The 72,089-nt window shown below is 43.4% G+C and overlaps 2 protein-coding genes, 1 long non-coding RNA gene and 1 pseudogene across 3 annotated transcripts; 2 read left to right on the forward strand and 2 right to left on the reverse strand.

Moving 5' to 3' along the window:
* The first annotated feature begins 10,976 nt into the window (after nt 1–10,976).
* Nucleotides 10,977–13,301, forward strand: LOC133928583 (ATP-dependent 6-phosphofructokinase 6-like). The gene is made up of 4 exons (XM_062374993.1): nt 10,977–11,394; nt 11,514–11,560; nt 11,668–12,790; nt 12,886–13,301. The coding sequence occupies exons 1-4, from the start codon at nt 11,176–11,178 to the stop codon at nt 13,111–13,113; spliced, it is 1,617 nt and encodes a 538-aa protein (XP_062230977.1). The 5' UTR covers nt 10,977–11,175; the 3' UTR covers nt 13,114–13,301.
* A 68-nt stretch (nt 13,302–13,369) lies between these two features.
* Nucleotides 13,370–13,735, reverse strand: LOC133927969 (uncharacterized). The gene has a single exon (XM_062374282.1). The coding sequence runs from the start codon at nt 13,733–13,735 to the stop codon at nt 13,370–13,372; it is 366 nt and encodes a 121-aa protein (XP_062230266.1).
* A 14,528-nt stretch (nt 13,736–28,263) lies between these two features.
* LOC133929698 (phosphoribosylformylglycinamidine cyclo-ligase, chloroplastic/mitochondrial-like) lies at nt 28,264–31,686 on the reverse strand (annotated as a pseudogene).
* An 18,750-nt stretch (nt 31,687–50,436) lies between these two features.
* On the forward strand, nt 50,437–54,646 carry LOC133928584 (uncharacterized). The gene is made up of 3 exons (XR_009911456.1): nt 50,437–50,574; nt 52,965–54,129; nt 54,338–54,646. It is a non-coding gene; the product is annotated as an uncharacterized LOC133928584 (long non-coding RNA).
* Nucleotides 54,647–72,089: the final 17,443 nt, after the last annotated feature.

Genomic DNA, 72,089 nt, shown 5'->3' on the forward strand with positions numbered 1-72,089 from the left:
CCGCAGGGGCGCCAGGAGGCGGCACAGATAATCCGCCACCACCATCACCGACGTCAACTCCGCCCGGGGCAGGTCGTCGATACGGTTCAGTACAGGCTGCATCCTCGCGTCCTCCGTCGGGGCCGCCTCCTAGATCGACCTCTGGGGCTCTGCCACCGCCTCTGGCAGTGCGAGGTGGTCATGGGGACTGACGTCGATGTAGACCCAGTCACACCGCCAATCGTCCCACTTGCTCCGCAGTACCTAGGGGATGTACAGCTCCGCCAAGCCATCCCGCAGCCGGAAGTTGTAGCAACCGGCGACGTCCGCGGTGGAGGAACCTCTCTTCTTCTCGGCCGGCCGCAGCACAAAAAAGTGGCAGAACAGCGCCACCGACGGCGGCACTCCCACGAACATTTTGAAGAAGTGCGCAAATATCGCTAGGATGACCACCGAGTTTGGACTCAGGTGGACCAACTGGATGCCGAACGTGTCGAGGATCTGGAGGAAGAACGTCGAGAATGGCGGTACCAGCCCGGCCGCCACGAAGGAAATAAAGACGACGATGCGCTCCGGCCGGTCCGTGATGGGCAGGAAGCTCGCTGGCGTCACCACCGAGGCCTCCCGCTGGCCTTCGGGCACCATCAGCTTCCGGACCTTCTCCGCCCCCTCCTCATTGATGATCCGTGACTCCAGCAGCACGCTGTCGGGCCCCTTGTCACGGCGGCTGCTCCCTGCCTTCGGCATCTTGTCGGTGGTAGGGAGTGTGTTGGAACGGGTGGGAGAAAGGAGGGCGCTGTGGGCCGGAGAAAGAGCAAGAGCTCTAGAGCACAAGGAAGAAGAAGAAGGCAAGAGGCTTGATCGCAAAGATGGCGTAAAGGGGCAACGGTTCGCTCCCCTCCCCCTTTTATATCTTAGGGATTTCAAATGACGCCTGCCGTGGTGCGTTTGGCGAGACAAATTTCCTCGTTCGGCGCGGGCGCCAGGCGAATCTCCCTCGATCTGCACGGTTGCCAGGCGCACTATCCTCAATCTACGCGGTTGCCACGCGCGCCGCCCCCCTCATTATCACGCGCCTCGGGAGTTAGTTGGACACGCGTCCGTTCGGCTCCTCGCTGGGCCGTACTAGAAGCCTGGGCCAAAGAGACCAGCGCCTAAAAGCAGGCCACATGGCGCCAGTGCTGGGATTGGTCTCGATGAAGACGAGGGTCCCATCCGCAGTCTCTGATGCCATCGTCTGCCAATGGGCCTGGGGGCTGGTGTCTGTGACACAGCAACCAAGGGTCCCCGAGTCCCGAGGCCAGTTCAGCAATGTGCCACGTGGTGCCCTCCCACGGGATCGCCTCTGCAAGGTACGAGAAGACTAAGTCCCGGGAGAGGGTGCTCGGGGCCATGAACAGTGGTCCCCGAGTACCCGAGTTCTCCGAGGATCCGAGAAGATCAAGTGCCGGAAAGAGAGTGCTCGGGGCCGTGAACAGTGGCCCCCGAGCTCTTGGTTCCCCGAGGACCAAGAAGGGGCATATCGAGGAGAGAGTGCTCGGGGCTGTGAACAGTTATGCCTGAGCACTCGGTTCCCCGAGGACCTCAGAAGTCCTTCGCCGGTGGCCCCCACAGAGGTCCAGCGGTGAGGTGTCAACCAGTGAAAGGCCCGATGCCGTATTTAAGAGGGCGCGGGGCCTGTCACCTCCAACTGCTCCTCCACGCTTGCTGTCAGTCCCTGCCACGGCCTGGCAGGGAGGCGTGGGGACATTTAATGCACGGGTCCCATCGCGGGACATCCGGTGCGCCTCGTGATAGCATCATGAGGCCCAAGGCGCTCCGCCTGCCGCCCTGCTGTATCAGGTATACAAGACCGAGCGAGCACACCGGGCTGTTCAGTCGCTGCCCGGTGGACCCTCTCCGTGACGCCCGTTGCAGAACGGCATGATGGCGCGCGCTTTCAACCCTCCCCGTCACTTCGCGCAGCAGCCCATGATGGTTGCTTTCCCTTTATGGCGCCTCGGAACTCGCACCCTCCCTTTGTAGGCACGCTACCGCCCCGGCGGGTATTTAAGGCGGGGCGGGCTCCCCGGAGAAAAGGACCCTGGTTGACATGGAGCAACCACCGGGATAAGTTGAAGCACAGAAGCTCAGATCACCGAAGAACAAGGAGCCCGAAGCTCTATGCTAGAAAAATATTCTTGTAACCAGCAACATTTCTGAGAGACATTCTCAGAGCATTTATAGCATACACACAGAAGTAGGGTGTTACGCTCAGTGCAGCCTGAACCTGTCTAAAAGACCTCCTCTGCATTTACTACTTCTGCATCCGATCATTCCATTCCACCTGCATCTCATTTACGCCCATTTATTTCACCCGCAAAATAGATTCAGAATCATCCCCCAGCCGAATCTCAAAGGGGTCCCTCCGAATTCCTGCTTGAGTAGTTCACCCTCCGACAGAAACACACATATTTGCTTGATTATAGTGGATTCTTATATCACTGTATATCAAGTCCGTCGATTAGTCACACTGGATCAGTTGATTTATAATCGTCTTAAAAGGGACACAATAAGCCTCTACTTGAAACATAATATTATGTTGGACAATTTTAGTAACATGGCTGTAGTCTGCGACATCCTTTGAACAACCTCACAATATACTAGTATATCGCACCGTTTACGTATACAATTAGCATATCTATAGTAAAGATACATCCCCTATAAAAAAAAAGTCCCTTTTAGGTCTCTTTGTTAGAATTTTTTTTATCCAAATTTTCTGTGGGGAGTAATTTTCTAGACGAAGTGATTCTGTAGCTAAAAATGGTTCTCTAAAATAAAATATATGAAAAAAGTGATTTTGTGCGGGAAGTGTATCAAAGTAAGCTGTTTTTTTTAGCTCTCCAGCTTTTAATTTATTTCAGAGAATCATTCCCATAGATTCTACTCAGGGAGCTAAAAGCTGAAAGCTATTATTTGGCAGAGCTCCCTCTGATTCCAGCCAGAAAGCTGCTCTCAGAGCTCTATAACTTTTCTAATTCTATTAAATTTTTTTCTAGTTTCGATGGCTTGTTGATATATTGCATCTATGAGATCTACAAATATATATTATTGATAAACATGTTAATCCTAATGACTATTTTATCATTAATTATTAAAATCATAATCATAACTAATAAAGCTATTTTCGCTACATTAGACAATAAGTTGTGTATTAATGCGAAATCATTTTGGGATGTTACAAACCGTGTAATAGCAATTTCTAAATATATACCTCGCATCATAGGCAAGTTGCAAGATGTATATAGTTCTCAAAAATTGAGAAGTGCAAATAATTTACGTAATATGTAGTTACTGGACATAGATTGATGACGGTTTACCTTGCCCGTTTGATAACCTTTCTTTGGAGTTTGATAGCTTATAGCCACAATGAAACAAGGGGTCCTGGAATTATTGGTTACACCAGGTTTTGCATGGATACAACCAAAGGATTGATGGATCCAGTCGACAAATTTGAAGTACATTTCTATTCTTGTATTGAGAAATAACTATGTTTCTTAAATTGTCCATCTGAAAGGGACAAAATATTTTATGATAGTGTACTATTGTCCATGCTTGTTTATAGTGGAATAATACCTCCAAAAACGAAATAAGACATCTGAATATTCTCATTCCTAGTAGAACTATATACGGCATAGGCACCTCTAGCAAACTTGGCGTTCATTGTTTTCTTCTTCGTTGGTGTGTTTGAAGAAAACTACAGGGTCCAATGGTATCAAGAGACAAAGATTCTTATTCAAGTCAAAGCACATGTTCTGCCTTTTTAGTGCGCAGCTCTTTTGATTCCCCTGTAAACGACGTCCACCCAAGGTATTACTAAACATGCAAAACAGTCCCCAGGACTCACATAAGTTTGAGATATTATAATAGTGTCAGTACAGTAGGATTTTGCCTTTTCTGTTGTAGTAAATTAATTCAAAACACTATTCCTCAGTCGTCTGAAAATTTCGTATGTTTCAGCCACCTAAAATTACATATTTTTAGTCTAAAATTATAGTACTACAAATGTGACATAAGAAATAACGCGTGCAACTGTTGGATGTTGATCTAATTGGTAGGAAGAAGTGACTGAGAGTAATTTTATTTTTAAGCGACTGAAAAGTCAATTAATTAATATATTTCAGGTTCTGAAACACACATATTTGCTTGATTATAGTGGATTCTTATATTACTGTATATCAAGTCGGTCGATTAGTCACACTGGATCAATTGATTTATAATCGTCTTAAAAGGGACACAATAAGCTTCTACTTGAAACATAATATTATATTGGACAATTTTAGTAACATGGCTGTAGTATGCGACATCCTTTGGAACAACCTCACAATATACTAGTATATCGCACCGTTTAAGTATACAATTAGCATATCTATAGTAATGAGATATCCCCTATAAAAAAAGTTATTTTTATATCTATTTGGTAAAGCTCTTCTTAATTCAAATTCTCTACAGGGAGTGATTCTTCAGATGAAGTGATTCTGTGGCTGAAAATGATTATCTAGTAATTCTCTAAAATAAAATATATGAAAGAAGTGATTTTATACGGAAAGTGGATCAGGTGAAGCTGTTTTTTCAGCTCCCTAGCTTCTAATTCATTTTAGAGAATTACTCCCACAAATTCCACTCAGAGAGCTAAAAGCTAAAAGCTGAAAGCTATTGTTTAGCAGAGCTCTTCTGGTTCCAGCTGAAAAATTGCTCTGAGAGCTCTGCCAAACAGACCCTCAGTCCTTCGAATCTCGCCAAAGTTTAATTCTCAGTAAAAACTTTAGTACCATTTACATTGCATGCCTCAACTTTTTTAACCAGTGCAAATCAAGTCCATAGGCTGGTTTGAGTAGCAAATCAAGGGGTTGTTTAGTTCTGGACTCCGAGAAGCCAAACCAAAATTTAACTACGTTTTGGAAATTTAGCTTCTGTTTGGATCAATACTAAATTTGGTTGTGTCACAAAAGATTTGGCTAGCAAAATTTTCTATAGCAAAACTAGGTAAGATTTTGATATTTAAAATGACCACCTCGTTTTTTGGCAACCCAAATTTTAGCTCAGTCTTAAACCAAACATTATTCTATTTGCCTCGATTTTGGCATAACTCTAATTTTAGCATGACTTCTTATAGTCGTGAACCAAATAGCCCCAAAAATGGTGACATGCCTTCCATACCAAAAAGTTTGCCCAGTCATGCTCAGCTTGGTAGCAGATCCACATGTCAGATGGTTACTTTTATCTTATAATCGGTTAAATTTTAGCAAGCATGTGGCAATACTTGCTTATACTCCCTCCGTTTCGGTATACATGGTGTATTAGCATTTTAGCTAAGACCAATAACGCCCCACGCGATCAAAATTTGGACAAGCGTACCCTCCCCGTGCAACTGTTTCCTTCCTCACTTTAATGTCACGTAGCCGAACCATCACCACGCTTTCTCCTGCATGCATGCAGATCCTCGATGCACAGTTGTTTCCTTCCTGCATGCAGACTGTCGCCGCGCGCACTCCCATGCTTGCCCTAGCCAAAATCGATGACGCAAACCATCGCCGTGCGCTCTCCCGCGCTTGCCATGGCCCAAATACTGCATGCAGATCCTCCTCCCACGCTCTCCCTCTCTCGCCATGGCCCTTTGCTTGCATACGCTCCATCGCCGTATTTTCTCCTAGGCTTGCCATCACCAAAAAACTGCAGCGGAGCATCGCCGCGCGCACTCCCATGCTCACCATGGCCCAAATCGATCATGTGAACCATCGTCGTGCGCTCTCCGGCGCTCGGCATGGCAAATTAACTCACTATTTATACTCTCTTTTGCTCTCTTCTCCCAGAGACATGAGCACTGACCACTACTCCTCTCTTTTCCTCCCAAATTAAGTAGATGGCCAATTTCGATATCAATTCTTTCCCAATTGATTGGAACAAAATTGTTGATTACGAGGGCCCAATGATCGATTTGCAGTACGACCTCGAGTTGGTTGGTAGCGATGAAGGTAAGCGTATGAATCGATTTGCAGTACCCCTAATTTGTTTGTTGTTCTTGGGTTGATTTTGATGTCAATTTTGTTGGTTTAACAGAAGGAGGTAGTGGCGACCACGACCTAGGCATACATTGGCAACACATGCTCGGACTAGCGGGGAGAGCATGTGCTAGACGCAAGTTTGTAGGTCATGGTGACGGGGGACGTGGACTTGTTGGACAAGCCAGCCTTGGTCTCGCAAGACAAGGACGTGCTGGCCTAGGTAACTCGCGCCTAGGATTTGCCAGGCGCGGTCACCAGTAGCAGTGAGATCATTGGACACGGACAGTGTGGCCTCTGAGTTGCCAGAGAAGGACATGCGGGGCACGAACATGAGCACAAAGAACACGCACATAGGGATGAGGAGAACAATGACACTGAGGAAGAAGACTTTGCTCAAATGGACATGGACGGTGATGAGAATGTTGCAGCCGGCCCTGAAATGAGTAATTTTGTTCATGTACACTGACTAAATTTTGATTACTATACATGGAAATGAGTAAGTTTGTTCATGTACACACACAAAAGATTGATTACAGTTAATTGTTAACCAGATGCGGAGTCACCAAGACCAGTGGGTTCATTGGGTGCAGACAGGGTGGCATCAAAGGAGCAGTAGGACTCGCTAGAGGAGGACAAGCTACGCGCGGCCATGAGCACCAAGAATGGGCACACAGGCTTGAGGAGAACCATGACGCCTAGGAAGAAGAACATGCTCAAATGGATGAGGTCGGTGACGAGTCTGTTACAACCAGCCCTGAAACGAGTAAGATTAAGTATTTTATGAAACATTTGATAAACCTAATGTATTTTTTGGTACGTTTGATAATCCTAATGTATTTTTTGTTGCATTTGTAGATCAAGGTGGCAATGTCATTAGAAGTAAGTAGCACACTGATCAAGACAAACGGGCTATATATGCCATGCTCTTGCACAGAACTTCCTTCAGCGTATTAAACCATGGAGTACTTGGAGTGCTGAGCAAGAACTGTTGTACAAAGGATATGGAAGAATGGAAAGGATGGTGGGGTACTAGGAGTGATGAGCAAGAACCAAATCATTGCGGCTGCAAGCGAATTGCTTTCAATCCCGAAGCCATTTAAGAGATACTGTTGCATAAGAGGACTACTCTTAAGGATATGGCGTGTGAGTTGCATATGTCAAAGACCACATTGTTCAGGCGGTTGAAAGAGGGTAGGGTTAGGCGGCACACAAATGCAATCAAATTTACGCTGATAGCTGAAAACAAGAAAGCTAGGGTTCAGTTTTGTCTAAACATGTTAGACCCCACTAGCTTGCCGCTTGAACCAACTTTTCAGGGAATGTATAAAATCATCTACATAGATCAGAAATGGTGTTATCGGATGAAGAAGACACAAATATACTACTTGGCGCTTGACGAGGAGGATCCGGAAAGAACCACACAAAGCAAGAACTTCATAGAGAAGGTTATGTTTCTTGCGGCAGTTGCGAGGCCTAGGTATGACATGGATGGTAACATGACCTTCAATAGAAAAATAAGCATATTTCCATTCACTTTCGTGGCCGCGCTCGTCGCCTAGCCCATCCACGTGATCGTCGCCTAGCCCAGCGCTGTGCTCGTCAACTAGCCCATGGCCGCGCTCTGCCCCGTCGGCACACACCAGCCATACGCTACCGTGGCCGTGCCACCAGCCACCGTACACAAATCGATGCCCACACAGGTCCACGTCCTCGCCCTCATCCTCGATGTCATCCGCGCACTCGTCATCACCCTCGTAACCGCTCACATGGCCATCGTCGTCCTCAATGTCTTCCTCATCAACGAAAATGGAGATGTACTCCATAAACTCCTCCGCGGTGAGATTCTTCAGCCAATCCTTCGCCAAGGGTGGAGCACGATTGCCGCTGTCCAAGATCTCTTCCCCTGCTGACGCACGACACGCCGGCCCACATGCACACACCACATCTTCGCCCTCACTATTCTTCTTGGCCAACATCTCAGTCCGCCATGGAAGTCGAGCTTGCTGTATGGCAGTGAATGGAGAAGAGGAAGGAGTAGCTGCAGAGATTATTGTTGTATGCGAGGAGAGGAAGAAGGATATGCAGGAAGCCAGAGGGATTATGGGAGAATGGTAGTAATGGCATGCGGGTTATGAGGGGACAACAGGAATCAATAAGAGAGGGGTATTACGGGAAACAAATCTCACTAAGCCTAAAACTTCATATAATATGAAATCTGCATGCAAAGTTTAGACGCTATGTAAAACGGAACGGAGGGAGTATCATATTATAGCCGGCACCGTATAGAACCCAAACAAGGTGATTTAGGGCATGGGACATGGAACAATTATGGATGTAAAGTAGGTGATATTCAAATTTAGAGTGGAAAAATTAGAAAAAAGTTAAGACACCAAAGTAAGTTTGAGTACCTGTTTCAAAAAATATAAGTTTTTGTTGACTAGACTGCAGGTTGGACAAAAAATATTCTTGTTTGAAGAACTAAAGAGCAAAATATAACTAGAGTCTGGCACTGTGTAAAACCAAAATTAAGTTTAAGGACATGAAAGTAAGTGAAATGCTTTATATTCAATCATTTGAGTACAACTCGAGTAGTACAACCATATATTTAACCATCATCGTTATATTATAATCTTTCATCTAACTGATATCAGCTGTTGAATCTTGAGTTATACTCAAGTTGTACTTAAATGATTGTACGTGTAGAACTGCTCCCAAAGCAAAAGCAATATGCTCTCCTGTTTCTACATTTTTTTTTTTGTCTCAACTCCGGTCCAATTTCCAGAACGCTATTGGACTATTGGAGCCATTGAACGACCAGAGTCTGTTTCTTTTATGGCGGCTAGTCTCTTGGTCTAGGCACATTGGTGCGTCTATATCACGTTTTTTTTTACGGAGCGTGATAAAAAAAGCTAAAAAAATTAGATTTATAATTTTTGAACATCTCAATATTTATTTATGAATTTATTAATATTTAATATATTTATTTAAATATGGAGAAAACAGTGGCACATTCATGTATAAACATAATTTTAACATGCAGACAACAATAATACGAACTTAACTAAATTTATTTCATATTTTTTAAGTTTTAGATATTTTTCTATACATTTTAGATTATTTCAACCGATTTATCAATATAACTATTATTCCTTTCACTATTTTCTAGAATTTTGTAAAAAAAATTATGTGTACATATAAATGTATGGCCACATGTACACATGCATATATATATATATGTAGATACATATACGTATTCATATATATACATATATAAGACCTACATAAACATTAGCTATAGGATTTTAATCCTTAAAATTGCCCCGATTCTTAGCTCTTAACATATGTAATAGATTACTAATCGACTTCTACTTTGATGGCTGCGTGATTGAACAATGGGCCCCTCTGGTCCCACTGATCGCATCTTCCCGACGCGCGGCCGCCACCCGCCTTGCTTCCCTCTCGAGTTTATCCACGTGAGTAATCGCTACCCCGGTCAAAAGAATGGACGGGAAGGAGAGCATACGACACACGCGCCAGCATGCCCTTTTTTAAAGCTTCACCTTGACTTATTTTTAAAACATTAAATGACCGTGTCATATAATTTAAATTATATGATGAGTAAAGAATTAAAAAGAGAGAGGGAGTTAATGTGTTCCTTCTATGAGACATAAGCTAAGCACAAAATTCAACCCAAAAAATAAACTAAGAAATATATATATTAAGTGATCAATGCACATGCTCATATGTTCTATGAAACAAAGCAAATAAATATGAACCAATAGAAAAGTAACACATTTATAAGATACGGAAGAAACTTTATATTAGAGAGAGAATTTCTATACTAATGTACATATGAGGTGAAAGGGGATATATATGGCTCTAAGACCATCTCCAACAGCTACCTCAAATTTTCATCCTCAAAATACTATTACAGCATCCTCTATCCTCAACACTATAGCAGTACTGTATCACTGGATAGAGGATCTGTTGGAGATGGATTTCTAGTGCTACAGTATACCGCAAAAACACTGTAGCACTAGAATCCTCAAATTTGGAGACTCCGTTGGAGATGGCCTAAGACACCTTTGTATTGGGATTGATCTTAAGAGTTTGACACTTTGATGGGTCCCTTTAGAAAATTTACCACTTCGTTATATCTACGCATTAGTCTCACATGTCTGTGTGGCTTTAAGCGTGAAATTATTCGTAATGTGACAAATCCTAAAAATACTTGAGAAATATTATTTGTAAAGTTAGTTGACATTAGTAGTAATGTATACATAGACCGTTTGGTTTCAAATTGTAAGGAATTTTGGATTTACCAAATCTTGTTATTGATAAGGAAAACCATGCTATCAATGGTAGCTCTACGATACATAAGCAACTCCATCGGCTTATAAATACATGGTGTTTTGGATAATCTTTCAGTCAAAATTTTAAAACTTTGACTATCAAAATCTTTCAAAATAAATAGACAGCAAGCATAAAAATCATATGAGCAAAATTGTCTTGAAATGCACTTTCATTATATCATAATTTAATTGGATTTTATAACTATATTCAAAAAGAAAATAGCTGTCAAAATTATGTTTTGAAGACCGTGCCATTAATTCAAAACTTCAATTTTTTGCGACTTGAGTGAGTTATAACCAAACAATAATTGTAGCAAGGGTACAATGTTTTAATTATTGCTAATGCCACAATTTTCTAGTTACCATAGTCATTATTTTAGAATAGTTACCATTAAGGCATTGATGATTCAATGATTTTATCTAATTTGTCAAATTATTTCACGAAGAGGTTCCATGGGTCCAAATTATTTCTTTAAAGAGAATAAAAAACAGGGGAAGCTGAGAACCCGAGGGATGAAATCCACGCGTTCTCCGACTTCGCCGTTTTGTCCTGCCCGCGCTCGTCGTAAACGCAACCCTGCCTTGGCTCGGCTATATAAACCCTGCGGTCGATTACCCGCAGTCACACACCAATCACACCTCTCTCCCCGAGTCTGACAAGACCAAGAATTCAGCAGCGCTCCTCTCTCCCCGGCAATTCCCACGAATTCATTGTCATCGGTCAATCACAACTCCGATCGATCGGTGAATCCATCGGTCAATCGTCCCGGTCTTGTTTGCTTAAATAGTGTGCTGCGTCAATGGAGGCTGCCACCGTCATCGTCGTGCCGGCTCCGATGGTCACCACTCCACCGCCGCCGCAGCACAAGCTTCTTGAGCTTAAGGCTTCCTTTGCCCCCGCGGCGAAATTGTCGCCTGCGAGGAAGGCGAAGCCAACCAAGAAGAAGCTCGCCGGCGGCTGCGGCGGGTATGTCCTCGAGGACGTCCCGCACCTCACCGACTACCTCCCCGAGCTCAAGGTGAGTCCCGAATTCTTCTTGTGCTAGAATCGGTTTCTAATCCATCTTAGAAAACAAAAATTCTTTCACCAATTGGTTGCTTCTGCTCATGTGCTTAAATTTTTTTTGTTCGTCTGCAGAGCTTCCCGAATCCCCTGCAAGACCACCCGGCCTACTCTGTTGTCAAGTAAGCAATCCGAATCGAAATCCCATTCTCTTTCTCGTCTTCTATTCTTGCGCCAAATCCGATTCAAATATATCGATTTGCTCAACTGTGTTGTTCCGATCGCGCAGGCAGTACTTCGTGAACCCGGACGACACGGTGGCGAAGAAGATCGTTGTGCACAAGAGCAGCGCGCGGGGGACGCACTTCCGGCGCGCCGGCCCGCGGCAACGCGTCTACTTCCAGCCGGGCGAGGTGACAGCGGCCATCGTAACCTGCGGCGGGCTATGCCCGGGCCTCAACACCGTCATCCGCGAGCTCGTCTGCGGCCTCCACGACATGTACGGCGTCTCCAGCGTCTTCGGCATAGAGGGCGGATACAAGGGCTTCTACGCGCGCAACACCGTGGAGCTCACGCCGCGCTCCGTCAACGACATCCACAAGCGCGGCGGAACGGTGCTCGGCACGTCCCGCGGTGGGCAGGACACGGCCAAGATCGTCGACAGCATCCAGGACCGCGGCATCAACCAGGTGTACATCATCGGCGGCGACGGCTCGCAGAAGGGCGCGGCGTCGATCCACGAGGAGGTGCAGCGCCGCGGCCTCAAGTGTGCAGTGGTCGGCGTGCCCAAGACCATTGACAATGACATCGCCATCATCGACAAGTCGTTCGGGTTCGACACCGCCGTCGAGGAGGCGCAGCGCGCCATCAACGCCGCGCACGTCGAGGCCGAGAGCGCCGAGAACGGCATCGGCGTCGTCAAGCTCATGGGCCGGAACAGCGGCTTCATCGCCATGTACGCCACCCTGGCCAGCCGCGACGTCGATTGCTGCCTCATCCCGGAGTCGCCCTTCTACCTCGACGGCAAAGGTGGCCTCCTCGAATTCGTCGAGAAGCGCCTCCGAGACAACGGCCACATGGTCATTGTCGTGGCCGAGGGCGCCGGACAGGACCTCATCGCCAAGAGCATGCACTTCGCTGACATCCACGACGCCTCTGGAAACAAGCTACTCCTCGACGTCGGCCTCTGGCTTTCCCAGAAGATCAAGGAGCATTTTAAGAAGAAGCTCAACTTCCCCATCACCCTGAAGTACATAGACCCGACGTACATGATCCGTGCAGTGCCATCGAACGCCTCCGACAACGTCTACTGCTCGCTGTTGGCGCACAGCGCCCTCCACGGCGCCATGGCGGGGTACACCGGCTTCACCGTCGCGCCGGTGAACGGCAGGCATGCCTACATCCCCTTCTACGTAAGTCTCTCTCCAATCCAAGTGCCTTTCACCATAAATTGTTAAGCTTTCAACTCGCACTGACTTCAATCTTGGCGACCGATTGAAACGTGCAGAGGATCACCGAGAAGCAGAACAAGGTGGTGATCACCGACCGGATGTGGGCGCGGGTGCTGTGCTCGACGAACCAGCCGTGCTTCCTGAGCCACGAGGACGTCGAGAGAGCGCGGCAGGACGAGGAGGAGCCGCACGTGCCGCTCGTCGAGGGCGAGACGAACTCGCTGCTGGTCAAGAGCCCGCCGATGTGCAACGGCAATGGCTACCTCTGCAATGGCGTGGCCTGACCAATTCACATGTTGATGTAAAACTAAGGGTGGTTCAAGTTCAAATGTGGTTTTCTATTTCTATAGAGGTTCCTTCTGTTCATTCTTTGGTTTGATATACTAGAATGTATCGGCAAGAGGAGAATAACCGATTGTAATTAGCTACGTACTGTGTTGCATTAACGAAATCATGATACACATTCAAATCACAGCGTCCCCTTCTTTGATTCGATAATTTCTCCGCTCAACACACTGGCCTGAGTGGCCTTACATCCATCTACTGATGCTGAGGCTCAGGCTCAGGCGCTGGAACGATGTAACCAGCGCAATTAGACCCTGTGGCCAGGGCGTTCCCACATTTTTTTGCAACAATAGCCCACTTCCATAGCTCGATTTTCTCCTTCTCCTCCTGTGTAAACTCTGCGCAGATGTCTGCGACGTTCGCCTCTCTCACCTTCACGCAGCACGGGCCGCCATGTTTGGGCTTCCAAGGTTGACCGATATTTTTCGCTATGTTATGCTTACAGTTGTGCATTATGTCGTCTTTCAGGTCCTGCACCTGGTACGAGCACGAGGAAGAAGAGATGGCAGCGAAGACGATGAGGAGGCACAGGTACGCTCCTGCTGCTCTAGCACGGGCCATCTTGATCTCTTCTCGATCGTGATCGATGTGTGATGCAGGAGTTGGGCATTTCAGTGCTTCTTCTATATATAGGGGCTGTGCTGCCCTTTTTCTAATTATTGTTCACTGCTTTCAATATTTACATATTATCAAGGTATCCCATGGTAGCAGCAACGTATCATGAAGGGAGGATATGATACTTACCCGAACACATTTATTGATATGCAACGAGGATATATCTCATTTGTATAGCTGCTGCAGGAAACATTTATGCGACCCATAAATTGCTAATTGGTTGCGGCCATAGAAATACATGTTCAATCGGTACTTGACAAACTAGGATATGTCTCATATAGTAAGTTATGGTCCAAGATATACTACATGGCGTTTTGGATATTGTCTCATTTAGTAAGTTATTGATTGACAACTAGGATATGTTCTCATTTAATTGAGATGTGCAATCTGGCGTGTTATCGTATTGCTGTTGTAAGAAGAAGAAAAAGGTTACGGAACCAATTAATTTCTCACGTATTTCTTAGTAAATGTACTATATTTGTTAAATTGTTGTTAGAGTAGAAATATATATATATTCATTATTTATTAGAAAAATTAGGTTTTCAGCACCGAAGAACACCCCTTTTGAGAAATAGCACCGAAAGATTCAGGTTTACTTTAAGAGCATCAAAAGTCCGCACCGCTTAGTTTTAACCACCCCACCCCCAATCATCGATCACCTATATCAAGAACCAATCACAAGAAGGTGTGCTAAACAAATGCACGATAAGGTGAACACTAACTTAAGCTATGTATTAGATTTATATGAATCGGTCATGTTTCCCATCTCTTCTTTTTGATTGAAATTAGGTGCAAATAGGGATGGCATTCAGACCGTTGGTTCGGGTCCTCATAGGTCTGGTGGGTCGGGTGTGAAAAAAAGTGCGGCTCGGGGGTAGGTTGATGATTTTGCCTTTCGCTGGTTTTTCTCTCATTTGTCTTTCGCTTCTCTTTCCACCACCAATACCCCACTTATAGCACGTGGTCCGGCCACAATGTAGAAGAGCAAATCTTCATTAGGATTGGGAGCGATTAGCACAGGGGAAAGAAAGATACCTCTACAAATTTTTGAATACCTCTTCTGTGATGCACGTTTGCCTGATCTTCTGAAGATAATATGATAAGTTGATTGGTGGAGTTTTGACATTGATGATCCAAAGGCTCTGACCAATACAGATCGAGAACCCTCGCAACCACTACACCACTACTCCGTGGTTATCAACCGTGCCAAGACGCGGTTGACCTCGCTAAGAAGGCTTTCCTACAAGCTAATTGAGAACACAAGTAAGAATAGGTAGATGCAATTTCAATATTGCTAATTACCAATGAAGTTCTCGAGTTGGGGTTCCACAAACCAAACAAACGGTGAAACTGTATAAAACAGAATAATCTAAGCAAAACCTGAGCCTAAAATACGACGGCTAATGTGTCTATATAGGGGGGATGTGAGGAGATCGACCTAGGGTTGTGCAGCCATGGAAAGATGTGTACACAACCTGGACTCCGACCCTAACACGATTACAAGACTCAACTAGGTCCAAAACCGTGGCACATCATCTTATTTCTTTGACTCTGACTAAACTATAAGAAATATTTGGTCAAGCTCATATCCATTAGAAATGGCTCGTTATAAGCTTTCTAGAATATCCAAGATTGCCTAAAACGGACTTTGTATGAGAGAGTTATGCACGTTTTACTGACGTGTTGTTCTGTGACTTGACCACGACCACGACTTCAACCATGATCATGACAAGAGCTCAGCCTTGAGTCTGAGTAGACTTATCCTTTCAGGGGTGATGTCCGGGTAAAGTTGTAGTGCTTCTCCCATATTCCTAAGCAATAAAACATCACAAGAATTTAGTAGGAATCCATCCAATGAAGCATGAACAGTGAGAAACGAGTTCATGGTGGTCTAATTATCGTGCACGTGCTCTTTTAATTAGACCCTATATGATTTGAGGATTATTGGCGATATTGATTGTATCTGAAGGAGCCATGGGCTCATCATCATACCTCTTTTGATCATTCAAACTTGTCATATTATCTTAGTAACTTGAAGAAGGGAAGTCCTCGATCTCTAAGCCGGAAAATAAATCAGCTAAGAGTTGTTATGCATCCAGTTAATCTCTAAACTTCTTGCACTGACTTGGGAGGTTGCATCTCTTTAGTAGCTTTGATCTTCTTGGGATTGACATCTATTCCCCGGTAGGACCCGAGGTATCTGAGCAGTTTCCCCACGTTGACTCCAAACAAGCACTTCTATGGGTTCAGCATGACTCAATTCTTGCATAGGTTGTTGAACATTTTTTGTTGGTCAAAGATGAGATCTTCCTTGTTTTTGGTTTTGACGATGAGATCATCGATGTAGGCATCGACATTCCAGCTGATCTAATCATGGAGTGTTATCTGCATTCCTCATTGGTATGTGGCACCAGCATTCTTCAATCCGAAGGGCATTTTAACATGGCAATATACTCCAAATGGAGTGATAAAGGAGGTCTTCTCCTCATCTTCTGGATGCATGTTAATCTGGTGATAACCGGAGTAGGCATTGAGAAGGCTTAAATAGTCACAGCTAGAGGTTGAGTAAACTATTTGATCTATTCATGGCATAGGTGCAGTCAACCATTTGTAGAAGAAGGATCCTCTTAGTGATTGTAGATTTAAAGTGGTCAACACCCTGTTGATGGTTGGGAGATGGTAAGACCGTCGCTCCATTAAGGATCGGAAGAGGTGTGCTCATCTAGAACTGACCATTGCCTGCATCCAGAGCCGAAGGACTTATCAGGGGTAACCTCTGCTAGAGGAAGTGTCCAGATCCATCATGGATGTATTATCGGATTTTCTGAATTGGTGTCTTGACAATCCATGTTGTCAGAAACTGCGGGGATTGATCTCGTCTTACTGTGAATCGTACATTCACAGTTGTCTTGGCAACCGAGTGGTTCGATCTCGATGCCATAATCTTGGTGCATTGATCCATAAATTGACTTACCTCATCGCTTGAATCGTCACTGGAAAGTTCATCATCGAAATTCACCCCATCAATCATTGGCTCGCTAGGAAGAGGGGTAAAGTTATCGTAGAACCCCTCATCTAAAAAATTGGTTCTCAGTGAAGGCTTGGGTGATACCGATGGCATTGTCTATTTAGATTCTTCAACGCCTATTGTCATGATCCCCACGGACAGCGCCAGCTATCGACGATTTGAAGAAAGGGGGGTTTTATACAGGTTCGGGCCTCCTTAAGGATAAACCCTACATCATGTTTATCTTATATTGATCTGAGCCTATTACAAGAGGGTATGTGGCTATCCTAGATGGATCTAGTCTTAGTTGATGACTTGCTTGGCTTCGGGTGTCTTCTAGTTTGTCGAAAGGTTTGAGCAACTTTTTCAACTTCTATTGGCCTATCCTGCGCAGGCCCCCTGGCTCCGTATATATGGGGGTGGCGTACATCCTTCGGAGTCCTCATTCTCATTCTTGCAGATAAACTTTCCTATTTATGGGATGTCTTGGTATCTACGGGTATTTTCTTTTCACCTAGAGATCCCCTTCCTGGAGATAGAAATATGCTTAGGAATTGCGATAAACCTTGGGGTGTCGAGATATGGTAACTATCCTTTATTCAACGTCAATTGTGCACTATCACTACTACAAAACACCAATTTGTGACCCTCTATTACTATCAGATCTTTTCATGAACAGACAATGATAATTCATCTAAAAAGTACCGGTAGTGATAATAAAGAGAGTATCACTGTCGGTTCATGTTTTGAGCTGATAGTGATAATGGTTTGTATCTCATCTTAAAAAATTATATCTTTTTCATACGAAGTCCGATGAAGATAATTTTATTTGTAAATTGTAGCTCTCAACGAGATCTACAACTTTGCAGTTGACAACTTTTTCATTTGAAGCTATCTAAATGTCCAAATCTAGTGCAAAACAATTTTGACATCCATAACTTACCGAGCTCGACTCCTTTCATCATGGTTCACTCATGGGAGTACCTAGCATTCCTAAACTGGATGAAAAAGGAAACATTTGTACTATAATCGTGAAATGATAATATATACAATGTTTAACCACTAAAGAATGATTAATATATTGTATATGTAATGCTCTCCTCTGACTTTCTCTGACTTTCATATGGGCCAACTCAGCTCCAAGTTGGATGAAATATGGAATGATACAAAAATAGAACTTAGGCAAATGATCTTTTCTAACGGTAATAATTACATGGTGAAACGATAATGTATGTAACACTTAAGTTGGTTCATATTGAAGTAGGAAAATTAAGTGTCGGTTTGTATGTTTTTGGTGAGATATTCAAAAATTTATAAAATATGCATACCAAGTCAGATGGGAAAAATATTTTTACGACAACTGTAGCTCTCCACAAGATCTACAACTTTGTAGTTGATAAATTTTTTATTTAAAATCATTTTGATGCTCGAATAATCGTCAAAATTTTCGAACAATAAGTGCCCAAAGGAAAAGAAATATCTCATTGCTCTTAGCAGTAGTGGTATGTGAGATGATAAGGAGGCTTCACCCGAGGTGAGAGGTCATGGATTCGACTTTCACGAACCACACGTGTGTATATTTCGTACGAAAAATCGTGTGATTTGTGACTTCTCACCTTGCACTTGTAGTGTGTGGTCTGGGTGGGATTTTTTTTTATTTTTTCAGCTAAAAAAAACTTTATTCAACAGTGATAATCGGTGACTATCGCTGTGGATTTTATAGTATCAGTTGAAAATCAATAGTAATGTCAGTTATAAACCGACATTGATAGAGTGTTTTTAACAGTGTAGGAAGTTAAGTACGGGTTAGCCAAATAATATTTAATCAAGATATTTATAAAAGTATGAGGAAATAGGATACGTTTTAGCACCTTCCGCCGCCGCTTCTTGCTCGCCGCTGGCCATATCGGGTGTGCCGCTTAGATGCTCATCCGCACATGCATGAGCTCAGTAAGCATCGCATGCATGAGCTCAGTAAGCATCGCATGCATTCCCATGTTTCACCGCCACCTCTGGCGAGCCACCGACATCAATCTAGTGATTTCTAGGGCCATGGGTCCCACCAGCAGCTTCCCCCTGTCATGTAGTATCCCATCATGGCTGCTACGGTTTTACTATCTCCATTGTGGTTCTCGGTGAAGAGCCACCAAGAGCCAAACAAAACAGTTGCAGAAATTTAGAGGGGATCGGCTTACAGTAACTGCAATCCAAACCCTAATAATGATCTTCCACCTGTGCACAAAGAATGGATCAGAAGACGAGGATCCATGGCAGGAATCCCAGTTGTGCACCCAGGAAATCATTCCCTGATCACACTTTTTCCTCACTTCCGCAAAGATCGACACCAAGTTCTTCAGTAAGAACCAGATGGGATCGCCATCTCGGTATCTCCAGAGGAAACCGTCAAAAAAAATTTGGATGAAAGAAACCCTCGAATTTGAAACAACACAATACCAGTTTTCTCGCACAGGGGATGACACCCCAAGCCTTAACTAGAAGCCAACCATGTTGCTGACCTGCAAGAAACGTTCAACAGCCTCTGGGCCGCTGGCGTGCGGCTGAACCTAGAGAAATGCATATTTGGCGCTAGGGGTGGAAAGATGCTAGGATATCTCGTTTTCCGAAGAGCCATCAAGGCCAATCCGGGCAAGATTCGTGCCATCGCAGAAATGTCGCCTCCCACCAATCCGAAAGAAGTACAACGCCTGGCCGGCCGCCTCGCCGCCCTCAGCCGCTTCCTCGCAAAATCTGTTGAGCACAGCCTCCCCTTCTTCAAAATGTTGAGGGGCTTCGGACCATTTAGCTGGACGCTGGAATGCCAAGCGGCATTTGAGGCCCTAAAAGCACACCTTTCCCACCTCATAACACTTGCAATGCCCCTCCCCAGCGAAGGACTACTCCTATACTTACCCGTCTCTGCGTCTGCCGTTAGTGCCACCTTGGTACGGGAGGAAAAGAGTAACGGTCGCTCCGCTCAAAGGGCTATATACTATGTCTTGGAGGCCTTAGCCGAGGCCAAGAGACGCTACACCGAGCTCGAAAAAATAGCCTACACCCTGCTGATGGCCTCACGTAAGCTCCGGCACTACTTCCTTGCCTACGACATCACTGTCCCAACCTCGTACCCACTTGGCGACATGTTTCACAATAGGGAGGTGACGACGCGCATCGGCAAGTGGGCAACAGAGTTAGCCCCCTTTGTGGTAAGGTTTGTGGCCTGCACCGCCATAAAATCCTAAATCTTGGTAGACTTCATCACTGAATGGACTCTAGCACCGACTAAACCCACCACTACACCCTCCCAAGACATCTGGACTATCTACACTGACGGAGCATACTGCTCCATGGGCATCTGAGTCGGCGCGGTCCTCATCTCTCCCACAGGCCAGCAGGTCCAATACGCTACTCGCCTGGATTTAAAGATGACCAACAATATAGCCGAATACGAGGCCATCCTCTTAGAACTCCGAAAGGCCCGAGCCTTAGGGGCAGCTAGAGTCATCATCTATACCAACTCTCAGATCGTCGCCGGTCACGTCAACAAGAACTTCCAAGTTCGGCATCCAGACATGACAACATACCTCGAGGCCATTTGCAAGGCTGAGGCACACTTCCGCGGCATATCAATACGAAGCATACCGCGGGCGGACAACAGTAAGACAGACACCCTGGCAAAGGCCGTAGCCATGGGTAAAGGCCCACCGATAGGCACCTTCCTCGAGACCCTACACCAGCCGACCACTAGAGCTCTTGACGAAACGGCCGCTGCCATCCTCCCCATCGAAGTCACGGACTGGAGGGCTCCCCTCCTATCCTTCCTGAGAGAAACAGAAGAACCGGATGATCCGATTGCACTCCGTTGCATTCAGCATCGCCCCAGGGGCTACCGTCTCATAAATGGCACCCTTTACAAGACAGGTATCTGCACTCCCCTCCTTCGCTGCATTACTAAACAAGAAGGAGCCAACCTCCTTTGGGAGATACATGAAGGCCTTTGCAGCAATCATCTGGCGCCTCGTGCCCTAGCCGGTAAGGCACTTCGCCAGGGGCTCCATTGGCCTACGATCATGTCCGATGCAGAAGACCTCGTCCGCACCTACCAAGGATGCCAATGGATGGGACGCCGAAGCCACCGACCTCCAAATCCCTTGCAACCAATCACCCCCGTCTAGCCCCTGGCTTGTTGGGTTATGGACCTCATCAGTCCATTTCCCCGTGCCAAAGGCAATCTTCAGTATGCGGTGGTGGCATTGGAGTACTTCTCCAAATGGGTTAAGGCCGAACCCCTCACTGCAATCACGTCAAAAAATGTCCAGAAATTCTTCTGGAAGAACATAATCTGCCACTTCGGCGTCCCACGACAGCTCATGATGGACAACAGCACACAATTCGACTCCGGGCCTTTCAGACAATTCTGCAATGATCTCGGCATCGAATTATGCTTCGCAGCAGTTCGACACCATCAGTCCAATGGGGTCGTCGAAAGGGCCAACGGCAACATCCTCACTGGTCTAAATCACCGCCTCATCAGCTGAGCTCAAGGCCTATGGGTTGAGGAACTTCCCAAGGTTTTGTGGTCCCTCTGCACCACTGTCACGCGGGCCATCGGGTTCACACCCTTCCACCTCTTGTATGGAGACGAGGCCATGACCCCCACCGAGGTCAAGGGCTCCTCACTCAGGGTACAACTTCCACAAACTGACGGAGCAAGGGAGCTCTCCCTCGACCGTACCGAAGGCACGCGGCTCCATGCCATTCAGAATCTCGATCACTACATCAAGAAAACTAAGGTCTGGTACGATCCAAGGGTTGCGCCGTGAAACTTCAAACCCGGCAAACTAGTACTTCGACATGCCCTAGCTCCGGGAAAGCTGCGCAACAAATGGGAAGGCTCATACCTGGTCCTTAAGTCTAACAGGCTTGACTCCTACCACCTGGTCGATACAGAAGGGACCCCCCATGAACACAGTTGGAATGTGGAGACCCTCCAAAAGTACTATGTGTAGGGGGCCCTAGGCTCAGTCCTCTCCGAAGGAACCAAAAAAAACCACAAAGACCCTCCAGCATCTTGAAGGCATAAACCTCAGTGCTGGACAGGTATTTCGTCCGCCATCTTTAAGGTCTCGCTAACCTACATGGCGGATAGGCAAAGACCTCTCCAGCATCTTGAAGGCATAAGGCTCCGTGCGGGACAAGCATTCCGTCCGCCATCTTTAAGGTCTTGCTAACCTACGTGGTGGATAGGCAAAGACCGCTCCAGCATCTTGAAGGCATAATCCTCCGTGCTGGACAGGTATTTTGTCTGCCATATTTAAGGTCTAGCTAACCTACGTGGTGGATAGGCAAATACTGCTCCGGCATCTTGAAGACCTAAGTCTCCGTGCTGGACAGGCATTCTGTCCTTCATCCTTTGGGCCTAGCAAACCTAAAATGATGGATAGGCAAAGACCGCTCCAGCATCTTGAAGGTAGTGCCTTCATATCGGACAGGCATAACTCCCTCCGTCATTTCTAAGGCCTGGCTAACCTAACATGGCAGAGGGATAACCCCCCGGCACCGGCACGACTAAAAGTCTCCATGCCAAAATCACCTAACCCTTTCGATATCTTGAAAACCTAAAACTCCGAGCTCCCCACTCCCACCTACTACAATGCAATGCCCCTCGAATCTCGCACGCCGTGGCCACTAAGCAGCCGCAGGATGCGAAGGGGCTGGGATAAGGGGCACAGGCGAAGCATCGATGCGATCAATCATAAAAAAACAGAGAGAGAAAGAAACAAAACAACAAGCTAACACAACTCAAGTTGTACATACATAATATACAAAGAGTCTTTGCATATAGCTAGCCGCTGTACATCAAATCTATGCCCAACAAAGTTGCTAGCCTGCTACGCCTCCTATAGCACTACGGGAAGATGAGGGTGCCCGACCGCCATGCCTCCCGGGAACACCACGGGACCTAGAGAGTCGTCCTCGATAACTACGCATAGGAGGCCGATGCGAGCCCCCTCCGTGAAAAGAGCTACTGCCCAAAACGGAGACTTGGCCTCGGGAAGATGAAGGATCCACCTGGAAATGATACGAGTCAAAAGCCGAGAAGTTTAGCTCTTCCTCCTCCTGCCCCTCCGGTGAGGCCTCCGCGGCCTGTACCTCCTCCACCTTCACCTCGTCCAGGATAGACTCAAGAATTTCCAAAGGCACTCTTCCGTCAGAACCCCGGGGAAGGACAAAGCGTTGTAGGAAGCGTGAGCCGGCAACCTCCCGGGCTGTTTGGGCTGCACACCAGTCATCCCTTGCAACAAAATATACATCCGGAGCAGAAACAAGGGGATCCTTGGCTCGACCTTGACCAAGACATCGTTGGCCACCTGCGGATCAATACGCCCCTCGGAATCATGGGGCATAACGAAATGACTCCACCATCGAATGGATGGAGTAGCCCTTGATGCTCCTGAAGCACTCAATCCCTCCCCAGAGGCACTATCCAAGATACGGAAGAGGCCTCCTCCGTCCTCGAGCTGCCATACCTATACACACAGATCGGACTCCAATTAAACTCAAAGGCACAAACATTCCAGAAAAAACACAGGCAAACTATAGGAAGAAAGGCGTGGTTCCATAAAATAAGGAAAAGATTATATACACGAAGCAGAGGGGGGTAGTCAACATGCTAAAATGTGGCCCCCCTCGGGAAAGGAAAGAAAACAAAAGACAGCCCGCGGCAGAGCTACACCTCTGGGGCATCCACGCACGGCTCCGGCGGGGCAACAATGCCAGACGAAGAACCTCCAGAGGGCCGCGAAGCGCCCGTAGACTCCAGGTGAAGGACCGCCCGCCCAACGAAGAACCCAGGCAAAGGCCCCCCGAGGCACCCAGAGTCCCCTGACCGGCCATGTAGCGCAACGTCACGCTCCGGCCATGCTTCGCCCATACACCACGGCGGAAGCTCTCTAGGGGTGCATGAATCTCCACCGGAGGTGCCTCTGGCCAAAAGCCCTCAACAACAGAGTCCAACACCTGCTACTCCAGTGCTTCGAGGGGACCAATCCCTGCTTGGTGCAGCAGAGTCAGTTGAAGCGCAGCGGCCACATGGGCACTGGACCTCGCATAGACCTCCGCGGCTCTAACCATGACCTTTGCAGCAGATCGAAGCCAGAAGAGCAGCATAACTGACGCCTCTGAGTCAGAGGGCAGTGGCGGGCACCGAGCCCCAAGGTTGCTCAAAGCATCAGAGGTAATCCGGGCCACCTCTGATGCAAGTATCGTTAACTGCTGGCACTCCGAACGCAGTGCCCTCTCCAATGCTCGAGCCTCCAACAGCTCTCGCTGCATATTACCCACTGCCACCCGAAGGGTGTCAACGTCGCTTTCGGTGGACACACGGGCTGTGTTGGCCGCATCGGCAAACTCCCTCGCCTCACGGAGGTATTCGGCAGCCTTCCGCGCCTCAGCCCTCGCACGCTCGCGAAGCGCCATCTCCTCCTGAAGACGACCCTCCTCAGACTCCGCCCGCTTTCGGGCCTCTTCCAAGGCATGGCAAAGGCCCTCAACCTCATCACAGGCCGCGGCAAAGGCCTGGCGCCCCCCCCCCCTCACCTCTCAGTGCCCTCATCAAAATTATTGCTACAAGGCACAGCAGAAGAAGGAAAAGAACAGAATGAGCTACTTAGAACCCAACACCGGACCTGGCAAATCGTAACCAATAGTACTGACCTGAAGGGGCACCGCTACCAACCGCGCCTCCAGTTCCTCCAAAAGACGTTGGGCCAACGATCACTTGACCTCTCCACTCCAGAGAAGAAGGAGGCCGTAGCGAAGGCCCTTGACGCATTCGGGCGCAGCACGAAGTCGTCCGGGCTCAAGACCCCAAGGCCAGGGCTCCACTTGACCGCTCCAAAGGGACCCTCAAAGGAGGGCACGGTGTCTCCAGAACTAAGCCACCAAGGGCAGGTCACCAGCTGGCTCGGGGCTCCGCAGAAACAAAGCCACGTTCCCCGGGACGGCCTTCGGAGACCCCTCTGGAGGAGTCCCCGATCCCTGCTGGGCCTCCGGGGCCTCGGGGTGGAGTCAAGGACGCATCCACCTCAAGGGTCGCTACAAAAAAAATCAGGAAACACAAATCAAGATCCCGGTGCATGACCAAAACAGGATATGTCTAACGAAGCAAACCAATCCCCACCTAGTTCCTCCGAACCTTTTACAGGAGGACCCGTAATGTCCTCGACGTCTGAACCAACGATACCAAAATCATAGTTCACGGAGGCCACGCCTCTCCGTTGGCTCTGGCCATGACCCGCAATGTCTGGGGAGGCCCGGCCCTTCCCCCGGTCATCACCGCCAAATTGGCCCTCGCTTCCGGACTACTCGCTTACGCTCCCAACCCGCCTCAGGCGCTTCTAGTGAACCAGGGGCACCTCCGACGACTCGACCGTTGAACCAGTATGCGAGCCTCCGGAGGCAGAAGGCCGTCGGGCCCGGAGTGTCCTTACACGGATTGGGGGGCTTCACGTGCTCGTTTTCCAGCGGCCTTGGGCTCTGGAGGATCTCGCCATGCCGGAGACCCCACTCCGAGATAAAAGCAGACACGATTCTACCGCTCTTAGCTCCGCGCTAGGGCCACCCGTCACTCCCGCTCTGCGAGAGTAGGGGGGCCCAGGATCACCTTCGCAATCTCCGCCACATGCTCCAGCGGGAATCGGCTCTCTGGAAGAAAAAAATGGCTCACATCGGCAAATCAAAAACTAAACTACAAGGGGAACTCACCAGCACTGACGGGTGGGCCGGAGTACACCTTCGGCCACTCTTTCGCACCTTGCTCAAAGACGCAGTTCCAGCCCGTTTGAAGGGGCCGAATGCACAACATGGTGAACTCCTCCACGACGTCACGCATGCTCATCCTTTCGGCCACCCTCCAGAGAAGGGCCAGCCGTGTGTCTAACTGGTCGTTCTCATCACATTGAGATGCATTATGACATATTTTTGCTGTAATAGATAATGAAGTGCAACCAACTCTGTGAAAACCGTCATATTAATGCTCAGTTTTTTTGTGATTGATATGGTGATGTCTTTAACTTGGTTTACATCGATGGTAAGCTGAAATGTGATTATGTAGCAGTTCTCCAATTCAGTTACTAGATGTATGATGAGATAGAGGTGAATTAGTGATTCTCAGGTTCTAACTGTACAACCAATAACATTTCTCGCATAATATGCTAGTGTTTTATGTACATTTATTAGATTTATAGATTATTCTTTCTAAAGTCTTGCCAGTCTTTTAGTTGTTCTTATGCACTGTAATGCATGAGGTATTATCGATAGTTATGCATGCACAGATTATCTGCCTTTCATGTATAGGAAACATAGTAATTCTATAATTGTTTCCTGGACTCATGGGTGCGCTGATTGAATGCATACTCATTGATTGAATGTGTTTCATGTTAATGAAAGTATTTCTAACAGTATCTCTATTTCTAACGCTTCATATTTTATGCTTAGGCAAGTATTATTTTGCTGATTCAAACTATCTTAATTGGAAGGGTTTTCTATCTCCATACAAAGAGAAGTACCAATTATCTGAGTTTTGACAGGGCGCGGGTCCAAGAGGTAAAAAAGAAGTGTTTAGCCATTTGTATTCATAACATCGCAATGTCATAGAGATATCATTCGGTGTTTTGAAGATGAAGTGGAGAATACTATTGAACTTGCCAAGTTATCCAATGAGCAAGCAATCAAGGATTATCATAGTGCGCATGGCTCTTCACAACTTTACACAAGATAGTGCTTTGAGAGATGTGATCAAGATGAAGGCTACATGCCAAATGTTGCTCAAGCATCGTCGTCTCAACCTATTACACTAGGACATGAAGAGAGCGATATGAATGTCTTTCATGATAGTATTGCTAATTCTTCGATGAACATGAGAGAATATGCTCGATGTTATGTTCCTTTTCATCCTTTTGTATTTTTCTAATCAATGGAATGGTCACAAATCTATTTTGGGACTAACGCATATTGTCAAAAATTAAACTGTATGAGTGATCAAGTATTTATATTCCCAATAAAACCTAATTACATGTGCATACACCTTCTATATTTTTCTTCCCAAATATTAATAAGACTCAGAACAGCCAGGGGCATTACAGACATTGCACACTTCATTCAGCTCAAAAGCCATCGGCCAAGCCATCTAAAAGTAAGGTTGGCAAACAGACACTGCTTTTACATAAGCACCTTATGGAAAAGTAGCTTCTCCGGGGCCATTAACCAGAAGCAACTCTTGGAAAAGCCACAACCCAAGCAACCAGATTTGGTTGAGTCAAGTTAGCGAGGAGTCCTCATTATTCTTCTTCTCCTTGAGTTGAATGTTAGCCCTTTAAACATTACGACACAAACACTCATATGAGGCATCTTATCAACAAATTCTTTGAAACTATCTAAGATAAAATGTCTCCAAACTGTTTGTGAAAAGAGATATGTCTGGAATCACCAGCGATAGAGACTTATCCGGAAGGTTCCAAGCACAAACTGTCAGGTATAACATTTTAACAATTAATAGTTATAGTTTCAAATTTGCAGCTCATCTTCCAAAATGCATAATTTTTTTATACATAATCGGATGTAAACAAATTTATATGAAAATTATAATTCTCAATGATATCTACAACTTTGTACTTAATAACTTTTTATTTGAAGACATCAAGGCACCCAAATCTGATTTACGATTAAGTTGGCATCCATAACTTACCCCATGAACAGGGGTAGAGGCGGCCCAGAGTTCGAGTTCGACAAGGACCTGGTGACACATTGAGAAGGCGAGAGGATCCACGAGGTTCTTGTTCATGCTCATGTGCAGAGAAAGTTTTAGTCATGATCATGTTGCTCATAGTCCCATGAACTTTCTGTGATTTTCCCAAGGACGCGTGAGTCAGTTGGAGGAAGCACTCAAATTCGTGTTCAGTTCTTGTTCTAGTCTATGTACAATGCTTCCTCTTGTTTCTTTTGATTTTCATATGGGCTTGTTGAAGTTCATCTACATGTATCATGAACTTTACTTTGCAGCAAAGAACTTCTGCAGCATCAAAATTTCTGTTCATGCTCATGTGCTTATGATGCAAGTGGCCAAGTGGGGAAAGAGCTCCTGTTAAACAGGATGGAGAAAATAATCTGTACAGACTCTGGAAATTGATTCATTTAGTCGTCCCTCTGCATTTTTGGACATATGAATCTGCTATACGTATTTCTGTTCTGTTCTTGTGATCTGGTCATGTACAATGTGTGATCAGATATGTTCATCTTTGCACTGAAATCTGTTAAAACCGTGTGCTCTACCGGTAAGTTTTTTGTGGTGTTGTAAAAGAAGATGCGCACATCTGTTTGTGTAGACAACATTAACATGTAAGTTTGTGTTTGTGATCTATCTGAGATTTGTCTAGAACTCTAGACATCAATAGAATGATATGAGTTCATGTGTGATAAGTACATCAAGTGTTCATTCGTGATAGCGCTCTGCGTAAAAACAAAACAAGTATAAGGGTAATACAGACTTTTCATCATTCTACACAACTATAAGCTCAAACTTCAAAAATTTTAGAACAAGACACGAGCTTCTCAGGGTTTTGTCAAACAGGAACTCCTGTGGACAGTTAAGCTTAAGTTGACTTAAGCATAAGCCTAAACTGTCTAGAAGGGGTCCATAACCTATGAAGGCTTAAAAGGTCATATGTAGTGAACCCCCTCACCCTGGATCACCTCTCCAATGTGATAAGCAGGACTTGATCCATGGCTGTCTTCGAGAATCCTGTCTGCCGCCGCTTTGCTTCCTACAAGAACCATTCCGGTGCCCATATTGAATATTCGCCGCATCTCTGCATCATCAATGTTACCAACCTACAAAAGTGAAAATGGCAAATGGTCAAGAGTGCTGGCGCCAGGAGCAGAGAATCCAGTGCGTGCAAAGGGTGAAAAATCATAGAACATGCTCACAGATTATTGGCTCTTACCTGTTGAAGCCACTTGAATACAGGTGGCACTTCCCATGATCCAGTAAAAATTTTCGCCCCAAGTCCAGAAGGAAATACTCTTGGGATATTTTCAGTAAAGCCACCACCAGTAATATGAGCTAGTCCTTTTACACCACCCTTGCTAATAATCTCAAGCCCTTTTTTTTGTTTCAAATGATTGGTTAAAAGTTTGGTAAAAATCAGTAGGAAATATGCGATGTAGATACACATAAGTAAAACCGACCTGCTTAACATAGATGACAGTAGGCGCCGTAAGAGCTTCACCAACAGTAGTTGTTATGCCATCATTTCTTGGGAGTTGGTCACTCAAGGAAAGTCCGCTTTTGTCCAATACTCTTAAAAAATTAAGAATTTTTCAGCTATCAATAACCAGATGTAATTCATGAGAAGAAAGAATAGATATCAAAAGAAAATAATTTGTAATGCAAATAATATATAAGGATTTCAAAGAACTGGAGCATGATAACTGCAATACCTTCTAGCAAGAGAGAACCCATTAGAATGAACCCCACTGGAAGGAAGACCTATAAGGATATCTCCCTCGAAGATGTTTTTACCATCAATGACGTTATCCTTCTTCACAGCACCCACAGCAAAACGACTTAGATCATATTCGCCCTCCGCATAGAATCAGGCATTTCTGCTGTCTGTAATGATCAATTGTTCAATAATCAGTTCAGTTGTTTTGGCAACAGTAATGATGCTTACATTCAGGCAGGTTATGACCCATATCTAATGCTTCGGGTGTTTGAATACCAAAGCTAGATGAGATAGATAACCAAGTGGAAGTATTGCTGGCACTTCAGTTTGAATTTTTCCGGAGTCAAGAAAATAAATATCCAAACAGTCAAAATATTTTGTTATACTGATGTTTCCACTTCAGTGTTCTGACAACTACTACAAACTATGCTGTTATAAATCTTAAGACAACAGAAGACTATGTTAATGATGTGAAATTAAGCTTGCTCCTGACACCAACATGTGTAACGATTCAGGTGGCAGGCGTAAGTATCAAAATTTGCAGTTCTTAGAAAGAGTCATCCCAAATAAACAAGATAAATAATCAAAAAGTAAACAGAGATATGGAACAATGATAGCTAGTATCACACTGCTAGACATCTGACCCATTCATATCCAGCTATTGTGACTTACAAGGTTAGCTTTACCAAGTTAAATTCCTAAATTGTGAAAAATTCAGAAAATCTTACCTCTCCTCCTAAGAGAACACAATTTGATTGTTGGCACGCATCCACAATCCCCTTGATAACCTACATAATTAAAAAGGAAGTTAAAGGCAAAGTCAGAATGTCCATGACCAGAAGACCAACAAAATAAGCATGAGCAGAGTAACAATTATTGAGTTAAGTGAGAGGAGGGGGGGGGGGGGCGATGACAGTACCTTCTCTGCAAGATCAACATCAAGCTTGCTCGTGGCGAAGTAGTCTAGGAAGAACAATGGTTTTGCACCTGAAGTTACAATGTCATTGACGCTCATAGCCACCTGCCGCAATGACCTAAAACCATTCAATCACTTTATAGGATAAGGAAAACAGTGCACGTACAAGTAAGCACATACCAGGTCAATGCCAATGGTATCATGAATACCAGTTTCAAACGCAAGCTTCAGCTTTGTCCCACACCATCAGTGCCAGCAACAAGGTAGTCATCCCCTGTTCAATCCAAGTAATAGGAAAGCATAAATTTAATCACAAGCAAAGCAAGAACGGAACACAAGATGGCATTATACTTCTGATACTTCTGCATCCAATCCATGTGAGTTGTAGCATGAAAAACTAGTCAACCACATGGTGCAGACTTCTCCCACAAAGCCAACAGATGATCGCAGCAGTCATAACTCAGCAATGCTCACTTCCTACACTTGTCACACTGACATATCTCGAGCAAACAAGAACCTTAAAAATTGCTCCTTTCCACCAGCTACAGCGCTCCGTTTTTAACAGTCAGTTACACTAAAAGGACTTCTCCACAACCATTCTTGCATCCAAGCATAGCAAACAACGCAGTGCTTACTACCCACGCGTGATGGCGTGAGTTGCTAATTGTGGCACATGTTGCAATAAGAACCTTAAAGAAAGCTGCTTCTTGCTACCAACTTGGAAGAAGCACCCAAAATAATCCAGCGTAATGAAAAAGGAAAAGTGAGCAAAGAAGGGGAGGTGGAATTGCGTTACCCTAGGGGAAGAGGCCGCAGAAGCCGCCAATCCCTGGTGCCATCCTGGCGATGCGGCGCACGAGCTCGGTGCCGGCGTCGATGTCCACGCCGGCGTCCTTGCACGTAATGCCCCCCTCCCCGCCGCTGGTGGAGGAGCAGGCCACGGACGCGCGCCGCATCCCCGCGTCTGACTGTGGGAAGCGAACGCGATGCGGGAGGCGTCGCCGGCGCGCGGAGGAGGTGAGGAGGCGGTCGTTGCTCATGGGAGGGGAGGGGCGGTGAAAGAAAGAGAGGCTTGGCGGGCGGATGGGGCGGCGCCGAGAGGAATTTGGAATTTCGCCACCCTCGAGAGTTGGTTTCGCCAGATTGCCATCCCCAAGATGGTAAACGTTTAAATGCCATTTTGAACTAAGGGCTCCTTGCTCGTTTGTCATTTCAAGAATTTCTGCGCACTTATAAATCTCTTCCCCTCTTTAGGCATATGTGTGACCGAAATGCCCCTCCCCTCTGTCAGATTGAAGTGGCTGGACCGAACCGAATCCCTAGACTGCAACTCTTCTGTCGCTCTGGGCTACTGTTTTGTGCCCGACCTCGGCGACGAAGGAGCCGACAGCGCACCGCCGCTCTTCCTCTGAGCCCGACACGCACAGGTTAGAAGGTCGATCCAATTTGGCTTCCATCTCTATATTCCATTTGCCTCGTTTGTTTTGAGAAATCCCCTCTTTTCTTTTATGCATGAACCTAACCCTAGGCTCTGCTGCTTGCAGGGAGCATTGAGGCGTCGTGCTATGAATCCTAATCCGGATGACGTTCTTGGAGGGTATTGTGTCTCTACTTTCCTGTAGTAACGTGTTGATTTTGTACTCAATGTAACTTGAACCGAACGGTGGCCGTGGCACCCTAACTCAATTTATTTGGCTTTTTTTCCTCCAATATTTCGATTAGGCTTGTTCTAGAGTGAGAGCTTAGTTTAGCAGTTGTACAATCTGTTACAAATGCACCCATTTGCTTGAGCATGGTATATATGCTGCTTTATTGCTTAAGTCTGGTAGTGATGTGCCACCATTGCTTGCGGCTGGCACAAATTTAGGCCAACCACTGGTTCAGACCATTAATTGGGAGAGCATGCAGATCCAAGAAACACATGATGAGGAAGGATAGAGATCATTAGTGATGAACAATTGTATGTGTTGATCGGCCTGCAAGATGAGGATGAGAGGGAAAACCAGGCTAGACAAGCTAGGGGTACAAAGGGTTCTGCTAGAGGCCCTGTTGTGGATGATCTTGAACGTGCAGCCATTCCCGTCGATGATGGTATTCCAGAGGAGAGGGTGATAGTGTATGACAAGGATAAACCCTCCATGGATCTTGGCACCATATACCCCTGCATGAAGGAATTTAGGTTAGCTATGAGACAATTTGCTATAAATGAGGAATTTGAGATGGGCATTAAGAAAACTGACAGAAAAAGATAGAGGGTTATGCAAAGGAGAAGGCTACCCTTGGCACATTGTTGGACACAAGCAGACATATTTGAAGACTATTATGGTATTGACTTGATAGCTAACATTGACATTTGTTTCAATGTGTTGGTAAATTATGTATTATTTTTACTTTACAATTAGGGTATTGACTTGATTGTTATTTACTGTCTTTTGTGTTTGCATGTCACAATGTTGATTGATAAACATACTTATTCATCAATTAGTAGGAGGAAGACAACTAAAAGGATCAAATGGCCTAAGAGGGGGTGAATTGGGTTATTAAAAAAATTACTCCTACCAAATTCTAGAACAAGTAGCAACCTTAGTATAGATGAATTGAAATACGACTACACGATCAAACTAGATGGATGCAGCAAGCTAAAACACAAAGTAAATGTGGAAAGTAAAGCTTTCAAGTAAGTAAAATGCTCAAATGTAAATACGAGAAAGTAGATGGACAAGAGAACACCGATTTTTTTCCGAGGTATCGAGAAGTTGGCACTCTCCCCTAATCCTCGTTAAAGCATCTACAAAGGATATCGCTCCCCCTTAAGTCACGAAGTCTTAAGTGCTAACTCATGATTGTCACTTCTTCATCTTCGGATTTGCGGGCATCAAATCAAACACATAGCTCTTCCCAGGGCTCCTACAAGAACTCCAAGAGCTCACTGAGACATCTCCAATCACCAAAGATTGGCAAGGTATTGCCAAACACCAAGAGTAACAAGTCAATAGCTTCACTCGACTAAGATCAACCCTAGACTACAGCTAGATGCACACTTGCTACTCTCCAAGAACTAAAGATGTCATTAACCTTAAATTAAGAGCTTTGGAAATCAATCAAGTGCACTCTCTTGCTTCTTGATGACACGCACAATGTATGAGCTCTTTTGGGATCACAAAAGAGCCAACTGAAACCAAGTGAGGGGGGTATTTATAGGCTAGAGATCCAAATTTAGTCATTTCCTAACAACCCACTTTTTTCTGTTAACACCGAATGATCCGGTGAGTATCTCCTTACAATCACCAGACAATCCAGTGAGTGCAAACTTCAGAGTCCCACTGTGCCAGCTGTCATTAGTCGTCACTGCTGAAAAATGATCTGGTGGATTCATCTTGTGTGATTTAGTTCATCACTAGATTATCCGATCAGAAGAACCAAGCCAGACTACCTATTGCAATCCTCTTTGCAAAAATTAGTCTGATGACTCCTCTTTTCCTTCACCGGACCATCCGGTGAGTGTAGCTTCTTTTGGAACCAAAAATTCTTCTCTGCAAGAAATACTTCGGTGCTCTCATTTTTCCATCACCGGATAATCCAGTGGGTTCAACTTCAATTTCATGTGGAAATATTGCTTTTTCTAAAAAAGCTCAGGTGCCCGTACAGGGTAACATCGGACCATCCGGTGCAACACTTAAAAATTTTCAAGACACGTGTCACCAAGAAAAGGTTCTGGTGATGCCTGCAAGTTAACCACCATACCACTTGTCACGTCCCAAAAATGCTAATTTTGTAATTAGGCATGCGTAATTGTTATCGCATGTGCTTACACGTGTTTGCCTATCAAAGACTAGTTAAACATGTTTCAAATACCTTTGAGATGGCTTAGAGTGCTTTGGAGAATCCCTAAATACCTTAGAGAAGAAAAAGAATAGAAGGAGGTTGATGAGGGGAGGCTTAGAAAAATTTGAGCAAAAGAACTCCCTCGCGGTCTGATCGGGGTCCCCCACGGTCTGAGCGCTAGGTATGCTGCCACGTGGGCTGCCACATGGATTTCCCACGGTCCAACCGAAGCCAGTCGCGGCCTGACCACCAGCACACAGAGGCTCGAGTTAAGTAGATCAATCACTTTCTTTTGCTCTCTCTCCCACACGTGCACACCCTCTCCCTCATTTTTCCCCCAACCGACGAAGAGAGTTGGTGGAGAGGAGGAGCAAGGAGGGAGGCCTAGGAGGAGGTCTCCGGTGAGGTCCCCCACCAGAGGTGGTTTTCTTCGTCGATCCTGAACTCCTCGGCAACGTCTTCTTCCTCCTCAAGCCGTCCACCACCTGCCCGACGGTGATTTTGAGCTCCGGCCATTCCCCAACCTCCATGAACGGACCATGTGAAAGTGCATCTAGGCCCCCTAAGTGGGTTTTGGCTTATTGATGATAAAACGATTAAGGAACTAATATGTTTATCTAAGTTATGAACAGGTTTAAGTCTTAGTTGAGAAGACATATGACGTTTGACGCCCGTCGAAAAGAAAGGAGAAGCAACTAAGAGTACTCAATAGGATTTAAATTCTTTTATTTTTGAAATTGAGTCTAGGATAGCCGCCCTATTAAGAGGGTTGCATTTGATTGCTTGATTAGTGTCTCAATGCTCAAGATATCCTTTAGAACCAACAAGTTGAGAGACACACTCACCCACAGTCATCGGGTTATTTCTGCAAAGTTCACTGAGTCCGGATACTCCGGTACTCAGTGTTTAGTCCGGAGTCTCCGAGGTAGACTCCGGCAGAGAGTCTCGATTAAGCATTTATTTTTATTGAACAAGACCGGAGTCTCCGGTGTTCACCGGATACTCCGGTAGTTGGTGTTCACCGGATACTCCGGACTTAGTTCTTTTGAAAGCCCTGTCAGGACCGGAGACTCCGGTGTTCACCGGAGATTCCGGTAACTTAACAGAATTGTAACGGCTAGTTCTGACACGTTCTGTGACCGTTCTAACGCCGTTTTTGGATTTGGAGCCGGATACTCCGGTCAGGTCTGACAGAACAGTAATGGCTAGTTTTTGAGAGAGGGCTATAAATACTCCCACACCCCATGGAATTTAAAGCTTGTTGTTGCTGGTGAACTCTAGACTCCTTGAGCACTTTAAGAGCATTCAAAGTCCCTCCAACCACCTCTAGTGCAAAGTTTGCAAATTTAGTGAGTTTGGATTTGGAGAGGATTTAAGCCACTTGAGCATTGAGTTCTTCCTCGAGCATTCGCTGTGATCATTACTCTTGAAGCTTCGTGCTTTTAGACGGCAAGGCGTCGCCCGTAGAGCACCCAAACTTTGTGGAGTGCCACGTGAAGTTTATAATCAACTTCAAATTGAGTAAGAAAATTCTAGCTTGATCTTTGTGGTCGCTAGAAGAGGATAGGGTTGGAAAAGACCCGGCTCTTTGTGAGCTCCTCAACGGAGACGTAGGCACTTCTTTGTGAGGTGGTCGAACTCTGGGATAATCTTTCGCGTTCTTATTTGTGCAATTTATGTAATCGTGTGAATTTGTGATTCTTCATATAAATTGCTTTAGTGATCATCTTACTAGTATCAATTGTTGTTTTAGCTCTGTGATAACTAGTAGACATAGCTACAACTCTAGATTCTAGCTGGTCGCTTTAATTCGTAGTTGTTTCTAGATTTCCTGTATAAACCGGAGACTTCGGACTAGACCGGATACTCCAGACCATACCGGAGTATCCGACAGATTTAATCCGCTATTTTAGTTTTAATTTTCAGAAAAGCCTATTCACCCCCCCCCCTCTAGGCACTTTCAATTGGTATCAGAGCCTAACCTCCTACAAGGCTTCACCGCTTGGAGGAAATTATAATGTCGACATCCGGAAGTCCGAGGGGTTTTAAAGATGATCCATCGAAGAATGATGACGGTAATGGTAAAGGAAAGGGAAGTGAAATTCCCTTCAATTATGATCGTTTAAATTCTTCAAGCAACTATATCTCCGTGCTTTCCGGGCGTGCACCATTTTTCGATGGTACACAATATATCGCTTGGAGGCACAAAATGAAAATGCATTTAATCTCTCTTCATCCTAGTATTTGGAAGATTGTTTGCACAGGATTTAAGTTGCCGGAGGAAGATCAAGAGCTCACCTCAAGTGAAGAACAAAATATGCACCGCAATGCTCAAGCCACAAGTGTATTGCTTAGTGCTTTGAGTCCGGAGGAATTCAATAAAGTGGATAGACTTGAAGAAGCCAAGCAAATTTGGGATACTCTTCAAGTTGCTCATGAAGGGACAACAAGTGTAAGAGAATCCAAAATAGAGCTGCTTGAGGGCAAGCTAGGAAGATTTGTAATGGAAGATTATGAAACTCCTCAAACCATGTATGATCGGATGATGGTACTTGTGAACAAGCTAAGAGGGTTAGAAAGTGAGGACATTGATGATCACAAAGTGGTAAAGAGATTGCTTAGAGTATTTGCTAGAAACCCCACTTTGGTGACACTCCTCTGAGAGAGAAGGGACTACAAGAGGCTTACACCAAGCGATGTGCTTGGAAGGATCCTTGCTCATGAGCTCATGGAAGAAGAAGCAAATGAAGTGAAGATTCATGCAAAACAAAGCTCAACCTCAAAGAATAAGGAGGTTGCATTCAAGGCAAGCAAAAGCAAGCAAGCTCAAGAATCAAGTACAAGTGAAGAGGAAAGCTCCGAAGATGAAGAAATGGCCTTCTTTGTGAAAAGATTCAAAAAGTTCATGAGAAAGGGAGGCTATTCAAAATACAAGAGAGACATGCCCAAGAAGAGAACATCAAGGAGGGCATGCTATGAATGTGGTGAAGTTGGTCACTTCATAGCCGATTGTCCGAACAAGAAGAAAGGAAAGGACAAAGAAGACAATAAAATCAAGCTATACAAGAAGGACAATAACAAGATATACAAGAAGAAGTATTTGGGCCAAGCACACATTGGAGAAGAGTGGGATTCAAACTCCGACTCTGACTCCGATGATGAAGGAGTCGCCACCATTGCCATCCATGAGCCAACACCAAGAAAATCACTCTTAATGAGTGATGATGATGACGACTCCCCAAAGTGCTTCATGGCTAAAAGCCGCAAGGTAAAATCTCAATCCAAGCTTTTAGATAGTGATAGTGAATATGATAGTGATTATGATAACTTGTTTAAAGGTTTGAATAAAAATGTCATGGCTAAAATAAAGGAGCTAATGGATACAATAGATAGTCATGAAGAGACCCTCGAGAGACAAGAGGACTTGCTCATCCTTGAAAAGGAGAGAAACCTTGAACTCGAGGAGCTCTTTGCTAAAGAGAAAGAAAAAGTTGAGAAATTATCAAATGATTATGATTTGGCCAATTCCTCAATTGCTGACCTTAAGAGTAACAATTTCTTGCTTCAAGAGAAATTTAGATGAAAATTATAAAACTCTTGAAACACAAATTGATATCCTTAAGAAAGGCTCATCCAACTCTAGTGAAGCTAATTTACTATCTAATGCATCTACTAGCAATAGATGCTCTCGTTGTTTCAACTTTGATATAAATGCTTGTACGATTAATGTTGAATCCTTGCAAACGTTACAAAAGGAGAATGAGAGGCTAAATACCTTGGTCAAATACGGGTGCATCAAAACCTATAAATCAAAAGATGCACTTTACAAGACCATCCAAGCCAAGGATAACAAGCAAAAGAGAGGTCTTGGATTTGACCAATACACGAGCAAGCCCAATGGTCGTGTGCTATTGAATGGAGTGGAATGCCTCAAGTTTGTCAAAGGAGGCAAGCAAGTTGATCACACGGCTCAAACAAGGCAACCAAAGGCCCATGCTCCTCAATGTTCATTATATGCCTCATATATGCTCAAGAGAGACCACCGTGGTAAAGTGGTTGCTCTCTATGTTGATCCCCGCACAAGAGATAGAATTGTTAAAAGGAATGTGTGGGTGCCAAAAGTGCTTGTGACTAACGCTAAAGGATCCAAACAAATTTGGGTACCTAAAATAAAGGCATAACTTTGTTTTGTAGGCATACTCCTTCGGTGGATCAAGTTGGGTCATTGATAGTGGATGTACAAATCACATGACTGGAGAAAAGAGTATGTGAAAACATCATTTTTGGAGATAATGGAAAAGGAGAGGTAATATGCCTAGAATTTGTAGTGCTTGTCAAGCGGGAAAGCAAGTTGGAGCATCTCATCCCGTGAAAAATATGATGACAACTACAAGACCATTGGAACTCCTCCACATGGACTTATTTGGGCCGATTGCCTACATAAGTATTGGAGGTAACAAATATGGTTTAGTTATTGTTGATGACTTTTCACGTTTCACTTGGGTATTCTTCTTGCATGATAAAAGCGAAACACAAGCTATTTTCAAGAAGTTTGTAAGAAGAGCCCAAAATGAGTTTGAAGTGAAGATCAAGAGAGTGAGAAGCGACAACGGAAGTGAGTTCAAGAATATACAAGTTGAAGAGTTTCTTGATGAAGAGGGAATCAAGCATGAATTCTCGGCTCCTTACTCCCCTCAACAAAATGGAGTGGTCGAGAGGAAAAATAGGACTCTAATTGAGTCCGCAAGAACAATGCTTGATGAATACAAGGTATCGGATCAATTTTGGGCGGAAGCAATCAACACCGCATGCCATGCCATCAACCGGTTGTATCTACACAAAATATTGAACAAGACTGCATATGAGCTTCTAACCGGTAACAAACCAAACGTTTCCTACTTTAAAGTTTTTGGTAGCAAATGCTTTATTTTAAACAAGAAGGCAAGAAGTTCTAAATTTGCTCCAAAAGTAGATGAATGTTTTATGCTTGGTTATGGATCAAATGCTTACGCCTACTGTATTTTCAATAAAACCACCGGTTGTGTTGAAATTGCGAGAGACGTAACATTTGATGAATCTAATGGCTCCCAAGTGGAGCAAGTTGATCCTAATGTGCTAGGTGACGAAGAAATACCAAGCGAAGCAATCAAGAAAATAGCAATTGGTGAAATCAAGCCTTTAGAGCAACAAAAGGTTCAAGAGACTCAAAATGATCAAGATCAACCATCTTTATCAATGCAAGAGGAACCATCAACATCAACTCAAGATCAAGATGACAAACGACCACAAGACCAAAATCAAGACTATGAGGACCCAAATAACTTTTTGGATGATGAAGTGGGAGATATTCAACATCAATCTCAAGTACCACACCCACATGTTCATCAAAGCATCCAAAGTGATCACCCCGTGGACAACATACTTGGTAATATACAAAAGGGGTAACTACTCGTTCAAGAATTGCAATTTTTGTGAATTTTACTCTTTTATTTCCTCTTTGGAGCCTTTGAAGGTAGAAGAAGCTCTTGATGATCCGGATTGGGTGATGGCCATGTAAGAAGAATTGAACAACTTCAAAAGAAATGAAGTTTGGTCTTTGGTGGAAAGGCCAAAGCAAAATGTGATTGGGACAAAATCGGTCTTCCGCAACAAACAAGATGAAAATGGGATAGTAACAAGGAACAAAGCTCGATTGGTTGCTCAAGGGTTCACTCAAATCGAATATTTGGATTTTGGTGAGACTTATGCTCCCGTAGCTAGGCTTGAGTCAATTCGTATATTATTAGCCTATGCTACTCATCATGATTTTAAGCTATATCAAATGGATGTGAAGAGTGCATTTCCCAATGGACCAATCTCCGAATTGGTATATGTGGAGCAACCGCCTGGCTTTGAAGATCCCAAGCATCCCGCACATGTTTACAAACTCTATAAGGTGCTCTATGGGCTAAAGCAAGCTCCTAGAGCATAGTATGAATGCCTTAGAAATTTTCTTGTCAAAAAGGGCTTTGAAATAGGCAAAGCCGACTCTACTCTTCTCACCAAAAATGTTGATAATGATTTATTTGTTTGCCAAATATATATCGATGACATTATAGAGTGTGCACTCATAATGCTACTCAAATCAAGGAGCAAGGTGTTCGTTTCAATAAAATGGAGAAGTGTCAGAAAGAGATGTACACCTCCATAAACCTTTAGCCACCTTGTTCACCCATCGCTTCGGATGAAACGGAAAGTGCACCGGTTGAATTTGAAAATCCTTGGGCATGGTATGATGAAGCCCAAGCAGCTACAGAGAGCTCTCAACCTCAAGCTCAAGATGACTCCTCCGACGTCGCTTCTGGCAACGACTCTGATGGAAGTGATGATGAAGATGATGATGATGACGCCGATGACGATGAAGAAGCCAGCAGCGATTAGGTTCTCTCTCTTTTTGGTGCTTGATGGCAAAGGGGGAGAGAGAGTTATCCAATTCTTAGTTTCCTTAATTTTCTAGCTTTGGACTCTGTTTCATCCTTAATCGTTGTTGGACATTTTGACTCTATTGTTTGTGATGAACTTTGTGCTCCATTTGAATTTGTAAGACTTTTTTGTTAGTGTGATGATTGTTGTACTTTCTTAAATTAAGTGTGATTCATATCTTGCCATATGCATCTTGTTTACTTAATATTGCATCCCACGGATTCTAGGATATAGGGGGAGCTCTTGCGAATTTAAATCTTGAATATGTGCATTTGAGTATAACTCAAGCCTAAATCAATGCACACATTTAGGGGGAGCTCACCATATCTTCTAGAATTCAAAATCCTGTTTCAAATATCTTTTTGTAAGCTTTAATTGTGTTGTCATCAATCACCAAAAAGGGGGAGATTGAAAGTGCATCTAGGCCCCCTAAGTGGGTTTTGGCTTATTGATGACAAAACGATTAAGGAACTAATATGTTTATCTAAGTTATGAATAGGTTTAAGTCTTAGTTGAGAAGATATATGATGTTTGACGCCCGTCGAAAAGAAAGGAGAAGCAACTAAGAGTACTCAATAGAATTTAAATTCTATTATTTTTGAAATTGAGTCTAGGATAGCCGCTCTATTAAGAGGGTTGCATTTGATTGCTTGATTAGTGTCTCAATGCTCAAGATATCCTTTAGAACCAACAAGTTGAGAGACACACTCACCCACGGTCACCGGGTTAGTTATGCAAAGTTCACTGAGTCCGGATACTTCGGTGTTCACCGGATACTCCGGTACTCAGTGTTTAGTCCGGAGTCTTCGAGGTAGACTCCGGCAGAGAGTCTCGATTAAGCATTTAATTTTATTGAACAAGACCGGAGTCTCCGGTGTTCACCGGATACTCCGGTAGTTGGTGGGTTTTGAGGCCGGAGTCTCTGAGGGAGACTCCGCCAGAGAGTCTCGGTTAAGTCTTTATTTTTATTGAAAAAGACTGGAGTCTCTGGTGTTCACCGGATACTCCGGTAGGAGAAAAAGTTTTAACCGGAGTTTCCGAGGGAGACTCCGGCAGGGGTGTCTCAGTTAGCATTTATTCTTTTTGATAAAAGACTGGAGTCTCCGGTGTTCACCGGATACTCCAGTACCTGGAGAGGCTGGAGGGTCCGGCTAGTCTCCGGACTTAGTTCTTTCGAAAGCCCTGTCAGGACCGGAGACTCCGGTAACTTAACAGAATTGTAACGGCTAGTTCTGACACGTTCTGTAACCGTTCTGACGCCATTTTTGGATTTGGGGCTGGATACTCCGGTCAGGTCTGACAAAACAGTAACGGCTAGTTTTTGAGAGAGGGCTATAAATACTCCCACACCCCATGGCATTTAAAGCTTACTGTTGCTGGTGAACTCTAGACTCCTTGAGCACTTTAAGAGCATTCAAAGTCCCTCCAACCACCTCTAGTGCAAAGTTTGTAAAATTTAATGAGTTTGGGTTTGGAGAGGGTTTAAGCCACTTGAGCATTGAGTTCTTCCTCGAGCATTCGCTGTGATCATTACTCTTGAAGCTTCGTGCTTCTAGACGGCAAGGCGTCGCCCGTAGAGCACCCAAACTTTGTGGAGTGCCACGGGAAGTTTGTAATCAACTTCAAATTGAGTAAGGAAATTCCAGCTTGATCTTTGTGGTCGCTAGAAGAGAATAGGGTTGGAAAAGACCCGGCTCTTTGTGAGCTCCTCAATGGAGACGTAGGCACTTCTTTGTGCGGTGGCCAAACTCTGGGATAATCTTTCGCGTTCTTATTTGTGCAATTTACTTAATCGTGTGAATTTGTGATTCTTCATATAAATTGCTTTGGTGATCATCTTAGTAGTATCAATTGTTATTTTAGCTCTGTGATAACTAGTAGACATAGCTACAACTCTAGATTCTAGCTGCTCGTTTTAATTCATAGTTGTTCTAGATTTTCTGTATAAACCGGAGACTCCAAACTAGACCTACCGGAGTATCCAACCTTCACCGGAGTATCCGGCAGATTTAATCCGCTGTTTTAGTTTTAATTTTCAGAAAAGCCTATTCACCCCCCCCCCCTCTAGGCACTTTTACCATGGGCTTGCTAGGACGTGGTGAGCACCATAAACCCCCTCCCATTCCTTCCGCGTGGCTAGATTCACCGGATTTGAGCTCACCAAGCTCAACAATAGCTTCCATGACCATTAGAGGCAATAACCGAGTTTCGATCGTTTTTGGCGATGCATGTTATCCTATGCAGTAGAGGAGGTCAAGATGATGCTTTAGATCCAAAATTCCAACGCAAAAGCTACCGGAATCATCACCGGTGAGCTCACCAAGTTCCCCCGGATGAGCACAGTGGCCTGACTGCATTTTATAGCGGTCTGATCACTGTTCCAGGAGTCAGACCGCCCCTGGGGCGGTCTGACCGTTAGACCCTAAATCTCTCTACATGCCGGTGGTCTGACCGCATTTTCCCACGGTCTGAATGCCACTCCCTACGGCCTGACCGCCACTATTGGCAGTGTAACAATGGTCAACTCAGACAGTACCGTTTCAGCGCAGTTCACTGTTTGCTGAAACTTGTAAAATGCATAGTAAACTCTCCGTAGCTCCAAAACTTATGAAACCAATTTTTTTAGTTTCATAATACCCTAATTTACCTATTAAAAATATCCCCAGCTATGAAATAATTAATTAAATTTCTGAGATAAATTAATTAGGTTGAGGCTTCATTAATTCACATTAATTCTTTACAAGTCAAATAATTGTGAAATCAATTTTGCTAGTCTTCTTATGACTTGTTCTAGCTAGGAAAAATGTTTTCATGCATTATAAAGCATATTTTATGGTATTTCATCACATACATATTATAGAATGCATTGTTGCACTTCATTCATACTCATCATTGCATATGTTCTTCTTTAGTGAACAAGAACCGGAGCATGGCATGATCGTAGTTGAAGGCGATGCCAACCTCCTAGAGTTCTGTGAGTGTTCTGCGGGGAGTATCAGGCAACCGTCAGAGCAGCAAGGCAACCATTTAAGCATGTTGCACCCTTTGAATTGAAGTGTGGAGTCTAAAATTGATAAAATATGCTCTATGTATGTTTGCATGTGTAGCGAGTCAATGTCGTGTTTGTGGGTAAAACCTATGTTGATTGCATTACCTCTACCTTGAGTTGTTGAATATCCACATCCTTGTAGCCTTGGCGATATTGTTGATGTCTAATGTACAAGGTGATTCGAAATGCTTAGCGATGCGGCATAGGTAATTGGTAGAAGTCGAATGGTGGAGTGTTCCATCGCTCACGAGCTATAGGTTTAATTATTGTTCACTACAATAATATTGATGATGTTGGTTGGGCGAGTTGTGAGGATGAGACGAGATGTGGGCGGTGTTAGGGGTGCCTTCTACCCTGGAGGAGTTCCCCATCGATACCATAGGAAAAAATCCTTGTGTCAAGTTTTCTCCATCTACCTTATTTACGTTTTTACAATTACTTACTTGTAATTTACCTTCTTAGATAGCTTGCAAACGTTTTGAACGGTAGGGTAGATACACTAAATAAACCTAGAGCATATTTAGATAGAAATTGATATAGGTTTATCTTATGTTATTTTTGGATCCGAAATAGTTCTAAGTGTCATAATTCACCACCTCTTAGGACATCACCGATCCCCTACGCTAGCATTGCTATTACATCACTTAACAAGCATCACAATCACACCCAATATGACCATAACAACAATGACTACATTGCTCGGCACCATCAACTGCACCAATTTGATTAGCTTGTCCGTCTTTTCTTCAACTCTACAATTTACTTTCATCTTCATGTCGACTGTACCACCAAGCACTTGGATGTCTTCACTCTATCGCCCATCCATTTGAGAGAAAACAAACTCCACAAGGAACTCCTGATACTCCTCGGGCCACATGAAAAAGCCGCATCTACCGGGCATCTATCCACACAAAAAAGATGACAATTAGCCTCAATTTACAAATAGCTAAATCCCAATAGAAGAAATGCAACAAAGTTAACTTACTTCTACTTCATTCTTGCAGCATTTGAAGAAGATAGACCCCCCATCTTTCCATGATTTGAGCTTGTAACACCTTGATTTTCAGATTTATTAAATTTTTAAATTTTTTTAAGAGTATTGAATATTGAATAGCTTCACTAGTAGTATAGGTTTAAAACCTATTTTCTTAATCAATCAATCAATATAGGTTATTATTTTCTGTGCATTGCATGCTGAGTTTTGTTAGGAGCCAGGTAAATGCATTAGAGTTCTTTCTCTTTTCTTTCTCTTTGGTGTTTTGAGTGAAAAAGATTTTGAAATTGTTTTTACAAAACTCAATAGTGAATAAATTAAGGATCTTAATGGTTGGAATTCAAAATCTTTGAATTCATCATCTATTCAATCCTTGATCATACCTGATCCTTCTCCAGTTCAATTCAAATGATATCCAAATCCTTTTTTAAAGCCAATCTCTCATCTTTCTCAAATTCTACTCAAATCCAAATTCAAATTCCTTATCTACTCATATTCTTGTTCAACCTCATCTTTTTCGTTTCTCTTAAATTCATTTCAAGCTCAATTCAAATTCAAATGCTATTCAAATTTCTCTGCAAAAGTTTCTTTTCTAAACCTTAGATATACCTAAAGTATCTTTGGGCTCAATCTTGCTCAAGTCTAAACCCTTAGCCAAGTCATCTAGAAGGCCCAACACAAAGGATCCACAAAATCTGTAAATTTTCGCGGAGTCCTAGACAGCCTCATCTTCTCATGAAGTTTCGGAATTCAAAACGACCTCAAATGCAAATCTTGACAATACCAAAGTTGTAGGTCTCGTCGAGAGCTTCGATGTGAACATATGGAAGTCCTCTTTTAGATTATGGAGCTGGGAGTTATGGCCTCCGAAATCAGTGCTGCATCGAGAAGTCCGAGTTCAAATAGTTTATATTGTGGAGCACTTTTGGAAATCAAGATGGAGTTTTCAGAAGTTCCAATGACTACCAAAGTTGTAGATCTTTTCGATTAATACAATTTAGAATCAAGAAACGTCCAATTTGGAGTCCGGACGATGGATATATCATCCTCAGAATACAGAGCTGCGAAAAAGGAAATCGTAACCGACTCGAACTCGAATCCGATTCGTATTCGGTTTGGACTCCACCTCATCCAGCCGCCCCTAGCCCTATAAATATGAGTTGCATGCCCTCCCCTACCCCTATTCCACGCCCCCAAGCCCTAGAAGTCACTGCTGCCATGCCCGTGCATCGCCGGAGCACCACTGTTCGCTGGAGCTGCCGCCGTCGCCGCCTGTGTTGCGCTACGTCGTCTTCTCCGCGAATCCTCCATTCTCGACCATCAAAGCAAGGTGAGGACCCCTACTTCTCCTCCCTTACTACTGTTTTAGCATCATACTAAGTCCCTAGCCAAGCTCTAGCCCTGGCCAAAGCCCGATCTACGCCGCCACAGTCATCGCTGTCGCGGACAGCCGCGCTGTAGCTGATTGGCATCAATGTTCACGACTGACTAGTGGTCAAATCACCAAGCCCTTTCACCGGTGCATGTCCCATGATGTTTCCCACGCCCTCACCAACCAGGTCGGCCAGAGCTAAACCACCGCAATCAAGGTCAACATACCCGCTGTCCGGTTTCTGGACGCGTTCTGCGCGCGCACCGAATTTGCATTCGTGTTCCCCGTCAATATGAAAGCCGTATCGATGCACCAACCGCATCACGGCGTGTCCCATGGAGTCTTGTTCGTGACCCTAGAAGCCCATCCTCGTTTGTGCAGCGACACGACCAAGACGTCATTGCCAACCACAACACATCGCAGCCATCACCCATCTCATCTCTGCTGATCGTTCTTCCTCTCAGTGGATGATCTACTCAAAACTATGTCATAGAATTGTGTTATCAGGATATATGAACATCTCTGTTCAAATGGTTCCTCAAATTTCATAGCCAATCTCCTGGAACGCGAGCGTCTTCGTTCCTGAATTTGTTTGCGATCACCACCAAACCTAGAAGCAGTCATCGCTGTTTTGCCGCTACCTCAAATGAATCCTTCCAAAACAAACCATACCGCTGAGTTAGCCTTTTCGCGTTCTACGCCATGCTTCCCTCGTTTCACTGAAACACCACTGAAGCCGACATCGATGTTTGTGACCATGTGCTCGATCGCCATCTTCGACGAAATCCGAACCACCACCGCTACATAGAATGACCAGTAGTATCCTTATCCTAGAAGCGCAACCTTCGGCCTTTTTGATCCATCATAGGTGGTCGATACTAGATATCAGCGTATCCTTTCTTTAATCCAAGATGGTACTTGCATAGCATGCCAAATCAGCACCCCGTCATTCTTCTTAGCCTAGTCAGCAAAGTCTGGTCTGCCCTACACTTCTTGAATCTTGCGCAATGATGTTGTCAAGCCTGACACAGTGATTGTGCAATAAACTCTTTTCCTATAGGAAGATAACTCTAGTAAACTACTTTTTCCTTTTCAACCTAATCCATCTCCCGAAAGCTGTTCTCTTTTCATCTTAACTCCGATTTAAGCAATTCTTGCGTCTAAATGTTCCTAAAATTATCCCTATCCAACCATAGTATTTTTAAAGTATTTTAATGATGTTGGTATGTTGTTCTTAGTGTTTTCCTTTGTGTTGTTTGTCGGTAGTTCTCGTGATTAGTCGATAACGTTCTGGAGCAGTTCGAGGGACTTTAAGACCAAGATTTCGACAACACTGAGCACCATTGGGTAAAAGGCAAGTGTCCTTGATAATCTTGAACCTATGTTTTTAAATGTTTTATTTTACAAAATTTCATACAGTGTCTGTCAATATGATGGGTAGTCACCTATGTTAGGGTTTTCCCTAGACTTTCCCTTATCATCCCTTGGAACCTAGATGGTTTATGGTTAGGTGTCTTTGTGGGTAGATTACTTAGCCATGCTTTTGGGATGTTGAGAAGTGTCATAATCTTGACTAATGAACATATTCAACAATGGTCGTTAATATGTTAATGGTCTAGCAACATGGAACCTTAGGCCTTGAGCAAAGTAGTTTTGATGGTTGTTATGGTTATGATGTTGGTTTAGTGTTTGCTCAAGTAACCTAAGTAAGGACCGGTTCGTGGAGCGACAACCCAAGAACTAACGTACCAACCACGAGGCTGATATGGGTAAGGCGTGACATACTGATTAGAGTCTATCCAGTGTGTGTTGGGTCAGCACAAAAGGGGGCTTCTGGGTAGAAGCTTAGCTTACGTAAAGCCTGGCAGTGAAACCTAGTGGACAGACACATACTGGATTAGTCTCTGGTTAGTGGCAAATGTCATGCAGTAATTCTTAGCGGCACAGCACTGGCGTGTGTTAAGTGTTTTGCGAACATGGCAACATGGAATTCACTGACTCGTAGGGAAAGATGGACAACCTCTGCAGAGTGTAAAATTGTTATAATAGCCATGCTCACGGTTATAAGAGACTTGGATTCTCACATGATTAGTGGGTTGTGGTTATGAGTTTGGTTGTGGTTATGGTTCTGGTACAGGGAGTACTAGATGGTTGTGGTTATGGTTTTGGTACAGGGAGTACTAGATAGTTGTGGTTTTGGTTATAGTATAGGGAGTACTGGACGGTTATGGTGTGTAAGGTGGGGAGCCTTGTATGCTGCGTGTTGGACTGTATGAGTTACATTCACTTAATAATTGATTAATGCTTTTGAGTCCAAATATATTTTCATTACTCGTATTTACGCAAAAATACCATGTGTTAGCTTATTCTTGATATAAGCCTGCATATCATTACTTTCCCCCACTTGCTGAGCGCATCATGTGCTCACACTTGCTATTTTTTCTACACCATACGACATGTATGTTGCTGCTCAGTGAGTGAAGATGTTGAAGACTATCAAGATGAGGTTGTGATGTTCTAGGCACGTGTCTCCCGGTCAGTTGCCTGCGGTGTTGTTGGGCACCAGTGCTTCTGTTCCGCTGCAGATATCTTCATAGAAAACAATATATGTCAATTGCTGTAAGAGTTTAACGTTATTTAATAAAAATATTGCTTTTGTTACTTTACCTGTGACGTCCTTATGTATGTTGAACATCCTACGCACAAATAAGCCGCATCTGGTTTTGACCGTTAAAACTAGGTGTGACAGAGCTCCAACACCTGCTCACCGCACCTAGGGCAAGGGACGAGTGGGAGGCCACTAGAGCCTATCTGTGCTTGAGACATGGCGCCTATTCTTGCGGTGAAGCAGCCACAGAAGCTTTCTTACGACATGCCCTTGGGCAACAGAGGCAGCTAACACCGAGGGACGAGATTGAACGAGGAGAGGAGACTGGTGACACAGACAGGAGAGAGGCGACGAGAGAAGGAAGAAGAGGAATGATGGCTGCGCTGGTCCAGGCAATCGATTCGACCTAGCCACTTCAATCCAACCAAGGGGGTGGGGGCATTTCAGTTCGCACACATGCCTAAAGAGGGGAAAAGATTTATAAGTGAGCTGAACTTCTTGAAATGGCAAATGAGTAGGGAGCCCTCGGTTCAAAATGACATTTTAACGTTTACCATATGAAGGATGGCAACCTAGCGAAACCAACTCTTGAGGGTGATGAAATCCTAAACTCCTCCGCCAAGTGACTATGTTGCACGCGCGAGGGTTGGAGGTCGGTCTTGTGTGATAAAAAGGGAACGTTGTGGCGGCGCGGTGTTGAGCCGGGTTGAAAAGAGAGAAGAAAATATAGGCCAATCAGCCAATCGAAATAAAATGAATTTTTTATTTTATATATTTTCAAATAAAAAAATTGCAAATATATCCGACAAGAATATAGATTTTGTAATTCTTCAACAGACGTATATATTTATAATTTTTTATTTAAAAATAAAAAAAGTCAACGATATGGAAGGTCCGGTAAAAATCTTGTTTTTTTTAAGAGGACGGTTAACAATCTTGTTGATGGGTTCCTGGGCCTACGAGCAGGCAGACTCCAATAGAGCTTTTGTTGGACGGTTCCTGGGCGTTGAACCCCGTTAACAGAAACAGAAGTGGGATTGGAAAAGGCCCACTGTTGTGTAACCGCAGCCCATAATGGATCCCACCCTTCTATAAAAATAATGCTATTCAAGTGTATACTGTAACGAAAATATAAATATTAAATATAGTAATATCAATCATAAATTTAATACGTAGAGATATGAATACGCTATGAAAGTATTATCAAATAAATACATTAGGAGTGATACCGTAGTTTGATTTCGGATATGATTTGAAAAATTAGAAGAAAATTATCCGTTAATATTCCTTCTAATTTTTTATTTTAATTAGTAAAATAGATCACATATATGTAACCAGTAAGAGGTGGGAGAGGCTAGAGAAATAGAGTGAGTAAAAAAAATTATTTAAATTTTAAAGATTTTTATTAAACAGAAGGGGAGTAAGAGAAAAGACGATATTGAAACTTTATACTATACAGAATAATCTATTACATATATTAAAAAGTTAATATTTGGAGTAATTTTTGGATCAAGTTACTCTTTATATGGGTCCCACATATGTGTACATATATATAACGTATATGTATATATATGTATACATACATATAATTTTTTTGCAAAGTTCAAAAAAAATAACGAAAGTAATAATAGCTATATTGATAAATCGACTGAAATAATCTAAAATGCATAGGAAAATATCTAAAACTAAAACAATATGAAACAAATATAGTTAGATTCGTATTACTGTCATCTATATGTTAAAATTATATGAATGTATGAAAGTATTATTGTTTTCTCTATAATTAAATGAATGTATTAAATATTAATAAATTCATAAATAAATGTTGATATGTTTAAAATTAATGAATCTAATTTTTAGTTTTTTTTATTATACCATGTGGAAAAAAAGGGAGCGGCTAGATGCACCAATCAGTCTAGTTTTATTCGGCGCCGCTACCCTTCCTCTTCCCGGGCCGCCGGGCCGCTGCGCCGCGCGCCAATGGAGCGAGCAAGCCGAGATGCTCTCTTGTTAGGGTTTCCTTCCCTCGCGCCCTCCTCCGCTGCTTGCGAGGTGCGTGCGGTTCCTTTCTAGTTGCCTCTCCCTTCCTTTGCGCGATTGGTGATGCGGGGAGGCGTTCGTTGTTGCCCGTTGGTCCCTGGACGGGGGATGGGCTGAGTCGGTTGCACCGATCGAACCGCGTTGTAGAATTCTGGCTTGATTAGAATTTATGAGCCTTCGATCTTGCGTTTGAAAAGATAGTTCTTTTAGGAATATATTTTTCTTTTGAGGAATTGTCTGGAAAGATAGTTAATGTTTCAGGTCACGCGGACAACTAGAAATTATTGCGAATCGTGAGTTTCTGCTGTTTACGTGCTGCAGTAGCTTTTTTATTCCATGACAATGCTGTGCCTTTTGCCTAACTTGTATGGTTCTCTGGGATTTCTTTTCCCACATTGCACTCAACTTGGTACATAATAACAATTTGTTGGACTAATTAGTTCCGCAGTATCCAATAATAAATTTGTTGCTTATACATATTGTTTCCTATTCTTCGAGTTTTTATAATGGTTTCGTGTTTCTAGATTTTCATCAAGGTTGCTGCACGTTTTGCTTACATCGTTAATCTCCGTTTTTTAATCTGCTTATTAGTGCTTCTGAGTACAAAAATGGAATCAGTTTGCACATGATAGTGAAATGAACGAAGTCAAGTCATTTTACAGGATTATGATGGAATGTATGGATAGCTTCAAATATGTAGTTTGCTGACATGTGCTTGTTCATTCTGATAAGATAGACAAACAATACTGTAGAAAAAATAGCATGAGATAACCATTTCTTTTTGTATCTCATTCATGTATCACATGCACGAGGTTGTGATTTTTCTGTATCATTTGGATTTCATGACCAATTAAGTCTTCTGTGTTCTTTTCCTGTATTCAAAATGACATCAGGGCAGAGTGTGTTAGCTTGGTGTTCAAGGTTGCAAATTGCTAAAAGAAAATTGCCATAAATTCAGAATAGCATGAAGAAATGGTGCCTTTTCATATGTAATTTTGCTGAAACCTCGCGCTTGTGATTACTATGGACATCTAAGGTTCGTTTAGTAATTTATGGTACACTGACAATCCTGCTGAACTAAATGGTGCCGTGTAAACAGTATAGATCATCTTGTTCCAGAAGTATGGTCCATGTGGAAGGTTGTTGCACATGTCGTTAGCCAAAGTGATAGTCAACCACTTCAATTCAGAATTAGAATTACTTTTGTACTTACATGAACCAGCATAACCACATATCATGGGCAAACCATCCACAAACTTGTCTCCATTAGAGCTTACTGCAACACAGTTCACCTGCCCCTTCTTCGCTAATCGATAAACTAATGATCTATGTTGAATTCCCATGATCATGTTGATATGATAATACTGTACAAAGGGAGATCCATGTATAACAGACAAGAAAACTGCATCTATCATGAAAATGAGTAAATTTTGTGCAGCCTCTCTTTAGGAAAATATATTAATCATCTTCATTGCACTCCCCCATGGCCACATGTCATCACCCCCTTCCTGCTTTTCATCTTTCCGGTAACTATGCAATCTGATCCTTATAAAACTCCTGCAGTACTGAGAAAATTTGTTGATTTTCTACTAAATTTGGTACCATATCAACGTTATTTCACTCAAATGCATCAAATCAATACATATAGCTTATGAGGCATGCTTATAAGGTGCTCAGTTCCACAAATCAACTGATAATAGTTATATGGTTCTTTTCTTTTGAAATAAAAAACATAAAAAGACCATATGTCATTCTGTATGAAAATTATCGAATTTTGTTATTCCTAATTACTTGTAGGCGTGCATGCCACTGATATGGTAGGTAACCCAATAAAGTGGGTAAAGGTGATACAAGTGTAGGGAATATGGTGTTTGGAGAGACTTTCATGTCAAAAGCACTGCACTGAGGATAATGACAAGCATTTTGATCAGACTTCTGCTCATGTTTGTTTTGTGCACCTGTTATGACGCTCCCGGGCATCAAGGAGTTATGTCCATGGTTCTTCCTTTAATAGTTTGGATCTAACTAAATGGTCTCTCTAGAGCAATTATTACATGGGGCTTATTCGTTTATTTGCTAACACATTGGTAGTTGTTACAGTTTTGTTTGGTGGGCATGTCTTTATATGCTCTTCAACTTTATGATTAAGATTTATCAAAGTTGCTGTAATCTGTCCATACTTTTGACTTCCTATCCTTTCTGCCTAGTTCTGCATCAGCCGTCCTTTAATCAGATGGTATCAGGCTTACTTGTGTCGAACAGTTGAAAAGTGGTTCATCTCACTATTATTGGTTTGGTGTAGACTTCAGATTGGCTGATCACCATAACATGATGATTTGTCTATATTAATCTTGTTTTGTGACTGATTCCTTGATTCCTGGTGCGCTTGGTGTCATGAACAGATTGTGCACGGTGGTGGTGACTGTGGCGGTGGTAATGCCGATTAAAAGCTGTGTGGCCGTGCGATGCGGACATTTAGTGCCATGACAATTTTTCTTTTACCAGGTAGGCAGGCACTCACTGCACTAGCTTCCCTGACCCTCCCTTTGGCAGCATCATGGATATAGTACCGTCCTTGGTATCTTGTCATTGAATTCTGGTATGTTATGTGTTTGATAGCCTTGATAGAATTAGATACCTCTGGTAACTTCAGGATCAAGATAACTTTTGTCCACAAGCAGTTACATGCACTCCATTGGTGTGAGATCAATGCAGAGAACAGGTCCAGGAGCTTCAGATCCCTCTTGAAAATGAAACGGAAGAGCTGATCCTTTCATTGATTATTTGATGGATCAACGATGGCTTTACCTGACCTGGAAAGGGACTCAAGCCATTGGAAGGTGTGGCAGTTCACATCTGACTGGGTGACTGGGGAACATGTTGCCCTCTAATTGTGCTACAGATGGACGGACCGGGATGACTGACGCATGACGCAGGGGTCTATTTCTTTTGCGGAATGCAGAGTCCTTGCTCCGAAAGCGACGGCCATGACTCTTTGGAGCTCCCAATGGCTGCAAAACCTTGTGTACACGTCAGGTGACACCTGCATCTGCCGGTACAGTTGCAGTAGCGGCACAGCAATAATGCAACATACATCATGCACTACATGAGAGCATCTTTGGAATCTGAATGTATGAGCCAGAAGGATCCAGCAGCAGTGTTGAGATCCATAATTGACCAGTCGGTCCTTGCATCGATTGCAATTCTGAGTGACGGATTCTTGTGCCTTAAATTGCTTGTTTCTTCAGTGTTCAGACTTGAGAGTCACTGGGCCTGCTGCCGGTTGCTTTCATGCGGATGGGCCAAATAAGTGTCTGAATGGCACTGCTGAGCACTAAAATAGCTAGTCAGGATACAGTATTTGGTGGCTGAAGAAAGCCGGTTCTCGCGTGACGGTGCTTTAATTTGCTTTCGGTTATTGGGGAGCTTCACACTTAAGTAGGGTTAAAGGCTAATTCCACCTTTTGATGATGTGGTGGCACTGCAAAGCGTACCAGGTCAGGTGATGAGGCATATGTACTCAATGAGCTTTAATTGGGGAAAGATGAGTCATCTAGTATGAAATTGGTAAGATCTTTTTTACTTTGCACTACGAAAATTTTCTGGTACAATCAAATAAATTTTGCACTATCATCGGATAATAAAATTAGTTTGTGCAGGTGTTTACACTGCAGATAATATAATCTGCTGTTTTAATATATATTTTCCCTATATTTTGGGATTATGTCCCTTGTGACAGATTTCTCGCTCAAGTTTACTCTTTTGCTATTTTCAGACCGATTTCTCGCTCAAGTGTACTGCTGCGATATTTCTTTTGCTATTTTCAGACCGATTTCGCGCTCAAGTGGACTGAAGCGATATTTTGATCGCGATAAAGCAGGAAAGGTACACTAGTGGCAGATCTCATGACTGTAACGTCTAATGCTTTCTTAGCATTGCTTGACGTCGCCGCTGCCTTATCCTCTGGCTTTTCACGCGTCTTGTATTCTGTTCAATTTTATTTACAGAGAGATCTCTGTTGCTTATCGCACATAATTTTTTGGACGGAGTTGTCACAGAAACTATCAATCTTATCATAAGCTGTTGTGCCGATGATACTGTAGATGCTGATATTTGTTTTGGTTCCAAGTCTATGGCTGGTAGGTACTGGTCTGAACTCCCGATGGTACCTTGGATCTGAAAATCTGTGGTTGCCCGTAAAACCTAACTCAGCTGATGGTTCACAGTTAACGTCATGAGTGACAGATGTACAATTATGTTTACGCAACTAATGGAACTACTCTTTGGACATACCTACCTGCATAAAAAACAATATCGGAGGGCGGAGGTCACTGGTACGGCTGACGATAATCGCTGATTTTCAAACATATATATCCAAAGCCCTTTGATTGTTTTTTTTATTTTTTTTCATGAAATTTGACTGAAATTTAACCAGAAAAACAAAAAACTTATCCAAATTTGATCAAATCACATATGGCTTAGCCTTACTGATGGTCACTGATAAGGCCGATAATCTCCCATAATAGCGTGAATCCTGATCCAGAGTGATTAATTATGTGGGTAGAAAGAGGACGTCACAACATATTTTTTAAACTATATAAATGTCAAGCGCAGAGAACACAGGATCAAATCCCTTTCAACGTCACTGCTCAAGTAGGTTCCCCAAGGCCGGGCTCTCGCCACTTGGGCTCCCGTCGCCGCAACACATGGAATTTTGCCTTCCCACATTTGAGTGCTCCTATTTCCGGGTTGTCGGTGTTCCAATCGGCGACGTCGGCTCTATGTTTCAGGTCACTTGCTTGTTCACTGGACGGATTGCTAATCTGCATAGGATCTTACGCGTGGCGGAGTTGGTCAGCATTGAGGCTACGCTCCATGCATCTCTTGCGTTATTCCAAGGTCTGGGGCTTCTTTGTTTTGTTTTGATAGATTGCTTCTGTCCAGTTTTCAGTGTTCTTCATCTCAATGTGGTCTCGCAGCGGTGAGGCGATGCCCTCAGATGGTTAGGATCCATGTCAAACGTGGAGATGAGAATTAGTGCATGTGTTTATGTAATTTGGTTAATCTCCCGGGTAAAACCAAGTTGTAATCATTGTTATTACTTTAATGTAATCCATGCCCTTTTCAAAGATAATCTCTTTCAACGTCAACAAGAGCCTTAGCTTATTCACAATCGGATTAACACGAGCGTGTTGGATTACCAACTGTTTGTACGGCTCCCAGCTTCCACACCCTGCGGTTTACACTGTAAACTTGGAAGTATCCCTTTGGAATTCAATTGTTCCTTTTAAGGTTCCGCAAAATTTATGTGAAATTCCTATAGTCCAAGTATACCTTAGTTTTGCACGTTAGTCAAGGTCTAGACTCACTCCATGCATGCATCAATGGCCGGTCCATATATTACCATGAGATGTTTTGATTTTTTTCTCCATGTTCATGACAATGGGATGTTGTGTATCAATACACACATAGACGTGTCACACATTCGAACCTCGTGTACGTATGACGTGCTGCCTTCTGTATCATTGATATAGAAACACCAATTCTTGGCGACCCTCTATTACTGTCAGTTTTTGTCAAGAACAAAACCATATTATCACTGTCGGTTTTTGACATGCACCAACGGTGATAATGAAGGGAGTATCAATATCGAACAGACAATGATAATGAATTATCACTGTTGGTTCTAAGTTTATAGCTTGCCTTCGAAAATTCATAACTTTTCATACAGAGTCAGATGTCAACAATGTTTATATGAAAATTATATCTCTCAATGAGATCTCAAACTTTATAGTTCACAACTTTTTTATTTGAAATAATCTATATACCCAAATCTTGTCCATAACTAATTTAGCATTTGTAACTTATCCGGCTCGACTCCTTTCATCCTGGTTCACTCGTGAGAGTACATAGTACTCCTAAACTAGATGAAAAATGATAAAATTAGTAATAAAACGGTGAAATGATAATATATGCAACAGTTAACTACTAAAAACCAACTAACATGTATATATGAAATACACTCGTCGAAGCTCTTACTGAACTTTCACGTTGATCAACTCAGTTTCAAGTTCGATTAAATATGAAATAATAAAAACTATAAGTTACATAAATAATCAGCTCTAACTGTAGTAATTACATGTTGAAATGATAACATATACAATGCTTAGGTTGGTTCATGTTAAAGCTGGGGAAAACAAGTGTCAGTTTGCATGTTTGTAGTGAGCTATTCGAATATTTATAAAATATTCATATGGAGTTGGATGAAGAAGAAGTTTTATATGAAAATTGTACCTCTCGATGAGATCTACATTTTTTAGTCAACAACTTTTTATTTGAATTCATTTATATGCCTAATAATCATGAAAAGTTTCGAATAACAAGAGTCAAAAGGAAAAAAAAATATTCCATTACTATCAGCAAACATTGCAAGGTGGGATAGTAAGATAGCTTCACGCAGAGTGAGATGTCTTGGGTCGAATCCCATGAACTGCATGTGCACGAAAAATCGCTTGACTTATGAGACTTTCAATGTGCAACCATGTACATAGCATAGAAGAGTGGTCCGTTTTTTTGATTTTTTCATTGCCTAAAATGGAGAATGTGAGGACTGATATCACTTGTAGTGATAATATTATCACTGCAATTTTTGAACTGACAGTGATAATCGGGTAGTTTAGTGACGGTTCAAAAACTTGCAATGATGTCAGTTATGAACTGACACTAATAGTATTTTTGTAGTAGTGTATGTGGTGATGACAAGTATTGGGCTACCACGTGTTGTTGCTCTGCTAGGTTTGCCTTGACAAAGTGAAAAAGGGAAAGGAAGAAGGGCACAAAGAGAATCATGCATCGGGAAAAAAGAGGAAAGAGACATGGATGATATCAAGTTGATCTGCATTCACTAAGCCACTTGCAGGGGCGAAGAGGGGGGGGGGGGGGTGCACAGGCCTGTGCCCCTCTGAACGAATCTGCAACCCCCTCCCCTGGCCCAATAGGCAAATAACAGAGATTAAGATCACAACAGTAAACCGGTCAGACATAGTAGTTTGCGACTTCGCATGATTGCGTCTTCGTCTGTTCAACTTCCAGACTGCCCTTGTGCTGAACCAGGAGGTTCTGGGTTCGTGCAGCAGCAACGATGGCCAAAGCGGTGCCGCCACTGACATACTAGTCGCCGGCAGAGTCGGTGAGCAAGCTTGTCGAAAAGTTTGCACTCCTTCCCACCTTCCCAGCCGAACGCCCGAACATTCTCTTCTCACTCTACCTATGCTAATATGCTATTGTATGTTTGCATTGATTTAAGTCATCCAATGATTTTGGTACCCTCAATTTTTAACGCTCGTTGCATTCATGGGATACTCAACTTTGATGCTAGGCAGCGTGTTTCCATAATTCCATGTAAATCTGTTTTGTTCCGAGTTGTAATCCTTGCTCTATTCCGTACTAGTGTTAATCTTGTATATGTGCCTGACGTATGATTCATTTCATTCAAACTGATCATTACCATGGAGGCTTGAATTCTTGCATTCCAACTCATGCGTGTGGTTTGTTTTGATGGAGTGCCAACTACTCATTCAGTTTGAAGCTCTTGTTGACTTCATTCATGTTTTCTTCCTGTTCAATTTATTTGTTGGAATCCCCAAGTTAGAGGGCTCGTGAAGGAGCACATTGACTCATTCAACTACTTGATCACCAAAGGAATAAAGAAAATTGTCGAGGCAAGCAAGAACGGTTGATTTTATTGATGATGCATGCTGTGAAAAATCTAATTCCCCTTTATTTCCTATTGTAGCCTGATTTTTGACTTGTTTAGCCATGAAGAGGCTAAGAAAGATCAATAGTTTTATAAGCTAGTTAATTCAAGTTCCGGTTGAAAATAATAATACAACCATTTATCAAGCTATTGAACTGGACCAACCAGTTGATGTTCAAACTCCTGATCAGAATACTTCTATACCGATATAAGATCAACAAGCAAGAACTGTAACCACAACATTTGAGAGGCCAGGTGACACTTGGTGGAGTTCCCACTACAAGTTAATTTTGAGCTTAAAGAAGATATTTGGTGCCACGCTTTCAGTTCTACACAATATTGTAAAAGATCGTTCAATTTCAAGATATCCATGAGGAGATGCTGCAGGTGCCCTTCGGATTATTTGATTTTGTATTTATTCTACTTATTATGGAAAAAATAATGAAGATCATTGATGTGCTGCACCAAACACTCCAGAAGAATCTATAGATATTGTAAATGCAGTGGAGTCTGTTTCTAACACAAAGGTGTTACTTGGTGACTTGCGAAATAATGGTTGGGAATCACTTCTTGAGGAGGTCAAATCCTTTTGCATGAAGAATGAAATTGATATTCCATATCTGCACTACCACAGAAACAACAATAGCAGATACAATGTCATAGACAATTACTTAAAAGCCGTCACTGATAAATTACGCACAGATGGTTGACAAGAAAAAGTGTCTGTGATATTGCCAGCTGTCTAGGAGAGCGAGAACACACATATGGTTTTACTAAAAGGCCGTTTGTGAGTTGATGGAACCTAGATGCGGGGTGGCTCAGGTGCAATTTTTTTCTATTTTTCTTATGTTAAAAATATTATTATTTTCTAAAAATAATATTAAAGACGATTCTTTTTTAAAATCGTCTATACTATATCATATTATAGACGGATGGTTACCCATCTATGACAAGCTCAGTATCAGAAAAACTTTTACACAGACGGCTTCGTTGTCCACTGTGATATGCGTTAAAACCATCTGTGATAGCGTGATCTATGATAGTGTAGATCGCAAGTATGTTTCTTTACCTAATTCTTAAGTATGAGTGGTAATACATCAATATTATTTTTATTTATGATATAAAACTTTTATTCCTCTATATATTGTATTTTGTAGGTATGTTGATGTAATCAAGTCTCGGAATAAGCAGGACAACACTACAACTCTTCACCATTATAAAGTAGATGTGTTCAATATTGCTGTAGATCAACAGCTATTTGAGTTAGAAGAACAGTTCAGTTCTCAAGCCACAGAGCTTCTATCACTTTGTGCCTCATTGGATCCAAGACTTGACACCTTTGATAGGTCAAAAATATTCACTCTAGTAGAAAAATACTATCCCATCGATTTTTTAAATCAAGAAAGAGCTCAGTTGGAGTGCCAACTACCACATTTACAACTTGATGTATGCAACCATCCCGACCTGAGTAGATTGCCATCACTTGCTGATCTAACAAATAAACTAGTTAAAGTGGGAAAAGATTCTATTTATCCAATGGTCGATAGGTTGTTAAGGTTAATCATAACTCTTCTAGTGTCAAATGCGACCACCGAAAGAGGATTTTCGGCTATGAAACTAGCGAAGACGCATTTGCGGAATGAAATGGGTGATGAATTTCTACGAAGTTACATGGTAGTTTATATTGAAAAGGAATTGGCAGTGAAGATCAGCTCTACTAATATTATTAAATCTTACAATCTAGTCGGTTCTCGTAGAGTTAAATTCATGTTAATAGAAATATAATTCTTTTGTATTGTCAAGCATATGCTACCTTGTTTTGTTATCCTATGTTGGAGCTAATAGAAATAGATATTGATTTTCTTTTGTATTGCAAAACATATAATGCTATAATGCTATAATTGTTGTCTATGCTCCGGTTAAATCAGTATTTATGCATGCATACCGTCATGACATACTTCTTGTATAATAACTATTGTCCATATTGGCAAGTTAACCCTATGTTCGATTTCTGGCTCGGCCCCTGCCCACTTGCACACGCCATTTACCGAAAAACTGCGGTTTACACTTTAGTACCAACTGCTTCACTGGATCTAGTATCCACTAACCTTCAGGGTGCATTTGGTTGGGTACTTGGAAGGAGCCAATGGGAGATTAGGGATAGGTGCTTAGTTTTTTTTTTGGTTTCATGCGAGTGGAGGTTTTGGTGGGATGGAGAATGAGAGTAATTGGGTGAGAGTTGAGTGTTTAGTGGAAGATATTTATATCTCCATTATTTATCGTAACTTATGTTCCAGTTCTCCGCTAACCCTCTAACCAAACAATGGAAAAGTAGTACTACCTCTTAAACTGACTCTCTTAACTCCCATCACTAGCGAAATGACGGACTAAGATCCTGTTTGTTTTTTCTTCTGGTTCTACTTCTGTTACTGCCAGAAGCCAGAACAAACGGGGTTCTGGAGAAGCCTGTTTTTAAGGAAAATAAACTAAACCTGAGAAGCTCGCTGAGATATGCTTTTCTAAGAAGTTATGTGCTGAGAAGCCAAAAATTTATTATAGAAGTCAACAACCTATTTCCAAAAGCAGCTTTTCAGACAAGCAAAAAACACAGCTTTTCAGAAAAATCCAAAAGCAAAAACTCAAACAAACAGACCCTAAAACTAAGACTAAAAGTCTAACTCCCATGAGTAATCCCTGTTATAAGTCCCTCCTCAAACTCTCATCCCCTTTGCCATGGCTTGCCAAACGCGTTGTCAAGGGATGGAATATTACTAAGCACCCTCCACTATCCCTTGTAGCGTTTATCGCTAGCTGAATAAAGATCAACAGGCAAGATTAATTAATTGGAAAGAAGGGGGCTATACCATAGTGCTACCTTGTCTCCCTCCTAGACTGTCGATCTCAGGTTTGAACCCGGCAGTAGCCTCCGGAGGCACCAGCTCTTATGTGACTAGGGTGTGGGCTCCTTTGTGAAAAAAGATTAATTAATTGGGACTATCTATACATCTTTCGAGTTAGAAAAAGGGGTCAAAAACCGTAACACTCACATTTGTGTTTATGCTACTTGAGGGATTGACAAATTAACGAACCTCAAAGCAAAGGCGGTGGAGAAAAGTTTCATATTTACGAAAAAAGTTCACTCAAGGAGATGAATAGCAAAACCATTATTAATTTCTCCAAGACAATTAACTTGTCATTTTGCTCCTCTAGACATGGACATGATCTCACCTTCGCCAACATTCTTTCTAATTATAAAAGAATATACTGGCACCTGTAAAAAAATATACTGAAAATAGATGTGCCTCCCGTAGTTGTCGTACTAGTATTTGTAAATGACAAACAGTAACACTTTTCTAGCTATAAAGTTTTGAATGTTCCGTTACAAACATTTAAAAACATTTATTTGATAAAATAGAGATCATACATATCAACTAACAAGGAATATATAATTAATAATTTTATATTTACTATAGATACAATATATTTCGAATATCTAACTATAGGGTATATACATATAATAAGTATACTATACATGAATAGAGTACACTATATGCCTGATGGACACCTCGAGATATTGTGGATCAGTATCTGTGGAGCCCGGTATACCCGGAGATCACAAAAGTCTATACTAGGAAGGTCTCGATCGGGTTAACCGATTTGAGCACGACTGATGTCTAAGCTGGATTTGACAACCTTACCTTGACCGACAAGATGAAGAACTTCCTATAGACTATTGCTGGGACTAACGCGGCACCAAAACCCCTTTGTAAGGTGGGGATCCTGACATCCAAGGACAACTCATAACAGATCCATGCCTACACAACTCAACGCAAGCACCAAGATCTTAGTTTTGGAGATACTCGGCGACTTGAATCCTAAATTTGTTTAGATCCGATCTACTCCACTATAATAGATTTAGCCACCTTGTTTGTACTCAAGACAATCTATATACAACATCATCCACACATGACATAGGGTCTCCTCTTCGGGAGCTCGAACCTGTATACATCGCGTGTCTTGTTTCCTGCTCGATCCCTAATCTCGAAAGTACCCCAGTTCAATTACAGACCTATTGTTAGAAACTAATCCTCAACAGCTGGTGCGCCAGGTAGGGGTCTTTATCTACTTTTCAGGATCGATCATGTCTCAAGTGCGCATTCACACTGGATTCTACGACCACTTTGAGTTGGTGGCAGTCATCTTCGCATCACCTCCTGCCAGTTTGGAGATCACCTTCGGAATGATGGCATACCACTGGGACGATCAAGGTATCATCGCGTCTAGCCCATTGGACATATACCGCGAGGTGGGACACCTCGAGTGGGATTCTAAGAAGCCTATTGTTCTTTAATTCATGGACACTGATAGAGAAGGTGGGAGTCAAGACATCGGTGACGATGGCTCGAAGGTGGGAGTCAAGACATCGGTGATGATGGCTCCATAGATGACCAGAATAGCCGAACAGATCGATTCATATTTGTGGTCAGAGCTGACGGCATGCCCATTGAGCAAAACTTGGAGGATCCAGACACCATGATGAATGATGGTGAAAAACTCCCTAAGGACCCAGCAGCAGCAGTTGGGGCTTTGTAGGCCCCCGATACGCCCATCATCAATGGACAGAGGAAAATCAGGGAAACCTTGATATTCGATGTCAACTTGGCCTGGGAATACCTACAATTCAGGTGGTGCCCCCACTTGCAATGACCCCAAGATCGAGGAACGAACTCCCTCAACATAGTGAACGCGAAGCAACATCATCTCGGTGTTTTCAGTACCCCAGAAGCTAATGTCTTGGGTGCTCATATGATTCTGAGGTCCTTCCCCAAGTTGGATCCGATGAATCCCCTAACCCCGATGGTCAATCAGCTCAAGGCTCTACTTGATGCACCTCAGTTCCAAGCAGCTCAAATGAATAACCACAATGCCTCTAGGCACCCAAGCTAGCAAGGTGCTGGTTCAAGGAGTCACTGACGCAAATATCATCGAGATGAGGGATCCCAAATAGGAAGCTTGAGTGGTCAAGCTCGAGCACAGTCATACATGCCAGACTATAACTGCCCCATCCATAGGCGTAGGAACCAGAAAGACCTAAGGACCCGCATCCCTCATGATAGCCATGACCTACAAAGAGTGTTAGACAATCACCATGAGGAACGCCATGATAACGACCATTGCTATAATGATTACAGACCTCCGGGATGAGACGGGTGACGTGACTTCCCCTTTCGAAGGAACATCCGTAACAGTCCTCCTCCATCTCCTCCTGAAGAATTTGATGGAGGCTGTGAAGCCTTCACACCTGAGCTCTGGTCAATACGATTGTGCAAGTAGTTCAAGGTAGGTCCAATTCAGAAGTACGATGGGAAGCTCAACCAATGAGTGGTCACAAATCTACACCACTGTTATTTGAGCGGCTAGTGGCGACAGTAGGGTAATGGCCAATTACCTACTAACTGCCATCGGTGGACCTGCAAGGTCTTGGCAATTGAACCTACCGCCCAACTCGATTCGATCATGGTCTAAGTTGAAGGCTCAGTTCATCACCAACTTTCATGGAACGTTCGAGCGCCCAAGAACAAAAGATGATCTCCATCAGTCGAATAAAGGTAAGGATGAGTCTCTTTGGAAATTCATTCATAGATTCAGTGATAGGCGCAATACGATCCTAGACATCTTTGACAGCTCACTCATCATCACGTTCAAGCAAAACATTAAGGACAAAGATCTAGTTAGGAAGTTTGTTGCCCGGAAGATCAATATGGTGAAAGAACTCTTCAAGCTGGCCAACAAGTACGCAAAGCGTGCTAAAGCCCAGGAACATGCCAAAAATCCTCAGTCTCACAAGGACAAGCCCGAATCCTCAAAGAATGAGGGGAAGAAGAAGAAACCTGGTGACAAACGCAAGGGTTCGGACATACCATAACTGCGATCGATAGGAGCAAGTTGTGTAACACCAGGGATAATAAAGGGCATGAGCTGTGGAGGCAGAAAGTTGTGTCCCGTCCATCGGACCAACTAGCATGACTTTGATGAATGTCACATTATTAAAAATAAGCTCACAAGCTTAAGGCTTCTATTACTACTGTAGCAAACAAGCCAAGCCAGATGCCAAAGACGATGAGCTAGAATTCCGCGGGGCCGAACAGAGCTTGGCTCACATTTTTGGAGAATCCACCTCATACGAGTCCAAGAGTTACTACAAGGCAGTCAAAAGGGAGGTCAACCTGGCTCTAACTAGGCCTTCTCGATACCTCAAGTGATCGAAAGTCCTGATCACCTTCGATCAAGCTGACTATATAGCCACGATTCCACATCCAAATCGTTATCTGGTTGTGGTGCAGCCTACTATCCTCAACATCAAAGTCCATAAGACCTTGGTCGACATGGGTAGCTCACTCAACCTCAGCTTTGCCAAAACATTGGACAAGATGGGAATCCAAAGGTCAGAGCTTGAGACAGGAGCTGAGCCTTTTCATTGTATAACTCCAAACTCATCGACCATGCCCCTTGGCCAGGTCGAGTTGTCAATCATGTTTGGTGAGCTTGACAATTTTCGTACAGAGAAGCTTACATTCGATGTTGTGGATTTTGAGATGGCCTACAATGCGATCCTATGTTACCCAATGTTAAGCAGGTTCATGGCCATAGTGCACTGCACATACCAGGTGTTCAAGATCCCAGGCCATAATAGGGTTATAACCATCAAGGGAGATCAACGTGCAACAGTCAATTGTGATAAGTAGAGCCTGGATATGGTCGAACATTTCAGTGGAGCACCAACTACCTCAAGAGGCATGGAGTCTAAGTGCCAGAAGCACCACACCGCCCCCAAGGTTAAGGATTCCAAGCTTGTAAAACTCGCTAATGCCTCTAGATCTGACGACATCGCCAAATGTGAGAACAAGGATGATGTTAAAGACAGGAAGGGAGGTAGTGGCGTCAAGGCAGTGCTTCTCGACCCATCTGAACCAGCCAAGACAGTAAAGATAGGGGTCTACCTTGATCCCAAATTGGAACTCGAGCTCATCGCTTTCCTCCTAGCAAACCAGGATGTGTTTGCATGGCAACCGTTCAGCATGCCCAGGGTCCCCAGGGAAGTAATCAAGCATCCACTGGCTGTGAAACCCGGTGCCAAAACCTATGGTGCAGAAGTAACAAAGATTTATGGAGGATAGAAAATAAGCCATCTAGGAGGAGATCGGCAAAATCCTAAAAGCGGGCTTCATCCGAGAGGTTCGTAATCCTACATGGCTCACTAATCCCATCCTTGTGAAGAAAGCCAATGGCAAATGAAGAATATGTGTTGATTTCACCAACCTAAATAAAGCTTGTCCCAAAGATCCTTTTCCTCTCCCTTGTATCAATGAGATTGTCGACTCTACTGCGGGTTATGCAGTGCTATATTTTCTAGATGCCTACTCGGAGTATCACCAAATTATCATGGGAGTTGAGGATGAGGAAAAAACCGTTTTTGTTACCCCTTTTGGTGTATTTTGTTATGTAAAACTGCTTTTTGGTTTAAAGAATGCTGATACTACCTATCAGCGGTGTATTAAAAAATGCCTACAACCCCAAATCGGGCGTAATGCACAAGCTTATGTTGATGATGTTGTAGTCAAGTCTAGAACCGACGATGCATTGATTGATGATCTCAAGGTGACATTTGACAACCTTAGGACGTATCATATGATGCTTAACCCAGAGAAGTGCACGTTTGGCATCCTGTATGGCAAGCTTCTCGATTTTCTGGTGTCAAGTTGAGGCATTGAGGCCAATCCGAGCAAAATAGAAGTTCTCGGTCAAATGCAGTCACCTCAAACATAGAAGGAAGTTCAAAAATTAACCGGATGCATAGCATCACTTAGTCGATTCATCTCCAAGATGGCGAACGAGGGATTCCTTTCTTCAAGCTACTGAAGAAACACGACTGATTCGAGTGGAGAAGGCCTTTCAAGACTTAAAAAGCTATTTATTGTCTTCGTTAATTTTGAGCCCACCTAACGAAAAAGAAGAGCTCTTTCTGTACAATGCAGCCATCCCACAAGTTGCGAGCATCATCCTGGTGGTCGAGCAGGAATGCTCTGAGAAGAATGACAAGATCCAAAAACTAGTTTACTATGTAAGAAAAGTCATACATGATGCTAAATTACGATACTTGCAAGTTTCGACATTGTTGTATGCAATCCTGATGACTTCCCGGATGTTATGACATTATTTCCGAGCACAAAAGATCACTGTCGTAACGACTTGTCCACTGAAGGATGTTATATGTAATAGGGAGGCTATTGGATGAATTGCGCAATAGATGGTCGAGCTCAACGAGTTCGATATAGATTATGCACCATGAAGAAGCATTAAGTCGGGAGTACTAGCAGAATTCATCGCCGAATGGATAAATGTTGAGAAAACAAAGCCAAATATGGTCTAGGATCACTGGACGCTTTTCTTTGATGGATCACTCACGCTTCAAGGCTCGGGGGCTAGCATCATGCTTAAATCTCCAATAGGCGATGAACTCAGGTATGTTATTCAATTAGAATTTAAAGTTTCCAACAATGTCGTAGAATACGAAGGACTGGTAAATGGGCTCTGGATAGTTATATCACTCGGAATTAGGTGACTAGTCGTGACTTACAGTTAGTCATAAATCAAGTGCAAAAGGAGTACTAGTGATTAGGTAACATGGTAGCTTATTTGAGCGAAGTACAAAAGCTTGAGCAAAAGTTCAAAGGGCTAGAAGTTACGCACATCTGAAGAGGCGACAACTCTATTGCCAATGAACTCGCTAGGCTCTCTTCGTCTCGTTCACCCATACCTGTAGGAGTTTCCATCAGAAAACTCCTAACACCATTTGTCTCGATAGCCTCGAGTGCAGACGCTACCCAACTCGGCCAACAGTCTGGTTAGGTCAGCAAGGCAGAATCCACAGATATGGAAGCTGCACCACTCGAACGTGAACCAACTTGGATGACTCCATTCCAAACCTATCTCGAATTTCAAGAGATCCCTGACAATGATTTGTGTGTAGAGAAAATTACTCATAAGTCCAAGCTAAATGCTTTGGTAGACTACAAGCTCTTCTGAAAGGGGAGTAACATCATCTTGATGACGTGCATCACTCCGGAAGAGGGCAATAAGATATTGCTTGATATCCATGGAGGCATGTGCGGTAATCATGTGTCTTACCGTACCTTGGATGGAAAGGTTTTTCGTTAGGATTCTATTGGCTGACTGTCCTTCGGGATGCTTCCGAGCTGCTGAAAAAGTGTGAAAGATGTCAATTTTTCAGAAGGCAGACCACTCGACTAGCCCAAGCTCTGCAAACAATTATTCTTTCTTAGCCTTTCTCCATCCGGGGCTTGGATATCCTAGGACCATTCCTAAGGGCCCAAGATGATTTTAAGTTCCTATTTGTGGCTATCGACACGTTCACTAAGTGGATCGAGGCCGAACTCGTGGGAAAGATAACCACAGAAGTGGCTAAGAAGTTCATGAGGAGCATAATTACTTGATACGGTATTCTACATCAGATAATTATAGACAAACGGTAGCCAGTTCACAAGAGACCTTTAATGCATTTTGTGAAGAATTTAGCATCAAAACTTGTTTTGCTTCAATGGCTCTCCCTCAAAGTCACGGTCAGGTTGAGCGAGCCAATGGTATAGTCTTGCAGGGTATCAAAAATCGGGTTTTCAACAGGCTGAAAGCTTACTCAAAACGATTGGTGTGGGAACTTCTCTCGGTACTATGAGTCACTTGTACTATGACTAACAGGGAAACTAGTGAAACTCCTTTCTTTTTAGTCTACGAAGTAGAAGTAGTGCTTCTGACTGAACTGCAGTTTGGATCACTGTGAGTGGAAAGTTACTCAGAAGAGACATAAGAGCAATTACGAGTAGATGACATCAATCTACTCAAGGAGTACCCTGATCGAGATCCATTTGAGTAGCTAAATACCAACAAACATTACCTAGATATCACAGTCAAAAAATCCAGTCCAGAAGACTCACTACTGGGGATCTTGTTCTGCAAAAGGTGCAAAATAGGCTGGGCGCCACAAGTTATCACCTAAGTGGGAGGGGCCCTACATGGTAACAGAAGTTGCTCGACCTGGATCAATACAAGTATCTGCTCTAAATGGTGAAGAACTCGAAAACTCATGGAACATCAATCAACTCCGACAGTTTCATTCATAAGCTAGTGCAAAGTTGATATAAAGGATCTGCCTAGCTCTTGCAAATAGTGAAGATCCATCACCTCCAAGAGTTCAGAAGCATGTGGACCCCTACTTGCCCTTGAATGAGTCAACAAACCTCTTTTGCTCCTCCTTAGGGCGGCAGCGGAACACCCTGGGAATCGATTGCCAACCAGCATAAGGGCTAGAGAGAGTAGCTGAGACGAAGACCATGCTAGAGCTACTAATCGATGCCGGCGATGCTGAGTGATCCTTCATGGGACGCAGAGGTGGTCTGATGGATGTCGACAGAGAGGACGACTGCGCTTCTTCACCATCGGAGGCTCGGGGCCTACATCACATAATTTTGATGCTTATGCTTCACTCTATGATTAAGTATCATGCTAAACAGAGAGCCCAGAGCTACATTGTTTTATTTTAGCACTGATGCTCTACTTTTTACTCGAATTCAATTATCGAGCAAAGAGTCAGAGGCCACATCGGGCATTTTGTGATGCTATAGCTCTACTCACATCAAGCAAAGAGTCGGGGGCTACATAATGTACTTTCGATGTTGTGGTTTTACTCTCCACTCAATCCAATCATCGAGTAGAGAGTTGGGGGCTACATCATATACTTTTGATGGTACATGTATGTTCTTTCTTACTTTTCAATCGAGAAATCTTCTACTCGACCAGAGAGTCGGGGGCTACATAGTAATACCATGTTCTGTACATATACATTTTTTCAAAAGTTTATCTGGTTTTGCATCGATTGCATTGGATAAAACTAATAGAGGCATGTGTTGGGTCAATGATGAATAGCTACATCTCATAAGGAATAACAACATAAGATATTGCCAGACATCTCACGCTTAACGGCCAACAAGTCTCATGTTTGTTCTCCATCGAGTTCATGTTTGCTCGCTGGTCAAATACACGATTCGGCTAAAAGTTTGCAAAAATCATCGTGTTATTTCTTCTCTTTCTAGTTTTATATAGTCTTTTTCTTGTTATTAAGGATAATTTGAGTGGTTACTCGAGGTCCAATGCATTTAATAACATGTTCAATTGAGCTTTGAAGTACCGAAGGATATTTGATCAGTAGGTTTCGAGGATGGTTTTAGCATGTACTATTCGGTTTTTGCATTTACTTATGCTAACTCTATTTCATCAACAAGGCAATAGTGGTAAGAGCATATGGGACAAGAAAAATAATAGTAATGTTTATAGATATCCTGAACCCACAAAGCAAGTTTCAATTGTTTCGAGTCAAGCACTGTGGACAATTAGCCAGAAAGACTACCCTTATTTTCTTCATTAGGCAGGCTGAGCCCTAGGGACTCGACGAAGGCATGGATCAGAGGCTTGATGCTTTGGATGACATTTGCTGCCTCCTCTGCTGAACAATCGAACCCCTCCGTCACTACTGATATGTCGAGGTTGGGGTTGTAGCTTTTGAGGAGCCCAAGCATTGTCTCGACTCTTACGGAGGCCGACTGACTCATGCGGTCTAAGGTTTGATCCTTCAGCTTTTGGAGCACGGTGACTGCAGTGTCCCGCTTGGCGGTCATAGCGTCTTGTGCAGCTGCAATTGTGTCTCACTCGGAAGCCATAGCATCTCGAACGGCTGCAAGGCATCCCCTTTAGCAGCCATACTATCTCACTCGGTAGCCATGGCCTTTCGGTCGGCTTTCGCTGTCTTCAGGCTTGTATCATGTGTGTCTGTGGGAGTTTTCTCTACTTGAGGAAGCGAAGGCTACGTCATTGGGGAGGATAGAACTAGTTAGTCGGTTGGATCGCTCGTCGTCTGTTCTTTTAGCTTCTCCGGGGAGAATGATATGTGATTAACAGGGTGAGGAAGGAAAAGGAAGGATGCAAGACAAGATAATTGTTTGAGCAAAACTTTTGGTGATTGGGATTTGCGAAACAATGTTTGACTTATGCCTCTTGATGGTGACTTTCTTCTTCATCATACCACCAGCTGGGGCTGAATGTGTTGAAGGGATGACCTTGGGAGTCTGAAGAAGTTAAAGAAGCCATTACATGTAGAAAATTAGCCCACAATGACTCATCATCATTCTGGACTTATCGAGTAAATCCTCAGATAATTGACCAATGTAAAGAGGCTAACTTGATAAGAGTTACCTATCGTACCAAGTCATCAGGAGCGATGGTATTCCAAGGAGGTGATTGTGGGAATGCACAAGTCGATCCCTATAATAAGGCCCCTCATATAGACCTAGTGTTAGTTGGGATATGTTTGATATAACCAGGATAGCAGTCAAATAAATGATCATCGAAAGACTCAATTTTAGCACCAACAGATTTTTTTCTCCATGTTCACTTGAGGGGGTTGTGGATCATAGAGTGAAGACGATCTCTTGGATAGAAGATACCCTTCAGCCTCTTGATTGGTTGGTGTTTTTCCCTTGGCCTTGTCATTAGCATTAGAGCGGGAGGAATCCTCAGGAATAGGAACTCTCATGGGGATATTGTCCTCTTGGCAGAAGGCTGGAACCTGAAGTCACAACGACAGATCAGAACGAAACAAGCAATCAATACTGTTTTCTCAATCTGAGCAAATTCTCACTGATGATTGAGGATTCTTGAGGGAGTAGAGCTGAATAGTGCATCGTTGAGATTGCCCAGATGTTGGTCATAAGCCTCATCTCGTCTAGCTACTTGAAGGAGGCATCAGTGGCCTTCAAGTGAGTTTCTTTCTCAGGCAAGGAAGTAGCAGCAGTGTTCACAGAAGGGCTGGAGGCCATGGAGCAAGATTACAGTGCGACGGCGCGTGCTTGGGTGAAAAAAGGTAAAAGCTTGAAGCAAGATACTATGGCAAGAGGATGAAGAATGGCTACAATCTAGGTTTCTACCAATATAAAGCTTTGTACTTAATGTTTTGTTTAGTAACTACTCCCATTACTATGGTGCCTTGTTCTACATGAAAGACATGATGATGGCGTCATGTGAAATTTTTGCACGCCCATTCGAGTGCATTAAATTCTCCTATACCCATTGGTTTAAATTTCAAAGATTTTTTTAAACTCTACTCAGAGACGGATGTGAAGAAGTTAAGCTTTCAAGCCTTTCTTGAGCTTTGAGTGCGGACAACGGCAAGGTGCTTGACCTAACAGCATTTACACTCGATACTCAGAACAAAAAATCCTTTGCTCGTTTCTTTTGACTGCAAGCTTGATCTACCTTGCTCGACCAGGCTTAGACTTGGCAGTACTCGAGTAGGAGCTTATGGAAATCCAACCTATTGAGTAGAGTAAGGGGGCTACTATCGAATATCTAAATATAGGGTACATGCGCATAAGAGTAGACTATACATGAATAGAGTACACCAAATACCTGATGGATATCTCTAGATATTGCGGATCCGAATCTGTGGAGCCTGATATACCCAGAGATCACGTAAGCCTATACTAGGAAGGTCTTGATCAGGTTAACCAACTTGAGCACGACTGGTATCTAAGCTGGATTCAACTGTCTTGCCTTGACCGACAAAATGAAGGACTCCCTATCGACTACGACTGAGACTAAGGTGACACCAGGACCCCTTTATAAGCGAGGGACCTTGACCTTC

Source organism: Phragmites australis, chromosome 9 (genome assembly GCF_958298935.1).
Source record: "Phragmites australis chromosome 9, lpPhrAust1.1, whole genome shotgun sequence".
NCBI classification, from domain to species: domain Eukaryota; kingdom Viridiplantae; phylum Streptophyta; class Magnoliopsida; order Poales; family Poaceae; genus Phragmites; species Phragmites australis.

Coding starts and splice junctions, on each gene's coding strand:
- LOC133927969 (XM_062374282.1), bottom strand. CDS start 13,735: ATGGCCCGTGCTAGAGCAGCAGGAGCGTACCTGTGCCTCCTCATCGTC.
- LOC133928583 (XM_062374993.1), top strand. CDS start 11,176: ATGGAGGCTGCCACCGTCATCGTCGTGCCGGCTCCGATGGTCACCACT. Junction 11,395..11,513: donor ACTACCTCCCCGAGCTCAAG/GTGAGTCCCGAA, acceptor GTTCGTCTGCAG/AGCTTCCCGAATCCCCTGCA. Junction 11,561..11,667: donor CCGGCCTACTCTGTTGTCAA/GTAAGCAATCCG, acceptor CCGATCGCGCAG/GCAGTACTTCGTGAACCCGG.